Here is a 72,089-nt window from a genome sequence, read left to right on the forward strand (position 1 = left end):
GAAGAGTTTTTTACCAAGAGTGCCAAGTCAACCAAATATCCACATCCAAAAGAATGAAGTGAGATCTTTACCTCATACCATGAATAAAAATTAAGTAAAAATGGTTCAAGGACAAATGTAACTTAAATTGTAAAACTCAGGAAAAAAATAGGTGTAAATATTTATAACCTTGGAATACGCAACAGTTTCTTGGACCAAAAGCATAAGCAACCAAAGAAAAAAATTATAGAGATCATCAAAATTCAAAATGTTCAGGTTGGGATTATAGCTCAGTGGTAGAACACTTGCTTAGCATGTGTAAGGCACTGGGTTCAATCCTTAGCACATAAAAGTAAATAAATAAAATAAAGGTATTGTGTCTACCTACAACTAAAAAAATATTTTAAAAGATTTAAAATGTTCATGTTGCAAAAAGAAAAAACTATCAAGAAAGTGAAAAGATAAACCACAGAATGGGAAAAATATTTGCAAATAATGTGCTGATAAGGGTCCAGTATTCATAATATATAAAGAACTCTTACAACTCAATAAAAGGACAACCTAATTTTTTAACTGGGCAAAGGATTTGAATAGACATTTCTCCAAAGAATATATGCAAATTATCAATTACCAATGAAAAGATGCTAAAAAAAGATTCTCAACATTACTAATTGTTGAGGGAAAGTAAATCAAATCATGATAAGATACTACTTCATAATCACCAGAAAGACCATAATTTTTTAAAAATCAGAAGATATTAAGTGATGATGAGGAGGTAAAGAAATTAGAATCCTTATACATTGCTGGTGGGAATGTAAAATGGTACAACTGCCATGGAAAGCAATTTGGCAGTTCCTCAAAAATTAAACATAGAACTACCTACATAACCCAGCAGTACTCTTGGGTATATATCTAAAGAGAATTGAAAACATATATCAATACTAATATTCTTCATAATAGGCAAGAAGTGGATATAACGCTAATGTTGATCAACCGATTAACAAATTGAATATGAAATAACCACACAGTGGAATATTATACAGCCATAAAAATGAATAGAATACTGATTGATACATGCTACAACATGATGAACCTTGGAAATATTCTGCCAAGTGAAAGAATCCAGACACAAAACCATGTATGTATGATTGCATTCATATGAAATGTCCAGAATAGGCAAATCCATAAAGACAGAAAGTAGTTGCCAAGCCAAGGAAAGAGCAACAGGGAATAACTGTTTATGGGTGTAGGTTTCTTTCTGAGATGAAAATATCTGAAATTAAAAAGTTATGATGGTTGCACAGCCTTGGCAATATACTAAAACTCACTGGATTGTATACTTTAAAATGGTGAATTTTATGGTTTGTGAATTATATCACAAAAGAAAATTTTTAATGCAGTGCTAGGGACTGAACCTAGGCAGGGCCTCACACATGTCAGGCAAGTGCTCTATCACTGGGCTATATCCCCAGCCTAGTTTTTAAAATCTAATAGTTCTATCAATAACACACCTTCACCAAATATATTCTTCGGGAAGAAGAAAAATGACCTTAAAAGCAAGATCTGAGCCGGGCGCAGTGTCAGGAGGTTGAGGCAGGAGGATCGAGAGTTCAAAGCCAGCCTGAGCAAATTAAGGAGCCGATAAGCAACTCAGTGAGACCTTGTCTCTAAATAAAATACAAAATTGGGCTGGGGATATAGCTCAGGGGTCAAGTGCCCCTGGGTTCAATCCCCAGTACCAAAAAAAAAAAAAAAAAGCAAGATCTCAAACATGGTATAAAATAATAATAATAAGCTTATTTTGAAGGGTTTAAAAAACCTTATAGCAGGACAATTCACAATAGCTAAACTGTGGAACCAACCTAGATGCCCTTCAATAGATGAATGGATTTAAAAATGTGGCATATATACACTATGGAATATTACTCAGCAATAAAAGGGAATAAAATCATGGCATTTACAGGTAAATGGATGGAGTTAGAGAAGATAATGCTAAGTGAAGTTAGCCAATCCCAAAGAAACAAATACCAAATGTTCTCTCTGATATAAGGAGGCTGATTCATAGTGGGATAGGGAGAGGGAGCATGGGAGGAAGAGACGAACTCTAGAATGGGCAGAAGGATTGGCGGGGAAGGGAGGGGTCATGGAGTTAGAAATGATGGTGGAACGAGATGGACATTATTATCCAAAGTACGTGTATGAAGACATGAATTGGTGTGAATATACTTTGTATACAACCCAAGATATGAAAAATTATGCTCTATATGTATAAAAAGAATTGTAATGCATTCTGCTGTCATATAAATTTTTATTTGGGGTGCAATTTTTGTTGAGTGTTAAAATAAGTAAGTTAAAAAGAAACACTAAAGGAATAGAAAAAGTGTGAAACTTTCAAATCAATGGAATGAAAAAAAACTGGTCTAAGAAAGATGTTATTTAGGGGGGCTGGGGATGTGGCTCAAGCGGTAGCACGCTCGCCTGGCATGTGTGCGGCCCGGTTTGATCCTCAGCACCACATACAAACAAAGATGTTGTGTCCGCCGAAAACTAAAAAATATTAAAATTCTCTCTCTCTCTCTCTCTCTCTCTCTCTCTCTCTCTTAAAAAAATAAAAAAAAAGAAAGAGGGGCTGGGGATGTGGCTCAAGCGATAGCGTGCTCGTCTGGCCCAGGTTCAATCCTCAGCACCTCATACAAACAAAGATGTTGTGTCCGCCGAGAACTAAAAATAAATAAATAAATATTAAAATTCTCTCTCTCTTAAAAAAAAAAAAAAGAAAGAAAGATATTACTCAGCCAGGTGAAATGGTGCACACCTGTAATCCCAGCAGCTCAGGAGGCTAAGACAAGAGAATTGAGAGTTCAAAGCCATCCTCAGCAAAAGCAGGGCACTAAGCAACTCAGTGAGACCCTGTCTCTAAATAAAATACAAAACAGGACTGGGGATGTGGCTCAGTGGTCGAGTGCCAATCCTCAATCCTCAGTACTCCCCCCATCCCAAAAATCAGGTAAACACAAATCCAAATACAGGTATAATAATTATGTATTTATTAAACTCATCAGTTAAAAGACAGATTGTCAAATTGGATAAAATAAACTAAAACTTAACTATAATACTGTTTACAAGAAACATATCATTAGGAAGACAGAAAATATTTAAAATAAAAGATATAAAAAAGAGGGGCTAGGATTGTAGCTCAGTGGTAGAGTGCTTGCCTAGTATGTGTGACTCACTGGGTTCGATCCTCAGCACCACATTAAAAAAGTAAATAAACAAAATAAAGGTGTTGTATCCATCTACAACTAACTAACTAACTAAATAAAAGATATTTAAAAAAGATACACTGAATAAATACTAACCAAAAAAAAGTGGGGGTGAACTGGGTACAGTGGCACACACCTGTAATCCCAGTGATACCACATCTCTAATAAAATATAAAAAGGGGCTGGGAATGTGGCTCAGTGGTTAAATGTCCCTGTGTTCAATCCCTGGTACAAAAAAAAATTTAAAAAGCATGTAAGACCAAAGAACAAAACTATAAAAAAATAAAAAATTCTAACTCATAAGAAGGCATGAACATACAATACTTAGTATATACCCATTAAAATATCCTCAAATGTTTAACCCCCAAATTGAGGAATCAGAAAAGTTACCAAGTGTACCATCTAGTGGAAGATTTCAGCATACTCCTAATTTATTGAACAGAACAATTCAGCTTGAGTTAATAGTCCTGTAATAGTTAATACATGAGCCCTGCACCCAATGCAAATTATAAAAATTGTTCAGATACTAAGTAATGAAGCCAGATTCAACAGATTTCAAAGAACAGGTATCACACAGATCTTATCTGATAAATCTAAAAATCCCACCTGTGCAATGGCACACACCTATAATCCCAGTGACTTGGGAGGCTAAGGCAGGATGATCACAAATTCAAGACCAGCCTCAACAGCTTAGAGAGGCCCTAAGCAACTTAGAAAGACGGTGTCTCAAAATAAAAAATAAAAAGGCTGGTGATGTAGCTAAGTGATAAAGTGCTCCTGGGTTCAATCCTCAGTACCAAAAATAAATAAGCAAAAATTCTTCCTGTTTGGAAATGAAAAACCCTAAACTCTCCACAACCCCACAGTGGTCTGCTCACTGAACACATGCTGAAGAATTTATCTTTTGGGGTGTCTCCTCAGCTCACAAGGACTTTTTCTCAGAATTGCTCTCACCTATCCAGCAGTATAAAGCACTATCCTTTGTGCTGTTATGGTTTGGATCTGGAATGTCCCCTGAAGAGTTCATGTGTTGGGCAATGCAGCAATGATCAGAGGTGAAAAGCGTAGATCATGAGGGCTGTAATCCATTAGTGGATTGATCCATTTGGTGGATTAATAATTTGCAGGGACTACTGGCAGGAGGGGCATGGTTGGAGGAAGTAGGTCACTGGAGGCTGTGACCTTGGGGATTATATCTGTCCCTGAAATCTTTTTCTCTCTTTCCTTCCTGGCTGTCATGAACTGAGCAGCTTTCCTGTCACACCCTTCTGCCATGATGTTCTGCCTCATCTTGTACCCACAGCAATGGAATCAGCTGCCTGTGTACTGAGACCGTGGAAACAGTGAGTCCAATATAAACTTTTCCTCTCTAAGTTGTTCTCCTCAGGTATTTTGGTCACAGTCACGAAAAGCTAACACATGTCCCCACCCCAAAGTAGACTAAAGTGCAGAGGTAAACTTCACTGAGGAGAACCAGATTCTACCTCTTCTCAAGGAATCTGCTTAGATAACAGACATTGCCCGCTGTGGCCCACTCTGCCATGGCCTCAATTGATTGGACTAGAGGTGGAGCCCCAATTCAAACTGGACTGATCAGATTTAATCTTCAAGACAGATCATGAGAAGGATGCAAATATGATAACCATCTTCTATGTGCACAGAATGGAGAAGGCTAATTTATCAAGAACCAAGGATTCCTATATAGGGGAGTGAAAGGAGGAGAATGAAAGAGATTGCCAGAGAGAGAAACCTAGAAATAGGAGAGAGAAACAGAGAAGTCATATCAGACAGATAGTCTGAGAAATGGGGCATGAAGAGCAAGATCAAGTTAGAGACTGAGAGGGCAGAAACCACTGAGTGTGAGGGAGGATAAGAGAATCAAAACCAGAGAGTGATGACCTGAATCCTGATGGCTCTGCAGTTCCTGACTCCAGTGGTTTCCTGAGGTTAGCTGGCATCGTGTTCCTGACTCATCATCAGAAGACTTCCATGGTGCAGGCCCCCCTCTACTTCCTGGCTGTAAACAGTTATCTTTGTCTGAAACCCCACCACCCCTGCTCTGCTTCCAGTTTTGCTTAAATTCTCTCAATCCTTTCAGACTCTGATCTCTCTGGAACATCCTGGTGACATATTTCTCTATCACCCCAGCTGCTAGAGCTCTGTGAACTCTTGAGAGCATTCTGTTTGAAAAAACCCCTGCTCGTAAGCAGAAGCAGCCCTTTGGGCCCCCTACCTTCCTGTCTGTGCCTTTCCTCCTGCTGTCAGACATCCATCCTCATACGCTTCACACCTAGAAACGGGTGATCAGCCACTGTCCAGCAGGCTGCAACTGAAAACCCAGGGCTTTTCTGAGATGAACATTTGTCCAGCAAGCATGCAGTCTACACAGAGGAAAGGAATAACTGGAGAATCAGCAACGGTTCTGAATCAAAGCCATCCTAGGAACTGTGCCCTTAACCTCACTGAAAACCATGGACAGGACTTTAGAGATCATCTAGTTTCTAATCTAGACCTGTCCCTTCATTCATAGGTGAGGAAATTGAGGTCTAGGGGAAAGTTGCACAGCTGGCAAGGAGCACATCTGGATTTGGAAGCAAGACAAACATTAAGGAATTAGGTGACATGAGCTCAGCTCAACAGGGTTTCCTCGTCTGAAAGAAAAGTATCTGTCTGCCAGCCCCTCCCAGCCTCTATCTGCTTGTACCCCTTGTTCCTGACAGCTGCACCATCAGCAAGCCAGATCCTAGCTATCATTCAGATGTCAAACTAGATGTCACTTCCTTTAAAAGCTCCCAGAATCACCACCTCATCCGAGTCGGGTGCCCCCACTTGTAGGATATTTTCTATTATTTCATATACAAGTCCTGTCTACTTGCACTCATGGCCTGGCATCTAGCAGGCATTGGACATATGTCATGATGAGTGAAGAAAAAAGTCAGGTACTAGCTGATGCCTGCTGGATTCCATTTATTCAGGTTCTCGACTGAGAACAGCAAGGGAAGGGCATGGAGTGGAGACCCAGTCAGTCCACCTTCCCCAGAAATTCCTCTCTATGAGTTGGGAGGAACTGGTGGTCAGGTTGAGGCAGCATGTCCCCTGACTCCTGAAGCAGTCTGTGCTGCAGATAGCTGAATACTGACCCTTTTGCCTTGGCAGTCAATACCCCCCCCCACCCCCATAAGCCATTAGTGAGAGCTATTCCCTGGAAGCAGTGGAACAGAAGAGAAATTTGGAAATAGGTCAAATTGCAATCAAAGACCATAAGGAAGCTGGACCTGGTGGCACATACCATCAGGTATCTGTCATTGCAGCTACTTGAGAGGCTGAGGCTAGAGGATTGCTTAAGCCCAGGAGTTGGAGACCACCCTGAGCAAAACAGTGAGACCCTGTCTCTAAATAAATGAATAGATAAATACATACCACTAGGCCTATCCATGCCTGTGCTCACTTTCTCAATGATCATAGGGATGGACTATTCAACCACAGAATTTCTAATTGATTACAAACTCAACTCCTAGGGACTGGGCAGATGTTGATTTAAGAGTACAATTCTGGGGCTGGGATTGTGGTTCAGTGGTAGAGCACTTGCCTAGCATGCGTGAGGCACTGGGTTTAATACCCAGCGCCATATAAAACAAACTAAATAAAATAAAGGTATTGTGTCCATCTACAACTAAAAATTTAAAAAAAAAAAAAAAAAAAAAAGAGTTCAATTCTGGCCGGGTGTGGTGACACATGCCTGTAATCCTCAGTGGGAGGCTGAGGCAGGAAGATCATGAGTTCAAAGCCAGCCTCTGCAAAAGCGAGGCACAAGCAATTCAGTGAGACCCTGTCTCTAAATAAAATACAAAATAGGGCTGGGGATGTGGCTCAGTGGTTGAGTGCCCCTGAGTTCAATCCCTGGTATCCAAAACAAAACAAAAAAAAAAAGAGTACAATTCCAGCATAGGCCAGAAGTGGCCAAAAGGAACTATGCTGGGTTGGCCGCAGGTCAAGAAAAGTTTTTGGTCCTGATTATAATAAAGAATGCCCTCTCCTCTCCTAATCCTTTTGACCTCTTTACTGTCCATTCTGGAGGGGTTGGGAGAGGAACAACCTGAGTGCACCTTACCCCACCCGACTCCCCACCACCCTGACTGTTGATGCCTACAAGATTGTTCTGGCACCAGCCACTGGCCTCTGATTTACTATTTTAAACTGAATGTCTTCTCCAAGAGCAAAGCCCTGTCCATTTGGACCAGTTGTTTTACTCCAGGGACAGGGGTTATTATATACAGCAGAGACCTTTTGTCTGGAAAAGTGGAACGTTTGGAAAGAAAAAAAAAAGAAAAGACAGACCCACAGAGCACCCAACATTTGGGAGTGAGGTCAGCCATCCCAGCTGGAGAAGGTAATGGGCTTGCGGGGAACTGAAGTACCACTTGGCCAACTTGCCTAAGCTATTGGATAAGCACCACAGTATTGGAAAGAAAGACAAAAATTGGGACATATTTTTAGTCTTGCTCAGGAGCCCAGAACATGCTCACAACTCCAGGAATCTCTGCTCTTCTCTGCAAATGGAAAATATGATCCATGAGAATAAACTTGACTGCTGGAGAATGTGTCTGGTTGCCCAGCCCTTAACTTAGGGACACTGGGCCTCACAGGGCCTTGTAACTGGAATCCATGTGCTTCTCTGAGTAGCTGGCTCACTGTAATGGTTAAAAGACAGAACAGTGGCCTCAGAATCAAAGTTCATAGTGTACATTTATTGACATCTGCCATGAGCAAGAGTAAAAGCAAATATGAAGGAGACACAACTATCAACCTAGTATGACTGAGGATACAAGGAGATATTCTTTCTGGAGTTGGTAGAGGAACTATGAGTATCCTATTTCAATAGCCTAACTTTGTGCACTAGAGTTCCAAATTCAGCAAAGTAATAAATAAGTTCTTTACATTTCAAGTAAAAACATTGTAGTTTATTTCTTTATTTCACCGCCACCTGTATGTATGAATTGTGAAGGAGCCTCGCTTACATCTTGTAGAGCATGGCCAAGAAATATGCTTTATATTGGTTATCTGATCTTCAGCATCAGATTATCATTATTGCAGAGATGAGCAAAACACGCTAAAAGAAAAGGAAGTACACTTGCTTTAATGGCACTCAATGAAGAACAGTCAAAGATACAGGGTTTTACCAGTGGCCAATTTCTTGTGTTTCCCATGGCAGCTGTCAAGATGTCACATAGCACACAGAAGTTTTATTTGTCATTTTGGGGGCTATGTGCCAATCAGTGTCATGGGACAAAGACAATAAGTAAAGGCATGAAGAAACAAGCAAATTGCACCAAAACAGATGTGTTTAAATTAACTGAGTGACAGTTTGTGCATCAGTCTCACAATGGCTGTCACGTGAGGTGGGGGGGGAAAGTATGAAGAACCACAAGACTTAATTGCTCAGAGGCTATTGAGCAACTTCAGGAATCCTCAGAGAGGCCACCCCTGCGCGCTGGCGCTGGCCTCCCCTACTTGCCCGCTGCTGCCTCCTTGAGGGCACCCCTCCCTGCACAGTGCCTACAGCAGGCGACCGGGCCGGGGTGCTTTGGAGGTACTGGAAAGCACTCTGACGGCCCACTTGCCTCTCTGCACAGTTAAAGGTGAGGGCCACTCCCACGTTGCTCTTCATGATTCTGGAGGAGCCATCGGATGTGCCATCAAAGCACCTGCCAAGTGCAATCTCCTTGGCCACGCGAGGGTCCTGGTCCGTGACAGTATAGATGCCATAGTTGTGTCCCAGTGGGTCCAGGGGTGCCAGCATGGTGTACTCACTGGTATCATTGTTGACTGCCAAGGGTAGGTGGTTGACCAGGTACTCATGTAGCATGGAGTTTACACTAGCTCGATGGCAGCTTCCCTGGGGGATGATCTTCACCAGTGTGCGGTCCACACGGTCCTGGTCATAGAGCATCCCACTGCACTTGAACTCCAGACAAGCAGATGAGACATTGGGCTGGTCCCTATCCCGAGTACTCCTCACATCTCGGATTCCATACAGCTTCCCCACGGTCCGCCGGTGAGTGCCCCCCATGTTGCGCGATCGCACATTCACCTCCACTGGCCCCACAATCTTTACCTTGATGTAGCATGCCCTGAACTCCATTGGCTTGGGCCACCATGCCAGGTAGTCTTCAGTCCAGCTCATAGGGTCATCTTCATTGAAGGGAACTGTGTTGTAGTCATAGTGATCCCCCTCAATCTGGTAGAACCGAAAGTGGGCTGCACTGGGTGGGGCCTCCTCACATGCCCGGAGGTTCTCGAAGGCATAGATAGGCCCATTGCTCTCCTCAGCTGAGTTGGGCCTTGGCTTGGCCATGCTGATCTGGAAAGCTGTCTTTTTGACCCGCGGGTCCTCATGATCTGTCCGACGGTACTTGAGCTTATTGAGGTAGGGCTGAGGGACACCAATGGCATTTGGGTTGAATTTAGGAGCAGACTCCACTGCTTCCAGTTCCTCCCCTGCCAGGCTTGCCAAGACATAGGCAGAGTAGGCATCAGGGGACTGGTCATCACAGAAGGCAGGCAGACAGGCCCCATTGGGGCCTGTGATGACACTGTCAAAGCGACCCCAGGCCCTCGGGTTGGATGAGAAGCCAGTTCTGGGCTCCAGATTGATCACAGAGACTACAACCCCTTGGATTTGCTCACTGGGCAAGAACCTCTCGCTCCGGTAGGCCCTCACCTTGATGTAGCACCTCCTGCTTTCAGGGACATCCAGGTTAAAGAGCCTCCTCTCACGGATCTCCATGTTGCCCACCAGGAAGGTTCTTTCTTCCCTTTTGTTCCTCCTTTGAGTTTCAAATTTGAAATCGCCTTCTTCCTCCCACAGCCCTGTGTCTGGGTTGAGGGACCAGAGTTTCATTGTGGGCACATGCTCTGGCATCTTGACCTGGGTCGAGTCAAGGTGGACCTTCACCTTGCCAGCATTAAGTGGCTCTGAGTTGGCCTCATCTGTGAAGTCCACAGAGAACATGCCATATGTCCGAAGAGGGAAGGTGTCTCCTTCATCATTGATGAAGTTCAGGTCACTCTGGGTAGCTGTGGCTGTGGAAATATTCCGGGGATCCAGGAAGGTCACACTGGCCTTCACTTTTCCCATGTAGGGCTCTCCATTCTGCCTGTAGAAACTCTGGGCCGGGATCTCCAGTTCTGCCACAGGGTCTTCTCCAACCACCTCCCCCAGAGGGATGATATTGGTCTCCATGGCTTCCAGAGTGATGGGCTCTTTCCGGCGGAGCATCTTGATCTCATGGAACACAGCACTCCCCTTCCTGTTGAAGGGCAGCACTTTGGTAGTGTTGACAAATTTCTGCAGCCTGTCCACGAATGTGAGCACCAGCCTCTCAGTGTCCTGGGGGACATGGAGGGTGAAAGTGCCCTTGTAACCAGTCATGCTCACACGGCTGTTCCCCATGTACACATGGCCAAAGCGCATGGGCTCCCCGTTGTCAGCAGCACTGACACGTCCCCGCACAATGCTCCGGGTCTCTGTACACCGCTGGCAGCTGCACTCCGTGGCCACTTTGGTGGGCAGCGTATATCCACTGCACTGGATCTCCCTCTCCTCAGTTTTGGAGATGCCACAGCAGTTCTCCACAGCATCCCGGCACCTGATCCCATTATCCTGCTGCCCTGCACAGGTCTTGACCGGGCAGCGGCCCACATCATAGTAGAAGGAGTTGGTGGCATTCTGGAAGCAGTCATGGGGAAGCCGGATAAGGTAGCTCTCAGGGGTTGGGTTGCAGGGACTCTCATCAAGTGCTAAAGAAGAAATGTGGAGATGTTAAAGTGGAAGTTCATACCCTACACTGAGTACCTCATTGTCACCTCTTCTCAGTTTCCAAAGGACAATCCTTTGCAATATCCTTGGGATAGCCATATCTCTGACAGAACTCTCTGAGGGAGATGGAACAACCATTACAAATCTCATTTTTTGAAGACTCTTTTTTTTTAGTTGTAGATGGGCACAATGCCTTTATTTTTATTTATTTATGTGGCTCTGAGGATCGAACCCAGTCCCCAAGCATGCACGACAAACACTCCACCACTGAGCCACAACCCCAGCTCACAAATTTCATTTTATAGATGGGGAAATGGAATTGGTTGCTGCGTCACTAGAGTAGTGGTTCTCAATAGAGAGGTCTTGAACATGTGTGAGGGTATTGTAGTCATCACCAAAATTGGGGGCACTACTGGCATATAGTGGGTGTGGCTTCTGATGCTCTAGGTCCGGCAATGCCTGGCGCTTTTCTGCATAAAAAAATATTCTGCATCCTGCATGATGTTCACATATCTTATGAGACATTCAAAAGGTAGAAACCCTGTTTAAAAGGATTTTAGCCTGGTATTTTTTACATGGCCCCAACACACTGAATTTTTCAAGAATGCAACTACCATATAAATCAATCTGAGACTACACTTTGTTTAGCTTGGAACAACACCAAGAATTGTTCCTTATATCAGGAAAATTGCATCCCTACAACAACATTACCCAAGGACTATGAACCACCAAAATGATACTTTTGTATCCATCAGCATTTGTAGCTATCAATTCATGGCGACTCTGGATATAAGTACAAATGTCTGACCTCTTGGATTATCTTCTCAAGTCATTGTGCCAAAGCGTTTAGATATCGAAATATTACTATTTTATGTTAGAATTATTTTCTCTTTATTTTTCCTATATTTTGTAGTTAAGGCCATGCACATATATATTTGGAAATTATATGTTGTTACTGTCTATAAATTGAATTGTGGAATAGTTAAGATAGTATTTTTTAAAAATCACTGTGCCAAACAGGAAACATTGGTGAGATGAGCTGGGAACCACTGCTGGGGGCTCCATGTCTTTGCTGAGGTCCAAATTTTTGTTTTGCCTGTTGCTCAATTTTCTTGGAGTCTGTGAAATATTCCAGAATTCCTCCAATAAGTTCTCTCTGCCTCTTGTTTTGTTTTGTTTTGTTTTGGCCAATTACTAAGATATCCTCTTTCTCCCTCACTTTCCAAGGACAGGTTTTTGATAGATCTTTGGCTTTGAATTTCTTTCCCTCCAGTTCTCTTCTAGAAGCCAACTATAATCAGGTCACTGTTTCTTATAAAGCCCCCTCAGTTCCCCACTTCTGTACCTTTGCCCATGCCAGACCCTTCATCTGTATACCTCTACACACAGTTACTGCCAATTCTTTAAGACCAGGGATTCAAACATGGGCTGCAAATTAGAATTACTGGGGCAGTTTTTAAATCATGCATGCTCAGGCCATATCCCAAATTAAATCAGACTGTCTAGGGGTAAGGCAGAGAAATCAGTAATTTTTGAAACTCTCAATAGGTGGTGCCAAAGGAAAGCCAAGACTGAAAACCATTACTGAAGCTCCAACTGAAAGCAGCCACCTGGAAATCATGTCTCTCACTACTAGCATCCACAGCCCCATGCCTGTAATCCAGTCACTCGGGAGGCTGAGGCAGGAGGATTGCAAGTTCAAGACTAGACTTAGCAACTCAGCAAAAACCTGTCTCAAAATTAAAGGGATTGGGGATGTAGCTCAGTGGTAAAATGTACCTGGGTTCAATCCCTGCTACTTGTTTGTCTCATTTACATTTCTTCACCCCTCCTCAAATGGTGGCTCTGTGACAGCAGGAATCAGGTCTGTGCCATCAGGTCTGTGTACCAGAAGGCATGGCACTTTGCACAGCTCATAAAAGCCTGAGCTTTTACTTCCTACCTATGCTCAGTGGGTGTTCAGTGAGCCTCATTGCAGATTCAGGACCCAGACTTAGGCTCTTACCTATGACAGTCAGCTGGGCAACCTGGGACTTTGCAGCCCCAGCATCACTCTGTGCCTTGCAAAAGTAATCCCCAGCCTGGTCCTGCTGCAGGTTCTTCAGCACCAGCTTGCTCTCATGCTTGTAGAGGGAGGGATCCAGCAATGTGTCATTGTGGTACCTGTGAGTGAAAAAGAAGTAGAGTAGGAGTGGGCAGTGGGAGGGCAGGTATATCTAAGGATAGTCCCAGGAGCAAGGAGTCAGGGAGACAAATGGCAAATGGATTCCTGTAGACATCAACATCAGCTGTGACATGCCTCAAGAGCACTGATTGGCTTAGGAGTCAAAGGAATTGGTTTGAAGTCCCAGGCCTGCCATTTAACTGGTTGTGGATCCTTGGACAAATCGTCTCTCATCTCTCTGTGCTGTAGCTTCCTGCTTTAGCTTCCAGCTGACCTCAGAGAATTGTTGGGATTGTCAAACAAGGTAGTGGCTATAAAATGTTTGTGGAGAGTAAAAGACTCCAGCTCTTGGGGCTTCTGACACTGTTTTTATTGGGGAAAGAGGGATTGAGGAACCTGTACTGTGTCCTGAGCACATGCAGGTCAAGGACCCTGAGACCAGTGATGATCTGGGGGACTACAAGTTTGAGGGTACAAGAGGGCTTGCCAGTGGTCTAGGCAGCCTCAACCCTGAAAGTTCCCACTTGTAAACACAAATATCAAAGCTAACTTACTTAGAACTTTATTCTATTGGTTTCTGGGGGGTTTTCGGGGGGGGGGTTGGGATACCAGGGATTGAACCCAGGGACACTCAACCACTGAGCCACATCCCCAACCCTATTTTGTATTTCATTTAGAGACAGGGTCTCACTGAGTTGCTTAGCACCTTGCTTTTGTTGAGGTTGGCTTCAAACTTGCAATCCTCCTGCCTCAGCCTCCCAAGCCTCTGGGATTACAGGCATACGCCACTGCACCTGGCTTATTGGTTACTAGTATTAATCCCTGACCCAATGCAAGAAACCTCTTGTTTCCAAAAAGAAAACTGGGAAGAGTAACTGGCAGAATACACACCAGAAATACTTGTCGGGACTGGGCTTGCCTGTGGCCTTACAGCACAGGGACACGCTCTGCCCAACTCTCCGTGCTTTTGTCTCTGGGTTCGTCACGATGTACGGAGTCTCTGGGACAGAAGATGAAAAACAGTGTTTGGATTTTTTTCTTTGTCACAGGTTCTAAGAGCCTTGCTTTCTCAGGGTCCCAGATGGTGTTCAAATTGTATGGCTTCACAGCAATTTTTTATACTTTATTTTGAGACAGGGTCTTGCTAAGTTGCTTAGGGCCTTATTAAGTTGCTGAGGCTGGCTTTGAATTTGTGATTCTCCTGCCTCAGCCTCCTGAGCCACTGAGATAATAGGCATTTACCACTGCTTGTTCCTATGGCCTGTCAAGCAGCATGTAGGTGGACCTTGTGCCTGCCACGATTCCCAAGTACTACAGTTGGAACAAAACTAGTGGTTTTGAATAGCACAATAGTCATGTTCTGTTGCCTCCAGCAGGTTTTTTTTTTTTTTGGTTTGTTTGTTTTTTACCATTCTGCACCATTTCTGAGCTCCCCAAGCTCCTCTGTCTATGACTTCCAACCCTTACACTGTACTATAATTTTGGATAATGTGGCCAGGGAACAGAACCTACCAATATCTGGGGGAAGAACATGCTACAGAGTCCACACAGCAAACGCAAGCCTTTGCATTTGAGGTAAGAGTATGTCTATATTTGCCAGGAGGCCAGTTTGGCTAGAATAGAGTGACTCCATATGGGGGGAGTACTAGGAGAGGAAAAATAAAGAAATAAGGGAGAGCTAGATGATTTAGAGCCTTGTGATTTGGGGTTTTACTCTGAGTAAGCTGGAAAGCCAGTCTTAGCACGTCACCCCTCCTCACTCACCCAACCTCAGAGAACTTAGGTACCTGCTCTCATGAACTCTGCATTGATGGTGGCTGTCTTCAGATGACTCTTGGGTATTGTGAGCACAATGGGGGCAAACTTGGTTTTCGTGATCTTCAGGGTGCTTTTACCATCAGGGCACAAGCCAGGGACTTGGAATCTCCCCTGGCTGTCTGTCTTGGTCAGCATCTTAGGCTTCTTGGTCAGCAGGTAGACAGTGGCTCCTGAGGCTGGGGCACCCCCAGGAAGGGAGACAGCCCCATGAAGCATGAAGTCCTGGCACATGCAGGCATCACAGTCAGCATTCACCTGGCCCATGGAGCAGGTCAGGTCACAGGCTGTTGAACAAGAAGTCACATTAGCAGGGTTCATATGGATTGGGGCCCTCCCTCAGCACTTCTCAGCCTGTAGATTCACATGTGCTCCCCTTCTTCCTTAGGCCTTTGTTATCCTTCCTTATCAGCCTGCACAACTAATTCCTACCTATCCTTTAAAACGAAGCCCAAGACACCTCCTCAAAGGAGCTTCTCTGTAGTCCTCTAAGCTGTAATTATTGACCTTGTTCTGTGTTCCTAATTACTCTCTATATCCCCACTCGGAGCACATAATAGATATTCAATTAATACTTGATGAGTGAATGAAGGAGCACATAATATTCAATTAATACTTGATGAGTGAATGAAGGAATCTATCTCAGACTGACCCTCTAACCCATCTTTCTATGCTGTTTTGACCTCACCCACCACACCCTGCCCAGCGCCAGAAAGGAGGGTGGTACCTGGACAGGCCTGGCTCACACAGAGCTGGCCCTCTTCTGTAGCCTCATCACATAGTGACACTGACTCTGCCAAGCAGGTGCGTGTGCGAGTCTGGACCCCAGTGTGACCACAGGGAGCTGAGCACTTGCTCCAGGGTGACCAAGGACTCCAGATGCGCTCTGTGTCTTGGCGCAGGGACCCTGCAAATTGATCAGCAGATAATCTGACTTTCCTCCCCTCCCAAGGGGACTCTGTCAGGAAACCTGATCCTGAGGCTGTTTTTTCTTTCTGGTAAGGAGAGACAGGCCCCCATTTACATTGTAGACGTCACTGATATTTATTTTTATTGTAATGATTTTTCCAACATAGGGAAGTCAAAATCTTGAAGAAGTAGTGTCTCTAATTTGTGCAAAGGCACCATATGGGTTGGGATGGTCCTGAGTGGGGCTTGCTAGGTCAAACACTGGGATTTGACATGCTGCCCAAGGGCAGCACCAGCTTCCTTCTCCACCAGTATGGAAAGAGCCATGTGCTTTCTGCACACAGGCTTTGGCCTGCAATGACTCCAACATCCAGCCCCCTACTCCCCATCCTCCTTATCTCTGGTCTGAGGCCTGTGTACAAGAATGAGGGCTCTGATCTTACCCAGAAGAACACTACTACCACTTGATGTGGCATGAGATTATGTGGACTAGCAGATCCCCAGGGGGGAAGGTGCCTATCCAAAGTTAGCAGGACTACAATTGGCATGGTGGTCCCAGTGACTTGAGAAGCTGAGGCAAGAGGATTCCAAGTTCAAGCCTCAGCAACTTAGTGAGAGCCTGTCTCAAAATAAAAAATAAAAAATGGGATATAGCTTAGTGGTAGATCATCCCTGGGTTCCAGTACGTAAAAATAGGCCGAGTGCCGAGGCACATGTCTGTAATCCCAGTGGCTGGGGAGGCCAAGGCAGGAGGATCGTGAGTTCAAAGCCAGCCTCAACAATTTAGCAAGGCCCTAAGCAACTTAGCAAGACCCTGTCTCTAAATAAAATATAAAAAAGGGCTGGGGATGTGGCTTAGTAGTTAAGCACCTCTGGGTTCAATACCAGATACCAAAACAAGCAAACAAACCTCAAAACAAAAGCAAGCAGGCCTGCAGCTGACCATCACTAACAACTGAATTATCCAGTACAGGGGTGGGAGAGTGTAAAGAAGCTGAACTCTGCAAACACAGACAGGATTCAAATCACTGCTCTGTACTTATAGGCTGTGTAATCGTGAAGAGTTACCTAACCTCTCTACACCTCATGCAACCTGTCAAGACAGGTGATAGGCCTCTAAGGTTAGTTGTCAAGTTCAAATAGTGTGGATAGCTAGCTTGGCATAGGAGCAAAAACAGAAACTAACACTTGGTGGATCTGGGTTCAGTCCTCTACATTCATTATTTCATTTAATCCTCATAAAAACCCTATGATGCCCAGGCACAGTGACATATTCCCAGAGACTTGAGAGACCGAGGCAGGAGGACCACAGTTCTAAGCCAGCCTCAGCAACTTAGCAATGCTCTGAGCAACTTAGCGAGACCCTATCTCAAAGTAAAAAAATAAAAAAGGACTGGGGCTGGGGTTGTAGCTCCATTGTTGAGCTCTTGCCTAGCACGTGTGAGGCACAGGTTTTGATCCTCAGCACCACATAAAAATAAATAAATAAATATAAAGGTATTGTATCCATATTTTTAATACTAAAAAAAAATTATAAACATAAAAAATAAAAAGGACTGGGGATGTGGCTCGGTGGTTAAGCACCTCTGGGTTGAATTTCCAGCACCAAAACAAACAAAACCCCATTACATATGAGACAATGGGTGAGAGAACATTAGAAAATTTGTCTAGGGAACACAGTTCCTCAAGGTAGGTTCTGGATTCAAATCCCAGCAGCCCAACTCCAGAGACTATGCTCTTCACCACTGAGCCACACAAGCACAATACAATGGGGTGACGGGAGGGCTCCCATGAATACAGAACAATATTTGGGAGCTGATGGCACTTCTGAGTTGGAAGCATGGTGTGTGATGTTCAGAGTTCCTGTGGCCAGAGGCAGGTGGTGGCCTCTCCCGGTGTCGACACTGGAGGGGGAGGTAGTGGGTAGAGGTCCTTCAGACTCACCTGGTGGGCAAAGGAAGCGCACAGTGTAATTTGAACAGTTCTGGCCAGGACGCTGCTCTCTGTTAAGGCACCAGAAGCCCTCACGGGGACTACCATGGACCACCTGGCCAGTGCTTCCCGCAGGTATCCAGTCAGTGGTCCGAGCTTCTAGCTTCAGGGGACGGGCACACATACGATCTCCATAATAGAAGCGAATGGCATCCAGGCGCTCATAGTCACCCTGTCCGCCAGGGTGGTCAATGTTGAACCATGTTGTCCACTCACCTGGACCTGAGAGAGTTGGGTGGGGAAAAGCTATCTCTAGAGGCACAGTGAGCTCCAGTTCTCCTTTCCTGCTCAACCCCTGGGGTCCTCCCTGATACCTCTCACCCACCCAGCCACCCCATCATTTCAGGTCCTGCCATATTTGTCTCACCAGTATCTCTCCATCCCCTATGTACCTGCAAGGCACAGTCCTCCATTGGTCTGGAGGAGCCATGGCAATAACTCCTGCCTGGTCTCTCTACCTCAAGGGTCTCCTTCTACCCCATCTTACCCCTCCTCAAAACTGCAGTTGGGGTGTGCTTTCTCTATGTGGCTTGGACCACATTACTCTCTGGCTTAAAATCCCCTTAGCATCTTAAAATCCCCTGCTATCTCTCCATCCTCCTGCCTCCCCACCTGCCTGTGCTCTGGCTCCAGGAAGCTCTGCAGCATTCTTAGAATAAAATAGGTAGCTTCATTATTCTTAGCTGTCCTATGCTATTTCTTTGTCTGGACAGAGATGTAGGCCAACCAGGTGCAGTGGCACATGCCTGTCATCCTAACAAATCAGGATGCTAAAGCAGGAAGATTACTAATTCAAGACCAGCCTCAAGCAAGACTGAGCAACTTAGTGAGACCCTTTTCAAAATAAAAAATAAAAAGAACTGGGCATGTAGCTCAGTAGCAAAGTGTCCCTGGTTTCAATCCCCAGTCCCCACCAAAAGTGGGTTAACATGAAAGCATCACATCCTGGTTTCAGAGATTCCCTTAGTAAGCTCAGTAGAGACCCCAGCCCTCCAGGCCTTCCCTGCTCCAGCCACGACTCACTCTCCAGGGGATCAGCAGGCTTAGAAAAGGTGCTGGGGGTCCTCTTCCCAGTTTGGACTCTTCTCACTGACTGAGTCAGCATCGTCTGCCTCCCTGAGGGTCAGAAGGAGAAAAGGCTGAGTGAGGGTCCAGGACTAATGAGGGGTCTCTTAAGACACAGGGAAGCTGTGTGGTGTGGTGGGTGCGGCATGAGTCCTGGCCATGGGGCTTCACCACTGCACCACTTACAGCTGTGCCACCTCAGAAAGTCTTCATTCCTCTGCACCTGTTTCCTCCTAAAATAGAAATGCATTAATAATCACTACATCATAAGTGATTCTGGTGGATTATTCAGGGTAATAATAAATGGAAAGGGAACTGGCAAGTACGGCGTGCTCCATGAATGGTAGTTCCCTTTTCACTCATGTTCTAGAAATGGGTAAGCAGAAACTGCCGGGCAGCCAATGGGCTGGGACTCCTGCTTTGGTGTCTCGACCTATCTTTTGGCAAAACTGAGGCTTATCTTTCTCAACTGTAAAATGGAGATGTTAATTCCCACCTCATTGTGTGATTCTGGCATGAGGATTCCATGACTTAAAACATCAACATCTCTGAAGTGTACAAAGACAGAGCAGGAGCTCTGAAGCCTCTGCCACCTCCTAACTGTGTGACGTTGGCAAGCTACTTAACCCCTCTGGCCCCGTGTTCTCTCCTTTTAAAATGAGGATGATACTAGTTCCTGCCTAAGGGGATTGTGGGGATTACAAATGTTCATTCATAAAATCCACCTAGAACAATGCCTGGCACCCGGTGTGCACAGAATAAGTGTTAGCAATGCTGTTAGCTCAATGCCCGGCACAATGGACGTCCATTCCCCTTCCCTTGGCAGTCTGGCTTTGGGAGTCCACCCTCCCATAGAGGACTCATGGCTTAACTGGGTCAGTAGTCCTTGATTTTTCTGACCTCAGACTTGGCTGGTCTGTCTGAGGATAAATACAGGGTCCTCAGGTCATGGGCATTTCCAAGCCCTCCTCCACGTGAGGCTGGGTTGGGGGCTCTGGAATGGAAGGAGAAAGGCTAGAAAGCCTTGAAAGGCAATTAACTCCCAGGCGGGGAGCCAAGTCAGAATTCTCTGTGCTGCTTAACTGGAGTGATAGGAGCTCTTTTAATCAACCTAATCTGATTTCCCCTCTGATGGTTGAATGTTAATCATCTTCACAAACAGCAGCTGTCAGGGTGAAAGAGCGAGGCAGAAGGCGGGTGCACACAGGGGTTGGTGCTATGCTGAGACAGCCTTTGTTCCTGCATCTGTGGTCACAAAGCCTGCAGGGCATGGAGCTTTAAAAAAGGGGGGTTGAGATTTTTTCCCCCATTATCTGAGTATATAGTTAGAAATCAGGAGAGAGGGAGAGGTGGGAAATAGCATGCAGGAGCTCTACTGCTGCAGGAAGTCTGCAATTCCATCAGGCAACTTCTCTCTGCTTGTTTTTTTCAGAGTTCAAATTTTTCAGAGGATGGGGTCAAGAGGACAAGAAGAACAGAGGGGTTCTGGAGTTTCTGTGAAATTTGGCTGTGGGGTCTAAATGAAACTGAGCTTTAGAACAGAAGAATTTTTATGAAACTAAAAACAGACCAACCCCCAAACCTGCTTCCAATAATTCAGTGATCCCCTGTGACTCCCTTTTGCTCTGGCTGCTGGGAAGCTCAGAGCTAAATTTAGGACTCAGGTGCAATAACTCTCCTCTCTTTTTTCCTTCACCCCTCTCCTCATTTAAAAGTTTCTTTTCTCGGGCTGGGACTGTGGCTCAGTGGTAGCGCCCTTGTCTGGAATGTGTGAGGCGCTGGGTTCGATTCTCAGCACCACATATAAATAAATAAATAAAGTTCTATAGACAAGTTAAAAAAATTTTTTTAAAGTTTCTGTTCTGTGAGTTTTAACATGGAGAACCTTCTCAAATTTGGGAAGGGGAGGGAAGCAGGGCACAAGTTATGAATACACCATTAAACAGCCTTAGATCTTAGGGCCTGTGTCTTGCATAATTGGGTGCTAGACCAGACATGACTTCACTATGATAAATGGAGGATTTGGGAGCTAGCAGATACTTAGCCTGTACCCAACACAGAGGTGACTTCCAGGACCAGCAAGGAGAACACCCAGGCCTTTGTTCCCACCATTCTTTTCCCCAGGCCTTGTGAGAATGTGGCAGGAGATGGGCGAGGGTGTTTCAGAGTCAGCTTGTCTTAGGAATGTAGTTCCCTGGAAATCTTCTCAGATCCAATGACCTGCAAAGAAACAAAGCTTATTAGACCCCACATTTCTGAGTGCAATATTTCTTGACATGTCAAGGATGGAAGGATGGCCAGAATGAAGTCTTGTGGGAGTTATCTCCCCAAGTTGCCAAACGGAGCAGCTTGGGAGATGCAGAGGCTCAGAATCTGAAAAAGAGGCAGATCCAATTTCCAACCCAGTGTCCCTATAGAGGTGGGTCACCAGGGAGAGTAAAAGTGAAGAGGTTCCCTGCCAAGGGAGGGACCAGGATTTATTTACAAGTCATCCAGCAGCTTCTAGATGACTTGTAAATAAATCACTTTCAAGATCTGGGCTTGGGGGCCTTTTGTTCTGCTACATTTTGTTGGGGTTCACACTCTTGAATGGGGGCTAAATATAAAGACAGTGCAGCCCTGGCCCTGATCACCGTGGTCCAGCAATAGCAGGCAGCTGAAGGGCGCAGATGCCTCGCTCACCACCTCCAAGAACACATTCCCAGATGTGCACGCGTTGCAGCTGGAACACATTCTGATCTGTTTTGTTGGGGCCTGGGTGGGAGTTCCACAGCCAGGAGCCAACTGAGGAAAAGCAGACAGGGTGCCTTGTGAAAGGCCAGGGCTCCCCAATAAATGCTGAGCATGGGGTAGGGGCTACAGAAGTGGGGAGGGGACAACAGGCCTGGCAATAAGGTTAGGGGACTGTGGGATGTGTGTGGGCTGGGCTCTCGGCAGGACATTTTTCTCTCTCCCCAGAGCTCTGACCAATCCAGAATCTGACCAGTTTCTGGAGATTCAAAATTGATTTCCTTCAATCTCCACAGAGTCTAGGGTGTGGTGGGAAAGGGGAGATGCCTCCTTTCTGAGAAAAAGATGGAAAAATTCAGATGTTCCAGGGGAAGGACAAACCAATTCCACGTTGCAGACCCTGTAGACCAAAAATCACTAACCCCTCCCCACCTGTTTCTTAGAGGAGGGAACAGAGTCTCAGGGAAGTCACTGCTTCAGTTGTTGCAGGCCTTATCCCAAGCACTGGGGAGCTGAGCAGGGGCCTGAGCATTCCGCAGGCTTGTTCCAGACAAGTCTGAGAGGCTAAGGTGGCCTGAAGCACCCTGTGGAAAAACCATTTCCCATCTGGCAGCCCAGGGAGGTTTCTCAGAGTCCCGCCATTTCCTCAGCAAATGCCCTGACATTCAGGCTCCCTGAACCCACGCTCCGCAGAACTCTTGGACAACGCACACTGGCTGGCCACAAGAAGAAAGCAAGGCAACCAGAGGTATAGAGACCCAGAGTGGGGCCATGGGGTGGGGTGGGGGGTCCCTGATCTTGGCTGGGGGAGGGCTAACTGGGGAAGAGACAGCATTTCAAAGCAGAAAGTAGAGTCTTCTCTGTTGAAAGATGATGGGTCAAAGAGGAAAAAAAAAAGAAAGAAAGAAAAAAAAAAAAAAAAGAAAGAGGGTGGCCAAGGGAGGCCAGGAGCAGCTAAATCAGACAGTTTGGTGCAGGGATGGGCAAGAGAATTAGGAGTGCAGCTCACCGTGTCCTGAGCAGGACTCCTTAGCGGGGTCCAAATCTTCGCCTCTCCCGCCTCTCCCGCCTCTCCCGCAGTCCAGCGTGGGCCTTATATAGCACAGCTGGTGGCTCAGCCTGTGGCAGCCAGCCACGGGAAGCAGCAGTGAAACCAGATCTGAGCATGAGCCTCCCTCCCCTCCCCACACTCCCTGCAGCTCACAGAGGCTGGGATTTCATGTCTAGATCCTTAGGGGGTAATGCCATGGGTCTGATGATGGCCCAGGTGGGCTTCTGCCTGGCATTCCACAGGCCAGAACAGAGAGGCAGGGCTCAGGAGGTAGGTTGGGCACTGAGAGGAGCCTTGGGAAAGGCCCAAGGAGAATTCTACATCTGGCAGCATTTCAGGGCTCTAGGGATGGTACGCTCTTGCCTAAGCTTTGCTTGCTGATCCCTACATTCCCCTGGCCCCGACTCCCCCTTTGCAGAGAGAAAGCACTTTGCTGGCCTTAGCACATACTTCAAGCATTCTTAGGCATGCAGGCCACCATGGCCTCTCAGTTGGGTGCATCTGGTCTCAGTTGGGCAGCAATTCAGCTTTTCTGATCTCTGAAGGAACCTCTGGGAACTTCCAAAGGAATAAGGGACAAAGGAAATGCAGGACACAGAATATCACTTGGTGAAAAAAGTTCTACCTGACCCTCCCTACTTCCATGTGTTGGCTTGTACCCATAGGGACCCCAGATCCCCAGAATGTGGTCTCTCAAAGACCAGACGTTCATATACGTGCATCTCAGTGAGTAAATGTGAAGTCAGGTATGGGTGTTCACCAGCATGTGAGCAGCCAACCTCATCCATAGGTGGCATGAGCAGCTGCCTGTGCTCTAGGACTTCCCTGGTTCATCTGGAACCAGCATGAGGTTGGCTGCCCATTGTCTCAGGCAGTGGCTCTCTAACTATAACATGCATTCAGATCACTCCCAGGACTGTTAAAATACAGGTTTATGGACCCACATTCAGAGTTTCTGATTCAGTGGGGCTTGAGACTTTGCATTACTATCAAGCTCCAATGTGATATGGAAGTTGCTGGGTATTTTTTTTTAAACTTTTATTTATTTGCTTACTTTTATGTGGTGCTGAGGAAAAAACCCAGTGCCTCACCTATGCTAGGCAAGCTCTACCACAGAGCTACAACCCTAGCCCAGCTGCTGGTTCTTGAATCACATTTTGAGAATTGCCAGCCACAAGGATAGAGCCCCAAGTGGAAGCAGAAGATGACGACCACAACAGGAGTCTCCTGCCTCCTGCCTCATGTCACAGGCTCTTCCAACCTGGCCTGGGCTTCCTGCCTTGTTCCAGCCCCTGGAGGTGAAGGTCTGTCTCTGGGACTAACCACACCAGGGTCATTCTTTCCATATAACCTCACTGAGTTCTTATTTGGGGCAGAATCTAGACTGGACACTGGGAAGTCATGAGAGGAGACCTGTGTTTTCACTCAGAGGAAAGAGCCTCCTGTGAAAATGATCCCATAGTGTGGCAGTGCAAATCTTCATGCCAGAGAGCCCTGTGCAGTTATGCACGTGCTCCTACCGCGTGTCTCTATATCTCTCTGTGTTTATGGGCCTGTGTATATGCCGTGTCTGCCTTTCTGTGTAAGCAGGGGTTTAGCAGCTCTGTTTTCTCTGGACATCACCCTAGCCAGGAGCTTTTGGGGAGAAGAGTGGGAGTGGAGAAAAGATGTTGAGCAACAATAGCCCCCCAGCAGCCATAAGGCACAAATCTGATTTGCTTTCTCTCCTGGAACCTTCCTTCCAGCCCCCAGTCTTTGGCCAATGGGCCTCATAACTGGCCCCAGTCTGGTCCAAAGTATCAGAGCCAACCCATGAAGCAGTTTCACCCAAGGCTTTGACAGCAGATGTTTGAACCTAGTGAAGATCACGTAAGCTCTGCTGGTTTGAGGAATAGACAGACTGAGGCTGAATCACCATAGGCGAACAAAGGACAGGAGAAAAATATGGACTTGGAAGTCAGAAGCCTCATGCTGGCTCTGTTGCTGATCCTGATGGGTGACCCTGGACTAGCAACAACCCAAGTAACCCTGAGCCTTAGAATCCCCAAATGGGTAGTAGGAGCCCTGCCAGCTCTGAAATTGCAAGGTTGGGTAACATACCTAGAAGAAACACACTAGGCTGGTCAGATGTAGTAGGTCTTTAGCTCAAAGTTGCCCCTGTGAATCAGAAAGGAAAGGAAGGAATGACGGTTCCAAGAAATGTGGCCAGGATCAGGAGGCAGGCCAGAGGAGCAACATGACCAGAGAGGCTAGATTTTAAAAAGAAAGATAGGAAAGGAAGGTGTAGGGAGGTAAACTATAGATCTAGGGGTCAAGGTCAAGGTCATCAGCTATTTTCGAAGAGCTTATGCCATGGAACCCCACAGCATGTGAAAAAGGCCTCTCCCACTTCCCAGTTGCCTCTCTTGTCTCTCTGTAGTGCAAGGCAGAGGCAGAGTATCCTATGGGGTAAGGATTTGGCAAAGTGGAGCCTCTGGGCCAGGATTCCTGCCTGGGTCTCCTTGCTTGGCCTAGCCCTCAGATGCAGGCCTTCATTTACCTAGCCTCAAGTGGCCAATGGGTGTCATCTTGGATAGTACCAGTGTGAGGGACTGTGAGCTAGAATCTCTGGGTTCTAATGCCAACCCTGCTGTTTATGTCCCCCCAGCTCATATTCTGTCCCCCTCCCAAACTCTCATCAGAGTCCTTTCCTATTCCCAAGTTGGACTGAACTGGTTGTTACACAGGGCTAGACTGGGGGAATCTGAGCCTTTCCTGATCCTCTCCTTCCAAACTCCTTTGAGTAAGAGGCTTTTGCTCTCCTCAGCTGGGATCCAAGGACAGAGAGGGTTTGGGAAGTGGCCATAGGCCTAGACTGTCCAGGGCCTGGCCTGGAGGGGTCAGTCTCAGCCACCAGTCACCATCTGGGGCTTCTTCACACTAGGCTGGTCTCCAGCAGCTCCAAGCCCCAGCCTGGAACACAGGGGAATTCATCAATCAACCCCCACACCCCCGCCCAGGGAATGGAAGGACTAGGAGCCAGTTCAGCCACATGGCCTGTGACCCAAGCTTAGAGCCTGGGGTCCCCACCCTGCTGTTGAAAGAGAAGCTTGGAAACACATGGAGGTGGCTGACCTGATCCTGATGGTTCCAGAGGAAGGTGCTCTGTCTCTCTCTGATTGCCTCTCCCCTCCCCTCCTCTGTCGCCTCCCTGTGGCTCGAAGAGGCCTTGCAGGCCTAGGTAGGGACAAGACTCTGATGATCCTTGGAGGCTGGAAGCCTTGGCTGCAGCTCGGAGACCTTAGGGGCTACTGACCAACTGCCTGGGGGGCCCAGAAACCTAGAGTCCAGGGTAGTGGGGGCTTCCCCTCTGACCACGTGGCTCTCCTACCTGTCCTAGGCACAGTCTGTCACTGTTCTACCTCTGTTCACATATATTCTTATTCCTCAGCTTCTCAACTTGAAATACAGAACTTTCTCCCTGCCAGTGTGATCCGTCTCCGGCTTACTGTCCTCTCTGACTACCTAGACCCATCTCGATTATTCTTTCCTCAGAGAGCAGATAATAATGTTTAACCACACATATAAGGCACTCTGTAATTTATGAAGCACATTCTCATCTGTAGCCTCACAGCCAATCTGCGAGGCAGGAGTGATCAATCATGTCCATTTTACAGAGGAAGAACTCAAGTTCAAAGAAGTGAAGTCCCTCAGATATAGTCTTTAGCTCAAAGTTGCCCCTGCGAATCAGAGGCCAAATGTAGATGGCATCATGAGGCCCTCACAGAAGCCACAATGGAAATCACAACTGTTGATTCCTCAGTGAAAACATGCCTGTAAGAGTCTGGATCACCTGCCTACACATGTCCCATACTTCCTATAACTACTTTTAATTCCCACAATGTTCCTACCTATGATTCAGCTCTCTATCACACTGTGGTAGATTAAATATCACCACAAAGTCTTTGCAACTCTACTATGATGAAGTAGAGTTCTTTATTCACTCTTTTTTTTAAAAAAATTCTTTTTTTAATTGTAGATAGACACAATACCTTTATTTTATTTATTTATTTTTATGTGGTGCTAAGGATCAAACCCAGTGCCTCACACGTGATAGGCAAGTGCTCTGCCACTGAGCTACAGCCGCAGCCCCTTAATTCACTCTTTCTTTGTTGTTGTTGTTTAAATTCTTTTAAAAAAATATTTATTTTTTAGTTGTAATTGGACACAATACCTTTATTTTATTGATCTATTTTTATGTGGTGTTGAGGATCAAACCCAGGGCCTTACCCATGCTAGGTGAGCACTCTACTGCTGAGCTACAACCCCAGACCCTTAATTCACTCTTGACTTGAGCATTATGACTTGCTTGGAATCAGGAATAGGACAGAAGTCGTGCTGTACAAGTTCTGGAGTTCAGGCCTCAAGAAGCATTGCAGCTTCTACCTTCCCTCTCTTAGAACACTATCTCCATACAAAGAAGTCAGTCTATCCTAGGGAGGACAAAAGATCACACGGATAAAAACTAATGGCCCCACCCAATAGTCCCATATGTGAGGTAGCCATCTTGAACCTTCTATCCTAGCAGTTACATGAGTGAGCCTAGGTGAAACCAGCAGAAGAATGGCCCAGTCAGCTCACAAAACCATAATAAATAATAAGTTGTTGTTTTAAACCACAGAGTTTTGGGGTGATTTGTTATGCTGCAATAGATAATGACACACATACACTAAGTACAAAAGCTCTTTCAGTTATAAGTGACAAAAGCAAAACTCAGATTGATTGAAGCAGAAAAGGAATCTTAGGGTTCTCATGACTGAAGTCCTAGGAGAAGTTGGATCCAGGTACATAAACAATGTCATCAGAACTGTTCTCTTGCCCAGTGCTGTGGCTCATGCCTGTAATCCCTGGGAGACTGAGGTAGGCCAGTCTTAAAGACTCTGTCTATAAATAAAAATAAAAAGGTCTGAAGATGTGACTCAGTGGTAAGGAGCCCCTGGTTCAATCCCAATGCCGCAAAAAACAAAAAGAAAAAAGAATTGTTCTCTTTCCATATCTCAACTACTTCCTCTGTAATAGTTTTATTTTTGAGGAGGACTTATCAGTCTATTTTTCCCAAATAACTACAGTAATATCTCCCATTTCTCATGTTCCTGTACTATATGACTATACTATGCCATAAAAATAGAGTCTATATACATATAACATATAGCATATACATATGTGCTAATTAAAATAATAAGGATAATAGAAGAGAGATCAGTAGAGTAGAGTAAGTGGATTAGTGGAGGGAAGAGGGAAGGGAAAGGGAAGGTTCTGGGGAAGGAGATTGAGCAAATGTTTATGTGCACATATGATTATGACATAATGACTCCCACTATTACGTATAATTATAAGACACCAAAAAAAATCTAATTTCCCTCACAATAAATCTGAGCTGGCCTCTTAACTTGGTTGTAACCAATAGTTTGAGGTGGACTTCTAGGGCTAGGTAAAAAAATGGCATACAGCTTCCACCTGGATTACTTGGGATGTCCACTCTGGGGAGAGTCAAGTCTAACTATCTTGAGACACCATACTGAGAGGCCTGGTGCAAGTAATCTGGTTGGTAGCCCCAGTGAGCCCAACCTTCCAAGCCATTACTGCCAAGGCACCAGGCATGTGAGTGAAGATGTCTTGGGTCCTCTAGACCAACTCATCCATCAGTGAAGTGTCACTCAGTGACCTTAATCAGTACCTCAAAAAGCAGAAATGCCCAGTCAAGTCCTTCATGAAATTCTGACCTATAGAATCTGTGGGATATAATAAAATTATTGTCATTTAACCCATTAAGATTTGGAGTAGTTTTTTACATAGTAGCAATAACTGGAACAGAGGCTGAGTTCATGTAGTATCTCCCAGTAGCTCTAGGCTCCTTTCTAGCACATCTCAAATCCCCAGTGGAAAGAGCATCTCTTCTCAATTATTTGAAAAATGTCCTGGGAAAGATTCTCATTGGCCCATTCCTGACCCAGTGCCCATAAGCAGGGAATAAAAAGCTCTGATCAGCCCCCTTCTAGAGCCAGGGGAATAGATTGGCCCCCCTGGAATTTTTTCCCCAAAGAAAAGTTGTGACACTGTCACTAGAAGTAGAAAGAATGGATGCTGGGAAGTAAAAATAACATGTGCCCATTGAAAAGACAGCCACAGGGACCCCTTTAATGGTTGTCAACCTTAGATTACCCACCATTTATTCTGTTGCAGACCCACACCTTGTAACCATATCCACACCCTCCAGAGAAGCTGAATGAAACTGAGCAACCACAACAATTCCAGCTTAGAAAATGGGAGAAAAGAAAAGAAGCCTTCAGAAGCACGCGTGCCACCATTGGCTGCTGCATGCTCTGTTAGGGTCTGCTCACACAGCAGAGGTTGTAGCAGGGAGCAGACTCCCAGAGAAAAGGTCCTGGGCCAAGCGTATGCCCCCAAACATGTCCAATAGAGCTCTCTACCCTCTGTTATGCATACTCTGGCTCCTTGACCTTGAAACAGGGTACCTCTGTGTCCCTATGGTGCATTCAACACAACCAGAGCCTTATAATTGCACACAGCATCTACTAGTGTTCACTATATTTTTTAAAAATATTTTTATTAGTTATTGATGGATTTTTAAAAAATTTTTATTTCTTTGCTTATATGTGGTGCTGAGAATTGAACCCAGTGCCTCACACATGCTAGGCAAGCACTCTACCACTGAACCATAACCCCAGCTCCCAAGTGTTCACTATGTTTACAACAACATGTTCAACCCTCCAGAGGCCCAAGTGCATTCACTTCTGACTATGGAATTCACACTCTGTTGCCATAATGCTAAACAAGCTTACCACCAAGTGTTCACAGTCACCATAGCATTTCTCTATGAAAAATTCCAGTGACGTGAACCAATGAGTTCATATTCTACAGGTGGTCATCATCGTGTCCCCACTGTGCCCTCTGTTATTATTCATGAGCAGCCCATTCACAATTTTATGTAGGATTAGGGGGTGCAAACTCATCAGAGTATCATCTCAAGAGTGTTCCCATCTCCCTGTCAGTTCACACCATGATGTGTTTGCCCTGGTCATCTGACAACTTGCCTGTGCATCCAGCAGACTGCTGCTGTGCATCCCGTGACCTGGGGCCTCTTTTCATGACTCCCCTGAGAGGACCCAGATGGCTCTGGGTGTGGTGTGGCTTTAGCTCCCTCCAAGATGCTGGCAGCTCAGAGGAGCCTGAGGCAGTGAGAGGAAGTGGTCTTGGTCAGGGATCAGGAGAAGAGGATGTCGAGTAGATGCCCTCGCAGGCCGTACATTCTTGGGACACGTGGCTATCTTACTGGCTAGAACTGTGAGAAGTTGAGTGTGAGGAACCTTCCTCTTAACAAGCAGAATTTTTCATCCACACAGTGACTAGGCCATAAGGATTTGGTCCCTTCCCAAGGTCACTACCAAGACTCCAGTGCAGGGAAGAGGAAATGGAGGTTAGAGAGGAAGGGCTGGCCCTTGATGATCAGGCCTAGAAGGACAGAATGGGACAGAGGGATGAAAACAGACACATGGCCCTGCAGAAACCATTGTTAGTAGACCATTTTCCTTTTGTTCCAGAAGCAAAGCAATGTTTAGGGTGCCTGAAGTGGGATATTTTTTGCCCAAGAGAACAAGATCATTGAGGATAGGATGTTGGGTAGTGGCAGAGAAGACATAGTAAGGGAGAGGAATTTGAATCCAACTCCTAATTTTTAAAAATTTAAGTGTAATTTTCTTACTGTAAAATTCAACCTTTTGAATTATATGGTTACACAAATATAATATAATATAATCACACAACTGTTATCATAACCCAGATATGAAATATTTTGCTGGGCGTGATGGTACATGCCTATAATCACAGCTACTTGGGAGGCTAACTCAGGAGGATCAAGAATTTGAGGGCATCCTGAACAAATTAGCAAGACCCGGTCCCAAATTTTTAAAGGGGCTGAGGATTTAACTCAATAGTAAATCACTTGTGGTTTAAAAAAAAAAAAAAAGGAAGAAAGAAAGAAAGGGAAAAGAAAAAGAGAGAAAAATATTTCCATTACCTCAGAAGTTTCCTCTACAATCAACCCCCCACTGCAGCCCCAGCAGCTGGCAGCTACTGATCTGTTTTCTTTCCCTGCAGTTTTGCCTTTTTGAGGCAAATGTCACATAAATGAAATCACATGATGGAAGCCTTTTAGAATCTGCTTTCTTTTACATAGAAAAAACATCCATGTTGTGTGCATCAGTAGTTCATTCCTTTTTTTTTTTTTTTTTTGGAGGTTGGGGGATTGAACCCAGAAGTGCTTAACCACTGAGCCACATCCCCAGCCCTTTTATTTTAAAACAGGGTCTTGCTAAGTTGCTGAGGCTTGCTTTGTACCTGCAATCCTTCCAAGCCACTGAGATCATAGGAATGTGTCACCATACCCAGTTCATTCCTTTTTATTGCTAAGTAGTATTCTTGTTTGGATATACCAGTTTGTTTATCCATTTACCACTTGAAAGACTTGTAGGTTATCTTGTTTTTAGCAATTACATTTTAGCTATAAGAATTTGTGTACAGGTATTTGTTTAAACATGTTTTTCATTTCTTTTGGGTAAATATCTAAGAGTGAAGTTGTTTGGCAAGTATATATTTAACCATATAAAAACTGTTAACCCACCAGGTACGGTGGCCCACCCTATAATCCCAGCCACTTGGGAGGCTGAGGCAGAAGGATCAAGAGGGCAACTTAATGAGGCCCTGAGCAACTTGGTGAGATCCTGTCTCAAAATAAAACATAAAAAGGGCTGGGGGTGTGGCTCAGTGTTTAACTGTCTCTGGGTTTAATTCCTGACACAAAAAAACAAAAACAACCTGCTAACCTGTTTTGCAGTATGCCTGCACCATTTACCTTTCCACCAGCAATGCAGAGTAGCTCTAGCTACTCAGTATTCTCATTGGCACTCAATATCATCAAAGTTTTATATTTCAGTGTTTATTTTCAGCCATTCTAATGTGTGCACAGTGTGATCTCGTTGTGTTTTTAACTTGCGTTTACCTAGTGACCAATGATATTGAACATCTTATTTACCATTTATATATCTTCTCTGATAAATTATCTTTTCAAATATTTTGCCTATTTCATAATTAGGTCAATTATTTTCTTATGAATGAGGTTCACATGAATTTTACATATTCTGAATATGCATATTATGAGATATGTGTTTTGTAACCATATTTCTCCATCTGTGGTTTATCTTTCCAATTTATCATCAACTTTTACTTTATAGACTGTATTTTTGATGTTGGACCTAAAAGCTCAGAGTTGAAAAGATTTTATTCTATGTTTTCTCTAGGAGTGTTAGGTTTTGCCTCTAAGTCTAGAATTCATTTTGAACTAGCTTTTGCATGTGATATGAAGTATGAGTCAAGGTTCCTTTCTTTTTGGCACGAAGATATTCAATAGTTCCAGTACGATTTGTTGAAAAGACTATCCTAATTGGACATGGTGGCCCACACCTGTAATCCTAGATACTTTGGAGGCTGAGGCAGGAAGATCTTAGCAAGACCCTGTCTCAAAACAAAAGTAAAAAAGGGCTGGGGATGGAGCTCAGTGGAAGAGTGCCCCTGGATTCCATCCCCAAAATAAAAAATAAAACAAAGCCCCCATTAACAATGTGACCCTGTGGCATTGATCTTAGCTCTATAGAGCTTTCTCAGTACACCAAGTTCAGTAGTGGGATAAACATCTCTCTTACCTGATCCCAAAACAGGGCTGCTTAGCTCAAATAAGACACAGACTGTTCATTCAGTGGAATAGCTCTTTGACCTTTTATTTACAGTCTCTGATCTCCCCAGGATTCAGACATGAGTCCTTGAGAACTACACCAGAGATTGCTGATTGTCAAGCACATATGCTCGGTTCAGAACGGCCCCTCCCCTATAATGACTCTCATATCTCCCAGGCGGCTTCTGGGCCAGACAGGTTTTGAATCTTTTTTAAAATATTTTTTATAGTTTTAGGTGGACACGATATCTTTATTGTATTTTTATGTGGTGCCGAGGGTCAAACTCAGTGCCCCATGTGTGCTAGGTGAGCGCTCTATCTCTTGAGCCACAACCCCTGCCCAGGTTTTGAATCTTTTACACTCATACAATCCACCTCCACTAAAAATAGGGAAGATGCCAGGAGAGCGCATCGGCAGCCTTCCCTTTTCTGCTGCTTCATCCATCAAAGCTGCTGTTGTTTTTCGTTTTGGCCTGAGCCTGATCATAGTCCGTGGAGAGAGCACAGACCAAGTCTCCTAATTTCCATCCTCTGATCTTTCCATTGTATCACTGTTGGCCCCTCATGGAGGATGGTGGAGTTGGTAGCTCTCTTTATTATCTTCCCTCCAGGACACCAGGAAGATGAAGGGGCTCTAATGGTCATGACTTCTGAGAATAAGAATGATGACTCACTCAGGCCATCCTGAGAAAAAAGGGACTTATAAAGGTATAAGGACCTGGAGCTGGGAACTCTGAACAGGTCCTTGTCTCTCAGGTTCCTGGTGTTTCTCCTTCGGTGTGTTTGCTTCTTTCTGTGTAGTGGCTCCACTTTCTTGTTTTGTTTTGGTACTGGGGATTGAATTCAGGGACACTTGACCACTGAGCCCATCCCCAGCCCTATTTTGTATTTTATTTAGAGACAGGGTCTCACTGAGTTGCTTAGCACCTTGCCGTTGCTATGCTTGCTTTGATCCTCCTATCTCAGCCACTAGAGCCACTAGGATTACAGATGTGAGCCCAGCTTCAACTTGCATTTTGCTCATGATAGGCTCATCTGGGGCTGGTTTGGGCCAGAGAACCAGCCTGAGCCAGTGCCTGCTCCTGGCCAAACACAGGGGTCCTGCTTCCCCAAATAGGAGTCAGGGAGGGGACAGGTACAGCTAGAAGGGGACCTGAAGTGTGGTGGCACTGCGAGGGTTACCAGCACTATTTGAGGTTTGTCCTCACATCTGAAACCCTCACACACACCCTAAGCACTCCAGCCCATACCTCTCTGCTCCTTGAGCTTCCTGCTTCCCACTTGATTCCCCCCACGTTGCAGTACTCTGTTCCCCCAGGAATGCTCTGTCTCCCCTTACTTGATGATGAGCTCCTGAAGGTTACGACTGTATTATTTATCTCTGTGTTCTTGGCACGTGGCTCAAAATAATATATTCATAGATCCCGATAGGAAAGGGGCTTATCAAGGCCATTGACAGAGGAAGGAGCAGAGCCAGGGCAAGAGACTGTTCTCTTGTCTGTGTCTAGGTTCCTCCCTCCACTCCAGAAGCCTCCCTGGCATTTCACCAGGATATGAACCTAGGGGACTGCAGTCCCACCTCTGGGCCTCTGGCTTTGCCCCGAGACACTGAGACATGCTCCCTTGAAGATGCAGGCCCAGCCCTTACCCCAAGGCCTAGGCAGTTTTGTGGGTGAGCATCCTCCCCTGCTGTGGGAACCTCCAGGAAGTGCTCAGAGCAGACCCCACACACAGCATGGCCCAGGTTCCTGAACGCTCTCCTTCCTGCTGCTGGTCTCAAGACCCACATAAGATGGTGTTGGAGTGAGGAGAGGCAGCAGCTCCTCCAGTTAATGGGGGATCTGAGAAGATTTGGTGCACACGACAGCAACCCAGGGGACCAGGGCCTGCGCCTGTGAAGTGGTTGTGTCCATAACTGTAGCTGTGTAGGTGTGTGCAGGCCCAACTGGGTATGTCACAATGACTCAGGTTTTCTCTCCCATTCTACAACTTCAACACAAAGTCTGCCCCCTTTGGTACTCACAACAAGCAAGCACACGCACTGAGCTTTTGGGAGTCAGTAGACTTGGCCAAGGGGGCCACCTCTACTCCAGCTCCTTCTCTCCTCTTCCTCTTCCACCACTGCTCCTTAGATCCCCTTCCAGACCCTTCTCCCATTTTTCAGTACAGCAGATGCCCCAGGCTCCGAAGTCCTGACCCTGCAGATCTCTATCCACCCAGCGAACTCATCTTCTACCCCCAGTTCTTGTTAAAACATTTTCCTTCCAGGAACAGCTCTCACCAAGACATCTGGTACACTAAACTGCCCCATAATTGTGTCTGGTGTGAACCGTAATGGGAGCAGTAGGAAAGGGGGACTCCCCATGGGGAGAATGAATCCATCTGCTTGTGTTTCTATAAGTAAATCTTTTTCTTGAGATAACTCCCAAGGGCACATACCCAGACATCTGCTTTGTGAAACTTCTTACAATATCTATTTGCATCAAGACTCAGCTGAGGTACCCACCATTTCCTTTGAAACCCTTCCTCGTGGCCCCAGGCTGAGCTAACTGTCCCTCTTCTTTCCCACAATCCCTGTGTTCTCCTCCAGCAGAGTGTTTATCACATTCTACTGACATTGTTTTCTTGCCTTCCTCCTCTCAATGGTGAGGCCCTAGAGGACAGAGGTTCTTGGCATGTCTTATTCCTCTTGGCATCCAAGCATCCAGAAGATCGGGAGTTATGTGTGGACATGGCTGGTCTCCCACACGCCCAATGGGCCACACTATGCCCACTACCTTCCCTGGAGTATGGGGTACACCACGCCTAATATGCCCATGGAGCTTCCCTTGGGGTCATCACCCTAGGACATTCCCTTGGCCCAGGAGATGGAGGCAGCCCGGGATACAGGGTGTGGGTGGCCTCTGGCTGACCCCCTCCACACCCCCAGGGCCCTCCACTGCAGGGATGTCCCTCCTCTCCTCTGTACTTTCTGGCCCTGGCACGAACCTTGTTGGCGCCATTGGGCTTTTAATATTTTCCATTCCTGGCTGTTATACAACATTTCACCTCAAAAATGCTTCCTCCCCCTCACCAAAGGGCGCGCCTTTCCAGTGAGAGGAGCTGAGGCTGGACCAGTGGAGATGACCCACCCGTGTTTTGGGTCTTGGAGCAGCCACAGCCCAGTCCTGGAAAAGAGGTGGCAGAAAGTCTTCCCAGCCAATGAAGTGAGAGCCCAAGCTGGTCTGAGGCGTCGTGGTGCTAGAATCACTGAGACAAAGCGGGGGACACCTGCTTGGCTCCATCTGAGTCCCCAAAGCCATCCCTTTCACCTGCCCTTTGGCCTTGGCTAAGTGGCTTTGCCTAAGCAAAGTATTTGTAGGAGAATGACATTGCTTATCTTCAAGGTCCTTGTGAGTCTCAATGCTGCAGATTTGGATCACCTGGGGAGTTTTTAAAAGTACCCAAGTCCAGACCCACCTCAGAGACTGGTCACTGATATGCCATGGGACTGGGAAATTAGTGTATTTAATAGCTCTCCATACAATTGTCACAGCTACAGCTAGCAAGGACTGCTCTGATGGGAAAGCACTTTCTAATGTGACTACAGGAGCTGGCTGCTGCTTTGATGATCAAGAGCATCACACCACCCATCTCCCCAAAAATATGACCCCAAGGATGCCTGAGATCCCACTGAGATGGGGTACTGGAATATATATATATATATATATATATATATATATATATATATATATGTATGTATTAAATGCATTGATGAGCTAGTAATGAAGCAAGGAATACTTAGGTCATAAAGAAATAAAAGCTAGAATCCAGGGTCAGCTTTTACCTCAAAGACATTATTTGAACCCAGGGACCCTTAGTTTTAGATTTTCAGCCTATGAAATAGGACAACCCATAATACAAAGACCAAGCTTAATACAATCACTAATAGGGGAAATTGGTATCACTTTGATGACAGTGACTAATGGCAACCTTCCCCATGAGTTATACCTGGATAATTTTTCTAAAGTATACAGCCACTCAGAGGAGAGCGGAGGCCTGAACAAGGAGTGGGGTGGGGACACTTGGAAAGGAGGGAAGGGTTATGGACATTGGGTAGCCAAGTTGCAGGATTCTTCAAGGATTCTTCCTTGAGAGATGAATCCACCTCCTAGTCTGGTCCCCCTGCACTCACATCTGAGTTCTTTGGGATATAGTATTAAAATATATATGAATGATTCCAAGGAGCAAGTCAGTTCTGCTCTGGGAACTCTCAAAGCAGAAACATTTCCCCCTCCATGGTGGTATTCCTCACTGCATTTTTTTTTTTAAATAGCTCTCTGCATCCATCAAGACAGGAAAAGGCAGGGCTGTGAAGAAGCCCTGCCTGGATCAGGGTGTTTGTGAACCTACATGAGTCACCGCCTGAGGACTCTCAGAAACATGTAGGTAAACTATGTAGGGGTGGAAGGGGCTCCTCATCCACCTCAGCAGGAGGACACAAAGAGCAGATGGAATGTGGGTGCCTACTCTTTCATTTTTATTCTAGTAACTTGTAAGTTATGTCCTTAGGCTATTAAGATCTGGGGGAATCCAGTTACAAAAAATTAAAAACTGACAAAATATCTCTTAGACTTGGTAATTGGTAAGTTCTTGGTGGTTTTAGGAGAATTTTCAGGGGATGATGGCTGAAGCCATCTACAAAGGATAGGGAAGGAAGGAAAGGTAGGCAAGAAAGTGGAGACAGCATTAAGTGCCCTTCAAAGATATTTGGATAGAGGAATGAAGTAGTCACAAAGTGGCCAGAAAGGGAAGAAGAGAACCCTTTACAGAATGGAAGACACTCGAGCAACTTTGTTATGCTTAAGAGAAAGCACCAATGCAGAAGGGGTCAGAAATAAGGGGCGAGCAGAGGCTGATGGAGCAAAGTCTCAGCATCAGTGGAGATAAAAGGATATAGAAACTGCGGAAGTTGTTAAGATGGGCAGTTCTCTACAGCAGGGCTCAGCAGGCTAGCCGTTCTCAGATTCAGGAGAGGCAGACTGTAGGGGAAAGGCAGAGATGAGGGGAGCCCCCAAAGAATAGGAGTGCAAGAGAATCAGAGGTACTGGAAAGGGAAGAATTCACATGACCCTCCAGTGATCCAGACTGAGGAAGAAGGAAGAGGGAATGGAGGAAGCAGAAAGATTGGAGCTAGAGGTCTCTATTAAGTTAAAGATCAAGGAAGAGTTGTAGGGAGTTAAGATTGTCTAAGAAGGAAGATAGAAGACTATTAGGAACGTGACATTTAAGATTTCTGAGGAAGAGCACCTTATGCAAATTATTTAACCTCTCCAAGTCTCAGCCCACTCGTTTGTAAAATGGTACTATAAAATCCTGCCCATAAAGCATTCTTTTCTCTATAGATTAAATGACCAAGCATAAAAGTGTGGAGTCTGAAGAAAGAAATTATAGCATTTGCAGGCCAGTAAATGGATGGAACTGTAGACTATCATGCTAAGTGAAATAAGCCAATCCAAAAAATCCAAAGGCCAAATGTTCTCTCTGATATGCCCATGCTAACACACTAGGTGGGGAGGGAAGAACAGAAGTTCATTGGATTAGACAAAGGAAAACGTTGGAACGGGAGAGAGGATGGGAATAGGAAAGACAGTAGAATGAATCAGACATTACTATCCTATGTTACTATATGAACACATGACCAGGGTAACTCCACAGCATGTACAACTGCAAGAATGGGATCCTACTTAGAATAAGTTATACTCTATGTGTGCATAATATGTCAAAATACATTCTACTGTCATGTATATCTAAAAAGAACAAATAAGGGGCTGGGGCTGTAGCTCAGTGGTGAAGTGCTTGCTTCACATGTGTGAGGCACTGGGTTCGAGCCTCAGCACCACATAAAAATAAAGATACTGTGTGTTCATCTACAAATAAATATTTTTTAAAATCTAGAAAAAAAAGAACAAATTAAAAAAAAAAAAAGAAGTGTGGTGTCTGGGACATGAGAGGCACTCAATATATGTGGAAAATGAAGGAGAGCGTGTCACTTTCCCTCTACGGACCTGTGTCCAATTCCTTACTGATTGTTTGACCTACTTGTTGAGAGAGGTGTGCTAATAACTCTCAACTATGTTGTAAATTTGTCTATTTTTATTTTGATTCCATTGCTTTCCTTTTGCTTTATGTATTTTGAAGTTATGCTGTTAGGTGTTTATAAATCTGTGGTTGTTCTATCTTTCTGATGGACCTTTTATTATTATGAACTAATACTTCTGTTTCTCATAAGACTTTTTACCCAAAATTCCATTTTTACTAAAATTAGTGTAAATATGTCAGCCTTTTATAGTTGGTATTTTATGGATTTTTCCCCCATCCTTTTAGTTTCAAGATTTCCAAATTATATTTTAGTTGTGGTCTCTCATAAGATAACAGTTTGTAACTGGATTCATTTGCTTTGTCTAGCCTGGCAATCTTTTTTCTTTTAACCATATCATTTAATCCACTTATATTTATTAAAATACTAATATTTGCTCATGTGCAAAGACATATTTGTTTATTTATAACTTATTATTTTATATTTTCCCAGATTTCTTTAACTTGCTTTGGGGGATGGGACGTTGAGGAAGAACCAAGGGCTTCATGCATGCTAGGCAAGCCCTCTACTACAAGATCTATACCCCAACCCCTTTCATTTTATTTTGAGATAGGATCTCCATAAATTGCCCAGGCTGGCCTCAAACTTAAAACACTCACCTCAGGCTCCTGATTAGCTCAGATTACAGGTAGGCACCACCATGCCCAGCTTCTTCTTGATTTCTTGATTATTTTTTTTATTATTACACTTTTCTCCTTTACTATAATTTTTTGCTATTTTTAGTGGTTGCACTAGACATTTAACATGTACATTTTGTCTAAGTCTAAACTAATCAGTATCTTTAATTTGTTATCAGATAGTACAGGAACCTTAGAATGAAGTCAAATTTCTCCTTTCTTAGCTTATACACTACTGCTTTTACATCTTTGAATTTTATCTTGTTTTTAAAACCCTACTAACCATTGCTACTACTGTTTTTCAATGTTTGCTTCGTCTTCCCATATACACACCACTTTCTTTGTTCCACATTCCTTTCTGACTCTCATTCCTTCCATCTGGAATGATTTCTTTCTGCCTGTTAGTGGCAAATATAGTTTTTGTTATTCTCATCATGCCACTATATTTTCTTACTCTTAAAATATTTTTTCTCTAGTTTTAGAATTCTTGCTTGACAGTCATCTTCTCAGCATACTGAAGATACAATTCCACTGTCTTCCAGCTTTTAAGAAATCAGCTGTTTTAGTCTAATTGTCACCAGTTTGAAAACAATCTGCATTTTGCATTTTCACAATGATATGGCTAGTAACAGGTCTCTTTTTGTCTTTTAGGTGGTATATTAGAGTCTTGAGTCTATGGACTGATGAATTTCTGGATGAGTCTTAGCCACTATTTAAATATTGCCTATGGGGCTGGGGATGTAGCTCAGTGATATAACGCTTACCTGGCATATATGAGAGGCTCTGGGTTTGATCCTTGGCACTGCAAAATAAATTTAAAAAATAAAACAGGGGCTCTTCCCCAAATAAACATTGCCTCTGCCCATTTTCCCTCTCCTCTCCTGGAACCTCGCATTATATGTTCCTTGGATCTTCTCACCCCCTTCTCCATGCCTTTGAACTACATTTTCATATTTTCCATCTTTTATTTGTGCTGCATTTTAAAGAATATTTTCAGGGCTGGGGTTATAGCTCAGTGATAAAGCGCTTGCCTAGCACGTGTGAAGCACTGGGTTAGATCTTCAACACCACATATAAATAAATAAATTAAGGTATTGTGTTCCTCTACAGCTAAAAAAAAAAATTCTAAATTAAAAAATTTTTTAATTTAAAAAAATAGAGAGAGAATATCTTTAGATGTGTCTTCCAGCTCTAATTATACTGAGTCTGATGTACTCAATTGTATCTAATCATCTTTTAAACCCAGTTATTGTATTGGTAGACAAAGGGGGTTTTTTTGTTTGTTTTTGTTTTTGTTTTTTTTGGTACTAAGTAGTGAATCCAGGGGTGCTCAACCACCGAGCCACATCCCCAGACCTTTTTTTTGTATTTTATTTAGAGACAGGGTCTCTCTGAGCTTATTAGCACCATGTGAAGCACTGAGGCTGGCTTTGAACTCTTGATTCTCCTGCCTCAGTCTCCTGAGCCACTGAGATTACAGACACGTGCCACCATAAACTAGTGGTAGACTTAGTTTTGATAGTTTAAATTTCTAGACAGACATTCTATTTGTTCTTCTTCAGATATACTTGGCCTTTCATCAGTCTCTTATTCCCTGCTCAAATTTTCAAGCTTCTCTTTCTTTATTGAACAATGTGAAGGGTTTTTAAAAATTTTTTATAGTTCTACACAATACATTTAGTTTATTTATTTATTTATTTTTATATTTTTAAATTTTAAAATCTAACCCAGTATTTCACATGTGCTAGGTGAGTGCTCTACTACTGGAGCTAGAGCCCCAGCCCCACAACGTAAAGGATTTTAAAAAATTTAAATGCATAACAGTAGGCAAAATTATTTAAAGTCAATAAATTTTCATTTAAGGAATTTCACATGCTGTAATTCCTTCACTGCTCAACAAAGTAACCTTAGTTCCTCTAAAGCTTAATTTCAAGATTTACCTTCAAATGGAAAAATATACCCTGTTCATGGATAGGTAGAAGTAACATCATCAAAATGGCGATATTACCAAAAGTTCTCTATAGGTTTAATGCAATGCCAATCAAAATCCCAACGGCATTTCTTGTAGAAATAGAGAAAGCAATCATGAAATTCATATGGAAAAATAAAAGACCCAGAATAGCAAAAACAATTCTAAGCAGGAAATGTGAATCAGGCGGTATAGCTATACCAGACTTCAAACTATACTACAGAGCAATAGTAACAAAAACAGCATGGTACTGGTACTAAAACAGGCAGGTGGACCAATGGTACAGAATAGAGGACACAGAAACCAATCCACAAAACTACAACTATCTTATATTTGATAAAGGGGCTAAAAGCATGCAATGGAAGAAGGATAGCATCTTCAACAAATGGTGTTGGGAAAACTGGAAATCCATATGCAACAAAATGAAACTGAATCCCTTTCTCTCGCCATGCACAAAAGTTAACTCAAAGTGGATCAAGGAACTTGATATCAAATCAGAGACATGGCGTCTGATAGAAGAAAAAGTTGGCTATGATCTACATACTGTGGGGTTGGGCTCCAAATTCCTCAATAGGACACCCATAGCACAACAGTTAATAACTAGAATCAACAAATGGGACTTACTCAAACTAAAAAGTTTTTTCTCAGCAAAAGAAACAATAAGAGAGGTAAATAGGGAGCCTACGTCCTGGGAACAAATCTTTACTCCTCACACTTCAGACAGAGCCCTAATATCCAGAATATACAAAGAACTAAAAAAATTAAACAATGAGATAACGAATAACCCAATCAACAAATGGGCCAAGGACCTGAACAGAAATTTCTCAGAGGAGGACATACAATCAATCAACAAGTATATGAAAAAATGCTCACCATCTCTAGCAGTCAGAGAAATGCAAATCAAAACCACCCTAAGATACCATCTCACTCCAGTAAGATTGGCAGCCATTAGGAAGTCAAACAGCAACAAGTGCTGGCGAGGATGTGGGGAAAAGGGTACTCTTGTACATTGCTGGTGGGACTGCAAATTGGTGCGGCCAATTTGGAAAGCAGTATGGAGATTTCTTGGAAAGCTCGGAATGGAACCACCATTTGATCCAGCTATTCCACTACTCGGTCTATTCCCTAAAGACCTAAAAAGAGCACACTATAGGGACACTGCTACATCCATGTTCATAGCAGCACAATTCACAATAGCAAGACTGTGGAACCAACCTAGATGCCCTTCAATAGACGAATGGATAAAAAAAATGTGGCATTTATACACAATGGAGTATTACTCTGCATTAAGAAATGACAAAATCATAGAATTTGGAGGGAAATGGATGGCATTAGAGCAGATTATGCTAAGTGAAGCTAGCCAATCCCTTAAAAACAAATGCCAAATGTCTTCTTTGATATAAGGAGAGTAACTAAGAACAGAGTAGGGAAGAAGAGCATGAGAAGAAGATTAACATTAAACAGGGATGAGAGGTGGGAGGGAAAGGGAGAGGGAAGGGAAATTGCATGTAAATGGAAGGAGACCCTCAGGGGTATACAAAATTACATACAAGAGGAAGTGAGGGGAAAGGAGGGAAAATATAAGGGGGAGAAATGAATTACAGTAGAGGGGGTAGAGAGAGAAGAGGGGAGGGGAGGGGGGAGGGGGGATAGTAGAGGATAGGAAAGGCAGCAGAATACAACAGACTCCAGAATGGCAATATGTAAATCAATGGTTGTGCAACTGAAGTGATTCTGCAATCTGTATATGGGGTAAAAATGGGAGCTCATATCCCACTTGAATCAAAGTGTGAAATATGATATATCAAGAACTATGTAATGTTTTGAACAACCTACAATAAAAATTAATTAAAAAAAAAAAAAGATTTACCTTCAAGATAGCCTTTTTAAAGTTTTTTTGTTTTTTTTTTTTTTAAAGAGAGAGTGTGAGAGAGGGAGGGAGAGAGAGAGAGAGAGAAGTTTTTAATATTTATTTTTTTTTAGTTATTGGCAGACACAACATCTTTGTTTGTACGTGGTGCTGAGGATCGAACCCGGGCCGCACGCATGCCAGGCGAGCGCGCTACCGCTTGAGCCACATCCCCAGCCCCAAGATAGCCTTTTTAAAAAGAACTGATCTTAATCCAGTTGTTCCATCAGCCCATGGTTATTTTATTTGGACTTTTAAAATCTCCATTGGAGAAGGGGATATAGCTCAGTTGGTACAGTGTTTGCCTCGCATGCACAAGGCCCTGGGTTCAATCCCTGGCACCACTACCACCAAAAAAAAAAAAAAAAAATCTCCATTTGAATTATGAATATATTGATGACAACTTCAGAATTCCCCATCTAGGATCTTTGAAATCCAATTTCTTCAAGCAATTTACTTTTGGGTTACTTTTACAATTCCTAAGCCATCACATTCAGGATACTACATACCTGTAGGATATGCCAATACTTAAATGTAAAAAAATATTCATTAGATCTTTCATACTTTCTGTTAGCTGTCTAGTTCCTTCCCACAAACTTAACAAATGGTCCTGTGAGTGAAGCAAAGCCACCAAGTTGTCCTCTGAGGTGTTTCCAACGATGTGCCACCACAGAAGAAGCCCCATCAGACTCAGGCTTCTCTTTTACTTGTTAAGCATTTTTTTTAAGCATTTTTCTTTTTTTAAGAGAGAGAGACAGGCAGAGAGAGAGGGAGAGAGAGAGAACTTTTAACATTTTATTTTTCAGTTATTGGCAGACACAACATCTTTGTTTGTACATGGTGCTGGGGATCAAACCCCGGCCACATGCACGCCAGGCGAGCGCGCTACTGCTTGAGCCACATCCCCAGCCCTTGTTAAGCATTTAAACGTAATTATTTTTTGCTTGTCTGAAAAGTTCACTATCTGAAGTCTATGCAGATTTGTTTCCACGGACTATTGTTTGCTCAATATTCTGTAGTTTTCACCTTGGAGCTGTTTATTTCTTTGAAATTATCTGCAAGAATTCCTTGAGGTCCAGGATAAAGAGGGTTTTTCCAAGAGGGTTTGCATTTGATGTTTGTGGGCATTATCAGACTGGGACCATTTTAAATCGAAGGCTAACTTAAAAATTTCAGGATAAACTGGGTGCAGAGGCGCATGCCTATAGAATGCTTGTAATCCCTGCTGAGGCAGGAGGATGGTGAGTTCAAAGCCAGTTTCAGCAAAAGCAAGGCACTAAGCAACTCAGTGAGACCCTGACTCTAAATAAAATACAAGGGCTGGGGATAGAGCTCAGTTGGCAGAGTGCTTGCCTCACATGTACAAGGTCCTGGGTTCAATCCCCAGCACCACAAAAACAACAACTACAACAACAACAAAATAAAATACAAAATAGGGCTGAGGTTGTGGCTCAGTTGTCGGGTGACCCTGAGTTCAATCCCCAGAACCCCCTGAAAACAAAAAATTCAGGCTATTAAATAGTATAGATTTGTGATTCTTAGGGAATGTTATGGTTTAGATATGAGGTGTCCCCCAAAAGTTCAATTTTCAGAGGTGAAATGATAGGGTTATGAGAGCCTTAACCTAATCAGTGGACTAATCCAATGATAGGGATTAAGTGGGTGGTAAATGTAAGAAGGTAGGTGTGTGTGTGAAGACCGTCAGAACGGTGCAGAGATCACATGCCCTAGCCCTGGAAGATAGGGAACTGCCTCAAATCCCCCACCTCGGATGACATTTCCCTTCTCAGTCCGACCGGGCTAGCTTTGGCGAGGGGACCGAGCCAGATCAGGAGCTGCCACCGCCATATCAGGAACAAGTTCCAGTTCCAGTTTATCATCCAACACCTAGCCAGACTCGGCTAGCAACTCAGCTGACTGAAGAGGAACAAATTAGGATAGCTCAAAGAATAGGCCTTATACAGCATCTGCCTAAAGGAGTTTATGACCCTGGAAGAGATGGATCCGAAAAAAAGATCTGGGAGTGTGTGATCTGTATGATGGACTTTGTTTATGGGGACCCAATTCGATTTCTGCCGTGCATGTACATCTATCACCTGGACTGTATAGATGACTGGTTGATGAGATCCTTCACGTGCCCCTCCTGCATGGAGCCAGTTGATGTAGCACTGCTCTCATCCTATGAGACTAATTGAGCCAGGGTCTCTCGTCTGACTTCAAGTGAACCATCATTTTTGGTGGTTTTGATCTTTCGTCACTGAGCCCAAAGAGCCAGGGATTAGGAATTAAGATCATGCACAAAAAGTTTCCTAAAAATTCCTGGATGGCTGCAGATGTTGAGGAAAGTATGTGATATTTTAGAAACTTAGGGGGGGAAAGTAGGATGGTATTTTTATGTAAAGCCTTGACCCAGTGTTTAAGAATATAATTGTATTTAGACCTTGTTATTGCTCCAGTACATAGGAATTGTGTAAAGTGTTAAAGCAACTGTATATGTTTAAATTGTGTGTGTTGAAGATTAGGAAAAAAGATAGTGGTTATTTTTCCTAAGTGAAATAACTTTCTTCTCTCCACCAAATTTTTTTCTGAAGTTAATGGCATTTGGGTCAAGGTTTTATTAAAAGCTACATTTTATAACACTGGCACACACACACACAAAAAAAGTAGTTTTAAGCTTGTTTGCACAGTTCTTTTTTTCCATTGGAAATGGAATTCATTGCCTTAGGTCTTTTTAAATAGTGTATTATCATTGGGGCTGGCTCTATGCTTGAAAACCAGTTTATTTATAACCTGTTGTAAGTGCTATATTCTGTTTGCAGTTAGGAAATGCAGAATTTTAAGCGATCTCCTAGCTTGTAAGCAAACTGAGATGCACTATCCCTTTTCTATATAAAAATGAGTTAATGTGTCAATAAATCAACTCAGCAAGGTGGGTTTAATATTACCCTTTCCTATGTGTTTTATCTAATTCTTTTGGTTGTTAATATGGTGATAAATGAAAGTCAAGGTAAATTTTAAATATTAAAATTTCCGATTTATTGAGCTTGAATTATGCCACCATGCTTATGTAAAAATGAAGGTGGCACCATGGTAAAACTTAATGAGAAGTAGTTTCTCAGTTGTAATAATTTTGATTTCTCTTTCTTGTGATCTCTCCTTCCCTGTTGTCTTGAACCATAGCAAAAGGATACTGCATCTCTCATTACTATAGTGATGAGGTTATTGAAGTTATATAAACACATCTCAATCTCTGTTTCTTTGAAAGGTATCTGTTAAGTCCTGCTAGGTGATTGACAAGACTAAGTAGGGAGAATAAAGGTAAATGTGATTCATGTTTTGCACACAAATGCAGAATTTTATAACCACATGACTTCATAGTTGTGATCTCAAAAAAGGAATTTCTCCTTTAATTTTTCTTGCAGTTAATGTAAGAATACTCTAAATCTCTAAGCTTCTGAAGTGTTAGAGGTAGAGATGGTCTAGTAAAGATGTAGTTTATCCATTTAGCATGTATTTATTTTTCCTTATGTATTCAAGGTGATTTATTTGTTCAGCTCAGTGATATTACAGCTAAAAAACATTCATTAGCAAAAGGAGAAGCAGTCTACACCTAACAGAGGAATCAGAAATGTTTCTTATTTTTGTGGAGTTGAATGTTTGACTCTAACACTTTTCTACATACAAAACATAAGTTCCTTAAAGATTCTTCATAATTGTATTATAGAAGAATTTAGTATGTCATAAATACTTAATTTGACATTCAACTGTAGTAGCCATATGTTGTTTGATTTCCTTATGAGCACCATGATGGAAACACTCAAATGAATTTGAGAAAAATTGGAAGAAATTAGATTATTGGGTTCTGTTAAATTGTTAATGTATCTTGCTTAAATTTTTGTTCATTAATTTATATCCATCTGATTATATAAAGTAAATTTGGAGGAAACAGCAAAAAAAAAAAAAAAAAAAAGAAGAAGGTAGGTGTGACTGGAGGAGATAGGTCACTGGGGGCATGCCTTTGGGTTTATGTTTTGTCCCTGGTGAGTGGAGCTGTCTCTGCTTTCTGATTGCCATGTCTTGAGATGCTTGCCTCCTCCACACCCCCAGGATGTTCTGCCTCACCTGGAGCCCAGAGTAATGGAGTCAGCCATCTATGGATTCTGAGACCTCTGAAACCATGAGCCAAATAAACTTTTCCTCTTCTAATCATTCTTGTTGGGTCTTTTGGTTACAGTGACAAAAAAGCTGACTAAAACAGGGGATATTATTTTTCTCCTGAAAACAGGGAAATTAAGTTAAGCATTTCTGGGGGCTGGGATGGTGGCTCAGCAGTAGAGCGCTCCCCTAGCACGGGCGGGACCTGGGTTCAATCCTCAGCACCACATAAAAATAAATATTAAAAAAAAAAAAAAAGATTTGTGAAACCTATAAAAAAAAAAAAAAAGATAAGCATTTTTTTTCAGTCTGTTGGGAGATAGTGGTGCTTACATCTGTTTTATTAGTGTTCCCACTTTGAAGGGGCCTTGAGTTTTCCTCAGTAGAGATGAATTTATTTCATCAGCTCATAAAACCCAAATATTTTGCATAAAAGTCCCTAGTACCATTGCTAGCTTGAAATCCACCATGATGGGAACATTTATACCATGAATATCAACAAACACTAAAAACAGGGTCTTTGTCCATTTTGTGCTGCTGTAATATAATATCTGAGGCCAGGTAGATTAGAAACAATAGATGTTCATTTGGCTCAGTTTTGGAGGCTAGAAAGTCTAGGATCAAAGGGATATATCTGTGATGACTTCCTTGCTGCATCATAACATGTTGGAACTACACCACATGAGCAAGAGATTGAACTTGCAGTTTTAAGTCCTTTTATAAATTGGCATTAATCCATTAAGGAGGGTGGAGCCCTAGGCCCCACCTCCCAACAGTATTGTATTGGGAATAAAGTGTCCAACACATGTCCTTTGGGGGAACATATTTAAACCACAATACAGGATGCCTTAATTTGTTGGAGAGTCAGTTACTAGGAAGCCACTCATTCTCTGCAATCAGCTCATCCCCATGAGGCCATGAAAACTCAAAGTTTTCTGAGTTAAAAAATAAAAATGATGGTTTCAAACATGCAAGAGAAAAAGTTCTATAGATCTGCTGTACAACATTGTGCTTACAGTTAATAATGTACTAGAACCTTAAAAACATAAAAAGATAGATCTCATTTTTTTTTTTTTGGCACAATAATTTTTTTTTTATTAAAAAGTCAGGCATGAGGCTGGGTTGTGGCTCAGAGGTAGAGCCCTCGCCTAGCATGTATGAGGTGCTGGGTTTGATTCTCAGCACCACATAAAAATAAAATAAAGATATTGTGTCAACTTATAACTAAAAAATAAATTTTAAAAAAGTCAGGCATGATGGTATAGGTCTATGACCTATAATCCCAGTTACTGGGGAGGCTGAGACAAGAGGACCTCTTGAGTCCAAGAGTTCAAGACCAGTAATATATAAGACTCTGTATCAAAAAAATAAATCCATAAATAAAAATAGAAATAAAAATAAAAAATAAAATAAAAACATCCTTAAAATAAAAGTCTGTTTCACATCTCAGCTCACCTCTGGATTATTGAATTTGGGAGCCTGAATATTCCTCAATTTCTTGCCAGCTCATTAGTGGGGTTTTTTTTTTTTTTTTTTTGGTATCAGAGATTGAATCCAGGGGCACTTAAACACAAAGCCATGTCCCCAGTCCTTTTTAAAAATATTTTATTTAGAGATAGGGTCTTGTTGAGTTGCTAAGTGCCTCATTAATCTGCTGAGGCTGGCTTTGAACTTGTGATCCTCCTGCCTCGGCCTTCCAAGTTACTGAGGTTACAGGCATGCACCACCGTGCCTAGCACATTAGTGTATTTTTAAGTTCATGTTTTTTTCTTTTATTCAGAATTGTTTTCAGAAGGAAGCTTATCTATGGTAGCTCGTCCACCTTATTACCAGAAAATGTAATGATCTCAGTTTCTCAATCTAAGAGACATAGAGATAGTTGTACTATATTAGTTTTTGTTAACACTTCTGGGACACAAATTCTTCTGAGAATCTAATACCTGTTGAAGCCTGGAGAACTTCTCCCCAGAAAGATAATACAAAAATGTATGTTCTTGCTCTTCTGAAACATCTATGGGCTCAAAGTTAAGAAGTCCCATAAAACACATGCTCTCTGAAGTCCCCATCAAAGCTAACTTTTGACAGCCTTGCCATTTTCCTGATCTAAGCAGAGAATCTCTGGGGCTCTCCCCTTGGGCAACTTATGAGAAATGCAGACCTTTGAGTTTCTGAACTGGGTCTTTCAGAATATTCAGGACCTCTTAGGGAAGGAGAAACTGGGAGTTGTCAACTAAAGCCTACACAAAACTGAAACACAGGCAGTGTTCCTTCAACCAACCTCTTCCCCATTAATTCATTCAGTAAATATTGGACCCTGTTCCCTCTGTCTACTTCTGCCTAACTTATTATCCCTAAATTTAGTGGTTTATGCAATAGTTATTATAATAATTTTATCTTTATCTTGCATGGTTCTAGGAGTAACTGGACTCAGGTAGTTCGCACTCAATCTCTCATGTGGATTGCACAGATGGTGCTATGATTTGAATATGGTTTGATTATGTCCCCAAAGGTTCATGTGCTGGAAGTTTATCTCCAATGTGATGTTGAGACGTAGTGGAACCTTTAAGAGGTGGAGTCTAGTGGGGGGGAATTAGATCACTGAGTACACTGACCTCAGAAGGGTACACGATCCTGTGAGCTAAACAAACCTCTTTTCTTTATAAAGTAATCAGCCTCTGGTATTTTGTTAGAACAACAGAAAACAGCCTAAGTCAGGTAGCAGATAGGTTGGAATCATCTCAAAGGTTTCTTCAGTATGTCTGACAGCTAATGCTGACTGCGGACTAGGTTTTCAGAGGGACTTTTGGCTGTAATACCTCCATATGGCCTTTCTCTATGGCATGGGCATCTTCATAGCATGGCAGCCTAGTTCTGATTGGGAGCATTCAAAAAGAAAGTAAACAAGCCATGTTTTATCCCTCTCTCCCCCTCCCTCTCTCTTTGTGGTATCAGGGATCAAACCCAGCACTTTGAGCATGCCAGGAAGTACTCTTCATTCAGCCCCAGGTATCACACAGCTAAATTCTGTTAATTAGATATAAGTCATTAAACCAGCACATAATTAAAGGAAGTTCAAACAGACTCTACCTCTCTATGGGAAGAATGTCAAAAAATCTGCAGACATGTTTTAAAAATCGCTACATACACCCCTTGTCCGTATTAAGCACTAGACAAGGCACCTGGGACAGAGTGGTAAATAATCCACACCCTGCCTTTGTGGTGTTTACAGTTTAGAGGTAGAATTAAACATCAATAAAATAATATTACAGTGCCAGGCATGGTGGTGTATGCCTATGGTACCAGGTGGAAGCTGAGGAAGAAGGATTGCTTGAGCCCAGGAGTTCAAGGCCCACCTGGGCAACATAGTGAGACCCTGTCTCTTAATAAAAACAAATAAAATAATATTACAAATATACCTACAATATATACCTTGATAGTGCTACAGAAGATGGGGACAGGGAGCCATAAGGATTTACATAACATACGGGAAACCAAGGGAGATTCCCTGCAGCAGAGAAATCTGGGTTGAGATCTAAAGCATCAGCAGATGCTAACTGGGTAAAGTAGGCTGAAGAACCTTCCAACAGACAAAACAACAGGCCTTGGCCACAGGAGGGACAGTTGCCTAATAGGCAACCCTGTGACTGGAAGCAGCAGTAACAGAAAGTATGACCTAAAACTGCAGAAGTGGGCTGGGCCAGGCCTCTGGGGCTCGTAGGCTAGGTGAGGGTTCTGGTCTCCCCCTGGAAAGTGATATGAACAGATCCACAGCTTCAGGATCACTCTGGCAGATGTGTGCAGGGCCCCTGCCAGATGTTGAGTCAGGACTGGGAGGACTGGGAGAGTCCTGTCTGCAGTACCTCCCCTCCCCATGAGGCTCTCCCACACATGCTCAGGCCAGCTGCAGCCTTGTCCCATACTCCAGGCCTTAGACTAGAAACTGGGCTCCTACACCCTACTCTTGATCTCTTGGGTCCCTCTTGCTAGACTAGACACAGGAAGTCCTCCTGTCTTGCGTTACTCAACTAGTCACTCTTTCAGAGCGTATAAGTAGGTTTAAAGGTGACTTCCCAAAGGCATGACTACAACCTAATTCACAGAACCTATAAAAGTGACCTTATTTGGAGAAAGGGCCTTTGTGGATATAATTACAGATCGTAAGATGAGAAGAACACCCCTGCTTATCTAGGTGGACCCTAAACTCTATGACAAGTGTTCTTGTAATGATAAGGCAGAGCCAGGCGTGGTGGCACATGCCTGTTATCACAAGTTCAAGACCAGTCTCAGCAACTTAGTGAGGCCCTAAGCAACTTAGTGAGACCCTATCACAAAAATGAAAAATAAAGAAAGGGCTAGGGTGTGGCTCAGTGGTTAAGCACCCTTGAGTTCAATCCCTGCTACAAAAAAGAGAGAGAAAGAGACTAAGGCAGAGGGAGAGGTGACTGAGACAGAAGAGGAGGAAGTTATAGACCACAGAGAAGGAGACTGGGGTGAAATGGCCTCTAGTCAAGGAATGACAACATCTGCCAGAGCTGGAAGAGTCAAGAACGGAATCTCCCCTCAAGCCTCCAGAGGAAGTGCAGCCCTGCCAACAACTTGAGTTCAGCCCAGTGATCTGATTTTGAGGTTTTGGCCTCCAAAACTGGGAGAGAAGAAATTTCTGGTTGTCTTAGGCCACCCGTTTTGTGGGGTTTTGTTGTATCAGCCACAGGAAATCAATACGGCTCTATTGATTTGAACCTCCCCAGCTGCCCCTTCCTGATATGCTTTTCTGGTTCCTCCTCCTACAGGTGATCTCTAAATGTTGAAGTGGTCCAGGCTCAGTTCTGACTTCTTTTCTTTTTCTCTTCTCTTTCCCTCCATGATCTCATCCATTCACTTGGCCTTAAGATTCGATTTGTTCATTAACATCCTCCAAATTTTATCTCCACCCAGAGCCTTCTCATGGAGCTCAGCCATTTCCATGGATAGATAAAAAAGAAACTTATTCCTCGCCCACCACCACCTACAGGTCTGTCCCTGGCCCAGGCTTCCCCAGTTACTCAGTGTTGCAGTCGGAAATGTGGTAGCCATCCTGGACTTCCACCTCCCTCCTACCTTACATTCAAACTACTGACAAGACATGTGGGTTAGATTTCAAAATCTCTCTCAAATCCTTCACTTCCACTGTCACCTCAGCCACCATCATCGTACCCAGAGGCTGTGTCAGCCTTCCAGGGACTCCCAGCTTCTACTTTTACTCCTTCTTACTCAGTCCTTCACCTCACAGGAGCCAGAATGATTAAAAAAATATATGAGATTGGGTTGCCATTTTTTAGAACAGCTTTTTTGAGATAGAGTTGACATACAATTAATTGTACACTTAATTTGTATAATTTAATGTTCTGACATATGTACACACCCATGAGATCATCTGTACAAACCCCCCAAAAGTATCCTCATGCTCCTTGGAAATTTAACTCTCCCCCACTTAATTCCCATCCCCAGGAATTCACTGATCAGCTTTAAGTCATTGTGGACTAGTTTGCACTTTCTAGAATTTCTTATGAATGTAATAAAATGTATATTTTCTTTTTATATGGCTTAATGATTTTGAGATTCATGTATCAGTAATTCATCCCTTTTTATTCTGAACAATAAACTTTCCACTTGTGAATGTACTATGATGTGTTTATGCATTCTTCTGAAGGTGAACATTTGGGTTGTCCCATGTTGAGCTATCATATATAAAACCACTCTAAACATCTATGTACATGTAAGTCCTGATGTGGATTTCTACTATGGATTTTCTTTTCTTTCTTTCTTTTTTTTTTAAAGAGAGAGTGAGAGGGGCTGGGGATGTGGCTCAAGCGGTAGTGTGCTTGCCTGGCATGTGGGCGTCCTGGGTTCGATCCTCAGCACCACATACAAACAAAATGTTGTGTCCGCCGAAAACTAAAAATATATATATATATATATTAAAATTCTCTCTCTCTCTCTCTTTAAAAAAAAAAAAGAGAGAGAGAGAGAGTGAGAAAGAGAGAGAGAATTTTAATATATATTTTTTTTTTAGTTTTCGGCGGACACAACATTTTGTTTGTATGTGGTGCTGAGGATCGAACCCGGGCCGCCCGCATGCCAGGTGAGTTCACTACCGCTTGAGCCACATCCCCAGCCCTCTGCTATGGTTTTTCTTGGGTAAATACCTAAGAAAGGAATGGCTGGGTCACATAGTAGGTGAACACTTAGCTTTTAGAAAAACTGCCGAGCTGTTTTTCAAAGTGTTTGAGCTACTTTTACATCCCGCCACAGTGTACAAGGCACAGTTGTTCCACATTCTTGGCAGTGATGGGTATGGTTGGACATTTAATTTTAGCTTTTTTAGTGGGTGTGCAGTGGTGTCTCATTGTGTTTTAATTGACACTTTCCTTACAAACAAGGAACATTTTTACATGAGCTAATTTGCTATTTGTGTATTTTCTTAGAAAAATTTCTGGAATTTTTGATCATTTTTAAAAATTTGAGTTGTCTTATTATTGAGTTCTATATATATTTTGTGTAGTCTAGATAGAAATCCTTTCTTATTTATGTATTCTAGGTATATAAAGAAGCTTTTTATAATATTTATTTTGTAGCTGGACACAATGTCTTTATTTATTTATTTTTATGTGGTATTGGGGATCAAACTCAGCTCTATCGCTGAGCCACAACCCCAGCCCATAAAGAAGTTTTAAAAACATAATCTAGGGGCTAAGGATGTAGTTGAGTCGCAGAGCATTTGCCTAGCATATGTAAAGCCCTGGATTCAAACCCCAGTGCCACAAAACTATAATTTATCAATTTTTCAATTTATTTGTAATTTTTGTATCATATCTAAGAACTCTTTGCCCAACCCAAGTTTATAAAGATTTTCTCCTATATTCTAAAAGTTTTATGGGGTTTGTTTACATTTAGGTTGGTGATCCATTTGAATTAATTTTTGTGTATGGTGTGAAGTAAGGGTAGAAGTTCATTTTTTTCCCCCACAGAAATACCCAGTTGTTCTAGTACATTTGTTCAAGCCTGTCTTTTCTCCAAAGGCTGGCACCTTTGTAAAAACTCAACTAACAGGAAAACAATTCCATTTACAATACCTTCAAAACTAAAATAGAAATAAAATGCCCAGGAATAAACCTAACCAAGGAGGTGAAAGACTTCTACAAGGATAATTATAAAACTCTGAAAAAGGGGCTGCTGATGTGGCTCAGGTGGTAGCGCGCTCGCCTAGCATACGTGAGCACTGGATTCGATTCTCAGCACCACATAAAAATAAAATAAAGATATGGTGTCCACCTAAAAATTAAAAAAATGAAAAAATAAAAACTCTGAAAAAATAAATTGAAGAAGATACTAGAAGATGGAAAGACCTCCCATGATCATAGGCTGGCAGAATTAATGGCTGTATCATCAAAGTGATCTACTGATTCAACACAATTCTCATCAAAATATGAAGAATATTCTTCAGAGAACCAGAAAAAAAATCCTAAAATTCATATGGGAGAACAAAAGACCCAGAACAGCCAAAGTAATCCTAAGCAAAAAGAATAATTCTGGAAGCATCACAATATCTAATTTGAAATTTTATTACAAAGCCATAGTGACAAAAACATCATGGTTCTATCATAAAACAGACAAGCAGACCAATGGAATAGAATAGAAGATGCAGAAACAAACCCACACAGCTATAGTCATCTGATTCTAGACAAAGGTACCAAAAACCCAATGGAGAAAAGACAGCTTTGGTAACAAATGGTGCTGGGAAAACTGGATGCTGATAAGAAGAACAAGGCCAGATCTCTCTTGTACACAAAGGTGTGTCTTTTCAAAAGCCAACTCCAAATCGATCAAAGACCTAAGTATAAGACCAGGAACTTTAGTTGGGCACAGTAGTGAATGCCTGTAATCGCAGTGACCCAGGAGGCTAAGGCAGAAGGATCTCACGTTCAAGGGGAGCCTGAGCAACTTATGAGACCCTAACTCAAAAATAAATAAAAAGGGCTGAGGATGTAGTTTAGTGGTTCAAATACCTGTACCACAAAGGAAGAAAAAAGAAACAGAAACTTTGCAACCACTTGAAGAAAACGGGAGAATCACTTTAACATATAGGCACAGGCAACAATTTCCTAAATAGGACTCCTATAGCTCAGGAAATAATAGCAAGAATCAATAAATGGGATGCATAAAATTAAAAATCTTCTGCATAACAACAACAAAAAAGACAATTAACAGAGTGAAGGGAGAGCCTAGAAAAAGAGAGAAAATCTTTACCAATTACTCTTCTGACCAAGGATTAATATGAATATATAAAGGACTTAAACTCAACAACCACAACAAAAACCCACTTTACAAATAGTCAGATGAACGGAACAGAAACTTCTCAAAAAAAGTACAAACAGCCAACAAGTATGTGGAAAAAAAAATGCTCACCATCTTTTAGCCATTAGGGAAATGCAAATCAAAACTACATTGAGGGGTAGGGATATACCTCAGTTGGTAGAGTGCTTGATTATCCCTAGCACCACAAAACAAAACAAACAAACAAAACTACATTGAGATTCCATCTCACCCCAGTCAGAAAGGCAAAAACAAGAATACAAAATAATAAATGTGTAGAAGACACAGTGAAAAAAGGAATTCTTGGGCTGGGGTTATAGCATTTGCCTAGCATGTGGGAGGCACTGGGTTCAATCTTCAGCACCACATAAAAAAATAAATAAAGGTATTGTGTCCATCTACATCCAAAAAAGAAATTATAAATTTTTTTTTAAAAAATTCTTATTAGTGGGAATGTAAATTAGTACAACCACTGGAAATCAGTATGGAGAGTCTTCAAAAAACTAACAATAGAACTACCACATGATCCAGATATACCAATCCTTGGTATTCGAGAGAATTAAAGTCAGCATATTTTAAAAATATACACAATATCTGGGCGCGGAGGTGCACGCCTGTAATCCCAGTAGCTTGGGAGACTGAGATAGGAGGATTGTGAGTTCAAAGTCAGCCTCAGCAACGTCAAGGTGCAAAGCAACTCAAGTGAGACCCTGTCTCTAAATAAAATAGAAAATAGGACTGAGGATGTGGCTCAGTGGTCGAGGGCCCCTGAGTTCAATCCCTTACCCTCCATAAAAAAGGGGGGGACGGGACTTGGGATGTGGCTCAGTGGTTAAGCACCCCTGGGTTCAATCTCCAGTACCAAAAGTTAAAAATAAAAAAAACACATGCAATAGTTAAGTTATGGAATCAACCTAAGTATATATTAATGAATGAATAAAGAAAATGTGAAATAGATACACAGATGATGGAATCTTATTCAGCCATTTAAAAAGAATGAAATTATGTCATTTGCAGGAAAATGGATGGAAATGGAGATATCATATTATGTAAATAAGCCAGACCCAGACAAGTGCCATGTTTTCTCTCATATATGGAAGCTACGTGAGCGGGGGAAATCCTAATGTAGAAAGAATACCATTAGTACAGAGGAAGGAAATAGGGGGAGAGAACCAGGGGAAGCAGAGGTACTAGGGAGTAAAATAGATAAAATTATGTCATATACATGTTCAAATATGCCAAAAGATGAGGCCTACTGTTCTGTATGCTTAATATATACCAATAAAAAAGACTTGAGAAAGTCAACTGACAGTATGTGTATAGTTCTATTTCTGGACTACCTTTTCTGTTCCAGTGACACATGTTTATCTTTACCACACTGATTACTATAGCTTTACACTAAGTCTGGAAATTAAGTACACTAAATCCTCCAGTTTCATAATTCTTTTAAAACTTGTTTTCACTATTCAAGTCCTTTGTTTATTACTACAAAGAAAGGCCTGTTGAGATGTTGATTGAAATTATTTTGAATCTACATATTGATTTGGGAAGAACTGCAATCTTGAAAGTATTAAGTCTTCCAATTCATGAACAGTCTCAATCTCATTTAGATTTTTTTAAATTTCTCTAGCAGTTTTCTAGTTTTCAGTGGACAAGTCTTACACATTTCAAATTTATCCCTAATTCATATTTGTGATATTGTAAATGGAATATTTTTATGTCAAATTTCCAAGTGTTTGTTGTTCATATACAGGTATACAACTGATTTTTTTAATATTTATTTTTTAGTTGTAGTTGAACACAATACCTTTATTTATTTATATGTGGTGCTGAGGATCAAACCCAGGGCCTTGCATGTGCTAGGCAAGCGCTCTACTGCTGAGCCAAAACCCCAGCCCCACAACTGATTTTTATATATTGATATTTTTATAATTGATACTATAATTTTGATAAACTGACTCATATCAGTAACTTTTCTATATTATTCAGGATTTTCTCTGTTAATGATCATGCCATTTGCAAATAATTCATAGTTTTACTTTTTCCTTTCCAAATTGTATGCTTTATTAACATTATTAGCACTGGCTAGGATCAGTACAATCTTAAACAGATGTGGTAAGAGCAGACACTTCTTGGAGGCAGGGGTAGTGGCTCAGTGGTAGAGCGCTTGCTTGGCATGTATGAGGCACTGGGTTCAATTCTCAGCATCACATATAAATAAATGAAATAAAGATCCATTGACAACTAAAAAAATATTTAAAAAAAGAGAGAGAGAGACACTTCTTGCCTCATTCCCAATCTTAGAAGAAAGGCACTCAATTTATTGAGTCTGAAATTGGCAGTATGTTTTATATGAAGTCATATATCAGGTTGAGGGAGTTCCTTACTTTGCCTACTTTTCTGAAGGTGTTTTGTTTTTAGATCAGGAATAAATGTTGGAATTTGTCAAATGCTTTTCCTGCTTCCACTGGTGATCATTTGTATTTTTTCTTTTTCAGTTGTTAATATGTAAATTCTATTAATTAATTTTACTTTTTTTCTTTTCATTTTATTTATCCCCCTACCCTGACTCCCCAAACTGGGGATTGAACCCAAGGACACTTTACCATATTCCCAGCAACTCCCCACACACTTTTTTTTTTGGTACTGGGGAGTGAACCCAGGGCCTCGCTAAATTGCTGAGGCTGGCTTTGAACTCAAGATCCTGCCTCAGCCTCCTAAGCCACTGGGGTTACAGGCCTGCGCCACCACACTTGCCCCCTGACACTTTTTTTTTTTTTTTTTTTTTTTGAGACAGGATCTCACTAAATTGCTTAGGTCCTCACTAAATTGCTGAGGCTAGTCTCAAACTTGTAATCCTCCCTCCTCAGCCTCCCAAGTGACTGGGATTACAGATGTGTGCCACCCCACTGGGCCTATTAATTGATTTTCAAAGGTTACTTCAACCTGGTATTTGTAGGTGAACCCTACTTGGTTATGAAGCATTATCCTTTTATGTATGACTGAACTTACTTTGCTGGCATTTTGATCAAAAATTTTGCATTTATACTCATGAAGGATATTGACCTGTAGTTTTCTCTTCCTGGAATGACTTTGTTTGGTTTTAGTAAGTAGGCATAATGCTGGCCTCACAGAATAAGTCATAAAGTATTCCTTTCTTTTCAATTTTCTGGAAGAGTTTATATAAATTTGGGGGCTGGGGATGTGGCTCAAGCGGTAGCGTGCTCGCCTGGCATGCGTGCGGCCCAGATTCGATCCTCATCACCACATACAAACAAAGATGTTGTGTCCGCGGAAAAACTAAAAAATAAATATTAAAAAAAAAAATTCTCTCTCTTAAAAAAAAAAAAAAAGGATTATATAAATTTGGTGTTATTTCTTTCTTAACTATTTGAGAATTTACCAGGGAAGGCATCTGGGCCTGGAGTTTTCTTTGTGGGAAAGTTTTTTTGTTGTTGTTTTATATCTTAATCTTATTTATTTATTTATTTATGCAGTGCTGAGGATCAAACCCAGTGCCTCATACACACAAGACAAGCACTCCACCGCTGAGCCACAACCCCAGCCCACTGTGGCAAGGTTTTCAACTATAAATTCCATTATCTATTTCTTCTCTGATGCTCTCTCACTTTTGCTAGAGTCTTCAGTCTTTCACTCACACCCGTTTAGGTTCTCCCTGTGGCTGACAAGACCTGCCTGGTCTGCTCCTGCCCTTCCCTCCAACTCATCTCTGCCACCTTCTTCCACTCACAAGTTCCAGTCACATGTGACTTCTGGTTATTCCTAAATTAGGCCTAACTCTTCCCCACCTCAGGCCCTTGGCGCTGCCTTTTTTACCTGGACACTCTCCCACAGCTCTCTGCACGGTCGTTTCTTATTCTCAGTGCCCATGTCTCTTCTATGTCATGGTCTTCTTTGACCATTATTCCACGGTAGGAATAATGCTTCATGACCCTACTTGGTCATGAAGCATTATCCTTTTATGTATGACTGGACTTACTTTGCTGGCATTTTGACCCAGGGTAGAGTCAGCTGTATATGGTCTCCCACAGAATCCCATTTACTTCCTTCATAACATAAAACACATAAATCCCACTCCATCATTATTGTTTACTTATTGTCAGTTTCCGAAAAGCAGGACTCTTGTCTGTCTTGTTCGTGGCTATATCCTCTGCATCCAGCACAAGACTTGGCACAAACAAGGTGAGGCACTGAATGACTGTTTGTTGAATAATTAGACTATATTAAAGGGTCGGCCTGTTCGGGCAAGCAGGCTGCACGTCAGGGAAGCAGTGATTCCTCTGGGAGCCTCTCGATCAGTCTGAGGTTTTAGGTCATCCTGGAGCTGGTCAGGAAACCACTGAGTGGGTCAGTTGCTCTGTGGAGTGGATCTGTGTGACTGATAAGCCCCTGTGAGGTCAACCCAGAATTCTAGGGGACACAAAGTAGCAAAAGACCCCAGTCTTCCCCTAGGAAGCTTTTGGCCCACTTTTCTACCTGGAGTCTCACTGCTCCTCGTTTCCTGCCCAGCAGACGAAGTCGGGGTGGTATAAAGGAAGTGGGGAGGCATTGAGGCTGTCCCAATCCCTGGCAGCTGCTAACTGCCATGGGGTTTTCAATCCCATAAAAGTGTCACCTGCAGCTTAGTCTCAGGAAGAGCCTGTGGAGGAGGCACAGAGAGGGCTTTGTAGCTCTTTCCCCACCCCACCTCCCAGCTTCCCCTGACCTGGCCTCTCTGCTCATGGAAACTCCCCCACTGGACCTGGTTGCCTGGTCCCAGGAGACAGGCTGTAGTGCACGTTGCCACTGTCCACTTTCCATATGAGCCTGTACCTCTAGGGGCCATTCCTTGCAACCAACCCCACTCTGGGTGCCCCCTCCATAGGCTGGGGGAGGTCCCGCTCTCTGGATGAGGTAGAGGCCTTGCATGGAAGCTGGAGCCTGGGCAGTTAATCCCAGGTTTCCCCAGGAACACCTATGCTGTGGGGTCATGGATGTGGCTGGAGTCCCATCACAGAGTGTGTAGAGGAGGTGTCAGAGCTGCTTGTAGGGGAATCAGCTGTTTGCAATAACTGGGCAGCAGCACTATGCTGCCAGCAATCTCTCAGCCTCAGTCCTACTTGCTGAGAAACTCCATGACCAGGAGGCCCACTTATGGTGACATCATCCCCCCACCGCCCTTGCATTGGTGAGGGAAATGAGCTCAAGACAGCCATCGGAGGTGGCCTGTTTACTTTCAGAGACCCTGGCCGTCAGCAGCTCTTTGACCAGACATTCCCTGTCCTGGCCAGCATGAAGCAGAAATTTCCTTAAACACATTACTTTGGCTACAACCCACCAATTGCTCCCTTGCTTTCAATTTTTTTCAATCGGAAAATTCCCAGTTCTGTCCCAAACACAGCAGCCCAGAGATGGTAAGGAAAGGTCACAAAGACCCCCAGAAGGCCTTTTATAGCTCAAGATAATCCTACTTCCCTGGTAATCTCTGGAGGTGGGAGACCGCTAAACCAATTTTCAGCCCTTCCTGAGAGTGGGGTCAGAGAGATGGCCAGCATGACCTCTAGGGCAGACCCTCTTCCTGCCTCTCCTAGGGCCTCTGCCACCCCCGAGCTCAGTTTCTGAGCATTTCCCAATTCAGCAACCCTGGCTGCACCTTAGACCCCTCCTTCATTCCCTCCGGGTCAGGGATATTTCAGGAGAGCAGAAGAGCTGCCAATTTTAACAGGCTCCAGGGGATTCCCAAGACGGTTACCCCCATCAACCCTGGCTGAGAGGTGCTATCTCCTGCCCTACCCAAACTGTGCTGTCCCTGCTGGAACTCATTCTAGAGGCCTTGAGGGGACAGAGTGATGGGGGAAGGGAGGGTCTCCTCTTTCTCCTTGGTGCTGCAGGATCCTAAGGCCACCTATGCTAAGAGTAGAGCAATGGCCTCCCAGGAGTATCAATCATGGGGGACAGCTGCCCTGGCTGGATCTGCCCACTACTGGGCTGGGCAGGCAGGCACAGACATGTCGAGAGCCTAAGGCCTTACCTGACCCAGCTCCACCCTGTGGCCTGATTCTACTTAGCTCAGCATCCTTTAGTACTGGGGAGTGTCTCAGGGGCAGAATTCAGAATGGAAGCAGGCATTGAGCCTGTTCCATAGTTCTTGTGTATATCCAAGACTGAGGTGTTAAGGGTTCACATCAGAGAACAGGGTGGAGGGGTAGAGAAAACAGCTCACACACAGATTTACATCAGTGGCTACTTAGAAGGCATTGAAAAATGGGCCAGATTCTCTCCAACTGTCCCCTCTGCCCCCAACCACAATAGGCCAGATCTCCTTAAACATGCAGTTTAAATGAATTTGATCAGTCAACATTTCTACTAAATCTAGAGTTGGTAGAGAACAAAGAAAGGGAAAGACTCTAGAAAAGAACAGAAACTAATATTTATTGAACATCTACTATGCTCAGCACTTTACACATTATTTCTCGCAACAATCAAGACAGAAGTTAAGTAACTCTAAAGGACATCATGGCAGAACTGGAATTAAAACCTAGTGCTTGGGCTGGGGATGTGGCTCAAGCGGTAGCGCGCTCGCCTGGCATGCGTGTGGCCCAGGTTTGATCCTCAGCACCACATACAAACAAAGATGTTGTGTCCGCCAAAAAGTAAAAAATAAATATTAAAAAATCCTCTCTCTCTCTCTCTCTCTCTCTCTCTCTCTCTTTGAAAAAAAAAACAAAACAGTGCTGTCTGAATCCTAAATTCCTACAATTAGCTGTCTCCCAATTTGACCTTTAAAAAGTAATTAACTCAGGAATTAACCATATTCCTTCTGTAAACCAAAAAAGACCTATACAGTTAATGTTGAGGAAACCCAACCCCTTCATTCTAAAGGTTAGGAAACTGAGGCCAAATCACAGAACAAGTCTTAGCTGGGTGTCGGAATGGTATCTAGACCCTCCCACCACCCCTGCCTGTCACATAGTCCTGAGCCAACCTAGGCAAGGCAACAGATGGCAGAAATGCTGTGAGCTCTGCCCTCTAGGAGATCAAACACAAACCGCATTCACACAGGCAGACATGCAGACACGGTGCACACAGAGGCACCCAGACAGATGTACTGTATTGTTCTGATCTTGCTACTTGCCACGGTTCCTTTCTATCAAGAAACAGTAAGAATGGCCCCAGGCCTGGAACACCTTTAGATGACAACAGTTTGGCTCTACTCCAGCCACAGACACCTCTCCAAATTCCCAGTGCCCAGTGCAGGACTAGTCACAGAGCAAGTACTTTAAAGATGTCCAATGAGCAAACCACATTAGGAATAAATCAGTGAATGCTTCTGCACAAATTACAGACACACATACATGCTTTCAGAGGCTTGTTGTCATACTATTGGTAAATAAGCACACAATGTGAGAGACACATATGCCTAAGCTTACAACAAGAAGGACAAGTTCACACGTATGCCAAAATGACCTCACAGGCACACTCTCAGGGACACACATATGCAGGAGCAGACACTCATCTTTGCAAAGGTATAGAAGCCGGCGCCTTCCCTCAAAGATATCCATATCCACAGCCCCACAGAGAGATGTGGACACTTCCAAAAAGCACACTTCCTACCCAAGAACCAGTCTCCAGCCAGACATGCAGCCACCCACACAGAGACGCTGAGAACAGTTGCACAAACCCACACTGATCTACTCAGCTACGCAAAGGCAAAACAGTAGGCCCGAGACAGACTGGGAGTGAGACACCTGTCCACAGAGTCCCCTGGGCTGCCTGTCTGCCTCCCTCCCCTCCTGTCTGCGGCCAGAGGGGGCTCCTAGAGGAATTCCTTCTGCAGACTGGCCCAGAAAGGCTACTGTCTCCTCCCCCGCAGTTCCAAGCCACCAGAGCAGCAGATGGTGTATGCTGGGGGGGGGGGGGTCCTATTCCAGAGGGCTCTGCCCTCCACCCCAAGGTGCCTCCTGTGGTCTGGCCAACCCCAGGCTGGGCACTGGACTCTGCACAGTGGCAGAGCCCCACTCAGGTCCTGCTGCCCCAGCTCTGTTCCCAACAGGATGATTTAGGAGTGCCTGGAGAACAGTGCTTTTCCAGGGGCCTTGCTTCTGCAGGAAACGGCTCAGCCACAAGCCTGATCTCCAAAACAGGCCTGGGATGAAAACACCCCTACTCCTCTCCACAAACACAGGCAGCTCCTCCCGCTCAGAGCCTCTAACATCATCATGGCCACAGCATCCACAGCGCTCCAGGGCCATAGGAAGTAAAGGCAAGGTTTCAAGTCCCTCTTCTGTCTCCCCTCTTCTGTGTCTGCGTCTGTAAAAGAAGCCATTTGGGTGTGCAGACTTTGAATCTAGCTAGAATAATGCAGGCATCTCAGATTACCTGGGGAATCTCCTGGGCAGGGGTACAGGCTTTGACCCCCAAGGACAGTGAACTAGTAGGGGTCTTCTCTAAACTGATAGTCATTAGAAACACGGGGCTTCTCTAGCAGTGACTTGAGGCTGAGGTGCCTGGTAATGGACAAAACAGGGACTCAAAGAGAATGTCCTGTCCAGCATGGAGACATACAGTGACCTCCCCTCTCTCTCTCTCCCTGACCAGGTCCCACAGGCCTCTACTGGAGGTGGACACAGGGCTGCAGCCCCACCAGTCAGGCGGGCCAAGACAGGAATGCTGCTCAGCACAGCTGGCCAGACAGGGGAGACTGTTTATTCTCTGATGTCAGGAACATCTCAGACAATCAGGAGGATTTGGCTGCTGTCAGCCTCTGGATGTGAGGTCTCAAAGAAATCATAATCAAAGCAGGCTGATGGCTGGAGCTCTGAGCAGGCAGCAATGGTGAGAGGGAGGGGTCATCTCCCGCCTGTCCCACATTCAGAGTCATGTGCACCTCTGAGCTCACCTCCTACGTCCACAGTGATGGGGCTGGGCAGATGAACACAGCTGAGCCCAGGACCATATTTAATAGAGTAGGCATAAGGGGAGTCTTCCCACAGGAGCCATGTCTGGCATCACAGGTGCCCCTGCTTATAAAACAGTACAGAGGAGCTGGGGATGTAGCTCAGTTGGTAGAGTATTGCCTCACTTGCACAAGGCCCTGGGTTCAATCCCCAGCACCATAAAAGGGAGCTCATTTTCTATAAAGTCTTCCTCTACCACCAGCCCAGATCCTTTTTGATCAGACAGTCCCTGTAGCTGTGGCCTGTACCTACCTGCCTTGCTTATTAATGCAACTTTGGTTCTTTCTGGCCTTTTCCCTTTGGCAAAGTTACCTCTCCAAGCCTGTTTCTTCTTAGTATCTTCCTTGAAAGGATATTGTGAGAATTAAATAGGTCTTCCAATATGCACATCATGCAGGAAGCACTTGATAAATGCTTGTGCTCTTGTCCCTCATCCCTTCTCTGATTACTACAGCCCCGGCCTCTCATCTTCCTGAAAGCCAGATTCTTTTGAGTCCCACCCTGTGCTGCTTCCAGATCTCAGAATGCCATGGTGTTTCTTAGCTTGGAGGCCTTTCTGGACAAGAGTTCAAGTTGATCCAAAAAGGTGGCTTGACACTGAGGCTACAGAAGGCCTCAGAACATGGTAGCTTTTTGTGTGTTTTACCCATCTCTTATTTTCTACAAATTTGAGGGCCTTGTGGGGAGAGTCCATGGGTCTCTTTCATCAATCCAGATATACCAGTTTAGGAGTCTTATTTATTTATTTGGCGGGGGTTACTAGGGATTGAACTCAGGAGGACTAGGTCACTGAGCCACATCCCCAGCCCTATTTTGTATTTTATTTAGAGACAGGGTCTCACTGAGTTGCTTAGTGCCTTACTTTTGCTGAGGCTGGCTTTGAACTCAAGATCCTCCTGCCTCAGCCTCCTGAGACACTTGGGATTATAGGCGTGAACCACCGTGCCCAGTTAGGAGTCATATCTTTTTTAAAGTTAGTAACAGACTTGCACCAAACATAATAATGCTCCAGGATGGCAAATGGTATCAACTAAGACCCCCCCCCCATATCTTTATTCTCTGCAAAACTTAACTTAAACTCTTTTTTATGGCGGGGGGGGGGGGGGTCCTTATTTATTTATTTATTTTTGGTATGGGAGATTGAACTCAGAGACACTTAACCACTGGGTCACAGCACTTTTTTGTATTTTATTTAGATACAGGGTCTTGCTGAGTTGCTAAGTACCTTGCTAAGTTGCTGAGGCTAGCTTCTAAATCTTTGGTGTTGTTGTTGTTTATTTATTTATTTATTTATTTTTACATGAGCTCTATTATTATTATTATTATTTGCATTATAATTCTTTTTTAACTTAAACTCTTAAATAAAAAGGAATGCATTGGTCACCTAAGTGAAGAGCCTGGCTTTAAGTACCACTGGATTTAGTATTCCAACAGCATCACAAGACTTGGTGGCCCTGCTGTCAGCCATGTCGAAAGCAAGATGGAAAAAGAAAGGCTGGCCTCTCACATCCAGGAGCAATGGAAAAGCAAGTTCTTTCCCAGGAGCCTCAGCAAAAATTGAGGTTTACTTTATTGCCATTCTATTATCTAACTGGGTCACATGCCTGTGCCTGAAACAGTTACTGAGGCCAATCACTGCTCTACTCAAGAGTATGTGGGTGGAGGGGGTAGACTATCCTCTTCACCAAATCCAATGAAAGCCAGGCGTGGTGGCTCATGCCTGTAGCCACAGCTACTTAGGAGGCTGAGACAGAAGGATAGTGAGTTCAAGGTTAGACAGGGTACCTAGTGAGACCCTGTCTCAAAAAATAAAAGTAAAAACAAAAACCTGCCGGTGAGACTGGAAAAGGGGTTTGTCCCCTAAGGAGGACATTGGGTTATGGCACCAGGTGGGTGAATGACCCCCTAGGTGATAAGAAGAGGTAGTCTTTTTTTTTTTTTTTTTTTTTTTAAAGAGAGAGTGAGAGAGGAGAGAGAGAGAGAGAGAACTTTTTAATATATTTTTTTTTAGTTATCGGCGGATACAACATCTTTTGTTTGTATGTGGTGCTGAGGATCGAACCCGGGCCGCACGCATGCCAGGCGAGCGCACTACCGCTTGAGCCACATCCCGAGCCCAAGAAGAGGTAGTCTTATCCAAAGGAAATCAGTGGTCAAAGAGGTCAATACTTATAATGCACCTTCAAGTCCTTTAAAAATATAACTCATAGGGCTGGGGTTGTGGCTCAGTGATAGAGCACTTGCCTAGCATGTCTGAGATACTGGATTCAACCTCAGCACCACATAAAATAAATAAACAAAATAAAGGTATTGTGTCCATCTATAACTAAAAAAAAATTGAAAAAAATGTATATATATATATATACACAAATATATAGTTATTGTGCTAGTTTTAAATCCCTACAGGCTTCCAATAGGCAATATGTTATGAACCTCTTTGGTATAGCTAGTACTTACTTGAGAATAGTAAAACTGCATATTTAAGCCAGTCTGCAATCTATGCTTTCAGTAATTCAAACTGGCCTTGTCTCCTTCTTGCCCCCTCTAGTGGGCATTTGACTGACCTGACCAATGTCATCAAGGCTGGCTGGAAGGGCAAGGCAGCACCAGTTTTGACTGGAGTCCACCTTCCGCAAGATGGAAATGGAGCAAAGTTTGGCTCCTGTGGATCCATGTTCTGATATGACCAAAACTCCTTTGACTTGAACCTCTTTCACCACCATCCTCCAACTCATTACTAAAATCTGTTCTTAGGAAAGGTTATTATCAGACATTTACATGGGTGTATGAATAAGCACCAAATCAATAGTTTAATCTTTGGACTGTTCTTATTTTAAATGGAACACAAGGCTCTGTCCTGCCCACCTCACTAGCCTAAAAGGTACTTCTGGAGAAAGAGAAGTTGGGAACTCCCTGAAATCAAGCAACAACTTTTGCTAAACACTCACTCTTCCCACTGCTTTACCAATGCATTTTTATCTTCACATCTAACTTCAATCTCCTTTTGCCAATATTCAGCCATGACTCTGCTATTGCAAGGAAATTTCTTTCATCCTTTTGTCCATTTATTCATTCAACAAACTTTTCTTGGGCCCCCACCATATATGAGGTACACGGATATACAAAGCTGACCTAGACGTTCGTTGCCCTCAAGAAAGTTGCAGTTGATGGGCTGGGGTTGTGGCTCAGTGGTAATGTGCTTACCTAGCATGCATGAGGCACTGAGTTCGATTCTCAGCATCATATACAAATAAATAAATAAATAAATAAAGGTCCATCAACAAGTAAAAATTTAAAAAAATAATTAAAAAAAAAAGAAAGAAATTTGCAGTTGAATTTCAATGCAGGAAACATCAACTTCACTACCAGATTTTTAACAAGCAAAGCACAGTCCAGTGACAGGTATAAAGTGTTCAGTAAATGCCGCTTCCCCTCCAGTATACAGACACTGTAGCAGAACACTGGAAATTTTCGAAAAACCCGTTCCAGGCGGATAAGGGCGCCAGAAAAGTGGGTGGGGACGGTGGTTTCTATCTTGCTTCAGAATGTTGGGATTTGTTTTGGATGTTCCAAATGTCAGGTTGGAGATGCATGCAAAGGAGAGGGGCTTATTCTAACCAGATCAGAGGTAGAGGCAGCCCAGGACACTGTCTCCATGGTGCAAAACCTCAGACAGTTTGGAAACAAACAAATCCATCCAGAGGGGGGAGACTGACAAAGGCAAAAACAAACAAAGACCAAGAAATGGAAAACTCAGGAGGTGGGGCATGAAGAGAGGAGAGGAGTGAGAAGTGCGGGGTACAGTGGAGGGGCTTAAGGAGGGGCCTGGTCCTCAATCCAGCCCTGGGGCCTAAGAATCTCCATGGCAACAGGAAGGGTGAGTGCGGAGGACTCCATGCCAACATAAACCTCCTGCGCTTGGCGGATGGGCTCAGATGGGATGGGACCATGTTCTAAAGAAAAATATCTGAATGAGGCTCTTTAAATCACACACTCCCCACCTTCTCCTGACTTTGTAGGCAATCAATATTTAATGAAATGAATTAATCAGAAACAACATTGAATCATATCCCCTATACCATCTCTCTTCCATCTACATATGTATGCTTATCCAAAACACCACAGTGAGACCCTTTCCTTTTGTAGTGGAAACTGACAGTTCACAGGATCCCTGAGCCTGACCTGTAAGAGGCCCCCTAGCCACTTCTCCCAAAGCTATACCACCTGACAATGGCTTTAGTGACAGAGGGTTGAAGGAGTTGGTTTTCACAAATCCAAGGAAGCTGGGGCCCCAAAGTGATGTGGCTCCAATTGCACTACCATCTGGTCTCCCCTGCCACCAGCTGACTGGTGAAGCTGCTGACCCAGTGGGTACTTCAACCCCTCCACAGAGAGGGGAAGTGGTGCCTGCCACACAAGCCTAGGCTCCCATATCCCTGCACCTCAAATTCGCCATTTCCTAGAATTGCTTGACCTTGGATCTGTCTTCAATTTAAGGTAGAGCTGAGTATCTCATTTAGGGTTTGTCTCTCTCCTACCTGCCCATTCCCAGGAGCCCAAGGTCTCACACTATTCCCCATTACATTGTCTAGGACCGACTCATACATTAGACAAGGTATGCACTGTGCTTAAGGCCCATGTTACAAAAATGTTTTAATTTCTTTTAAGATCAGAAGGAAAGCTTTCTGCATTTACAAATGAAATTGTACAATGTAATTTTTAAATACTTTTTTTAAAATTTTAAGTTGTAGATAGACACAATATCTTTATTTTATTTATTTATTATTTTTTTTAATGTGGTGCTAAGGCTCAAACCCAGGGCCTCACGTGAGTAAGGCAAGCACTCTACCACTGAGCCACAACCCCAGCCCTTTAAATACTTTTTGAAAGAAGAAGTGGAAAACAAAAGGCAAAAGTGCCCAGGGCCCACAGAAGTCATAAAGCAGCTCTGCCTTAGCATTCCTTCCTGCTCACTCCAACCCTCTGGACTCTAGGAATTCTATCCCCCACATCAAAATACACCTATCTGAAGACCTGGAGCTTCTGGAGGGTAAGATCACTTTTTATTTATCTTCATGTCCCCATAATCACATCAGGTATGGCATTAGCATCTTTTCGATCTTTTTTTTGTGTGGTGGTGGGGAGGTAGGGAAAAAAAAAATAAAGAGTTAGGTTTGGAATAAATATTGCCAGAATGAATGAGATCCACTCCTCCTCCCTCCCTGCTCTCCAGCAGTGAGCTAATGTGACAGCAGATTCAAGCCAAAGCAGGGGTTCCTAATCTGCGATGTATGGCCAGGTCTTGAGGAACTAAGAACTCCTGGAAACTATGCATGAAACTCCACGTCTATGAAGTTTTCATCCATATTCCCTACAGGAACTCCACTGCAACCACTCCTGCCGAGTTAGCCAATCATCTCTTACACAGTGAATCCCAAAGAAACTCCTCAGGTACAATCCTATTTCTCCACAGCATTTGGCACTGATCATCCAGCTTTTTTTTTTTTAATATTTATTTTTTTAGTTGTACACAATACTTTTATTTATTTATTTATATGTGGTGCTGAGGATCGAAGCCAGGGCCTTGCACATGCTAGGCAAACATTCTTTTGCTGAGCCACAACGCCAGCACCCCCAATTTTTTTTTTTTTTTTTTTTTTTTTTTGTGTGTGTGTGTGTATGTATGCTTGGGATTGAACCCAGGGCCTTGTGCATGCTAGGCAAGCACTCTACCAACTGAGCTACATCCCCAGCCTCCAGCCCTCTTTTCTCTTTTCTGATTTCTATGACACCTTGCTGTCTTGACTTCCTCCTGTTTTCTCTGGGCACTCCTGTTCTGCTCCTTTGCAGGCTCTCTGCTCTGTTAGACCATTAAAAAAATAAAAATAATAACAGCAGCAGTAGCCAATACATATCAGCTATTTTTCTGTGCTGGCCCTATCCTTTCAGTTCTTTTAACCCTCAAAATAATCCTGAATCCATTCTCCAACCACCAGCTTATAACATTCCTAAAAACAAAATCTTGTTTGCCTTGCTTAAAACCTCCTAATAGCTTTCCCTGGCCTATAGTTCTTAGGTCTTTCAAGAATTGCCCCTACTCCACTCTCCAGCCCAATTTCTCACCCCCTTCTTTTTCTTCACTCTAGGACACAGCTAGGAAAGAGGCTGTGGGTCCTGACCAAAGGATGCTTTAGGTTCAGAAATTTCCCCTCTTCTCAGCTCACAACCCTCTACTTTTAGCTTCTCTAAGAACCGTAGGTCTTCACTTGTGCTCTTCTCACTGCATTAAACACTCCTCCTCCCTTAGTCCAAACTGACACTAGTTGTGAGATGGACACTGACATCAGTCTGCCAGCCAGGTTTAACTCCCAGCTTGACCACTTCTCAGCCTTCTAACCTTGGGTAAACTCTCTGAGTCTTTAGCGCCTTGTCTCTTGATACAGCCTGCTGTGAAGACTAACGAGATCAGTACATGTAAGGTGTGGTGCTACACGTGTCAATCCCATGCTTCCTGATCCCAGACCATATTAGGGCTCCTTGCCAAGTGTTTCCCAAAAACTCATAAAATCACATAATGCCAACCTCATTCCCAAAACATCCGTCCATCTGCCCACCTTGCCAGACTGTCAGCTCCATGAGGGCAGGGGAATTTTTGATCCTGCTTATATTCCTAGTGCCTGGTACACTGTAGGTGCTCTTATTTGGGGTCAATGACAACAAATCCTACCTACTAGATATCCTGGTGATACACGCTCTCCAGCAAATGGTCACCTTGGACAAGGAAAGAGAGGATAAGATTTTTAACAACAGGGCATACACAGCCGACTCAGGCTCAGGCTGAAAGCAGCCACAAAGACAACTTAGTAATTAGGAAAATATCTTTATTATTTTTGAAATGTTTCAATATTCGATGTAAAAACCATGACAGTGGCTTTTTCACAATTTTATAAATTGTAGAAAAATGATTCTTCCCCTTCTTTACAGCAATCTCACCCCCAAATTGGACAGGGCTCCATGACAGCTGAAACTCAGCAGGACAAAGGGAATAGACAATAGGACCAAGTTGGGCTACGGTTGTCCTGGCGGCAGAGGCTCTTCCTACACTTTAAAGCCCTGGCTGACAGTGACCCTCTGAAGGAGGCTCAAATCATGTGGATTTGTGACATGCTGAGTAGGCTTCTGTTTCCAAGGCCAGCAGCCCACTGACGGCCTGCAATGTGGCACTTGAGGATGGCAGGCCACAATCAAGGCAGCTTTGTGAGAATAAGAACAAGAGCAAGCCTGAGGCTCAGATCCTTCATTCTAGGACACAGCTAGGAAAGAGGCTGTGTGTCCTGACCAAAGGGTGCTTTAGGTTCAGAAATTTCCCCTCTTCTCAGCTCACAAAGACTACTTTGTCAAATAGCTATTTTAAAAA

At 43.5% G+C, this 72,089-nt stretch overlaps 2 protein-coding genes and 1 pseudogene across 5 annotated transcripts in view; 1 reads left to right on the forward strand and 2 right to left on the reverse strand.

The window, feature by feature from the left end:
- Positions 1 to 8,181: 8,181 nt before the first annotated feature.
- Cilp (cartilage intermediate layer protein) lies at positions 8,182 to 22,805 on the reverse strand. 2 transcript variants are annotated; one of them, XM_076850952.2, is made up of 9 exons: positions 22,746 to 22,805; positions 21,058 to 21,226; positions 18,965 to 19,057; positions 17,894 to 18,163; positions 15,768 to 15,947; positions 15,013 to 15,327; positions 14,117 to 14,225; positions 13,067 to 13,224; positions 8,182 to 11,042 (listed from the first exon to the last, which is right to left on the reverse strand). In XM_076850952.2, exons 2-9 carry the CDS (start codon positions 21,116 to 21,118, stop codon positions 8,689 to 8,691), a joined length of 3,540 nt encoding a protein of 1,179 aa, XP_076707067.2. In that variant the 5' UTR covers positions 21,119 to 21,226; positions 22,746 to 22,805; the 3' UTR covers positions 8,182 to 8,688. The 2 variants fall into 2 exon arrangements, with proteins under 2 accessions (XP_076707067.2, XP_076965285.1); XM_077109170.1 differs by lacking the exon at positions 15,768 to 15,947.
- Positions 22,806 to 35,328: 12,523 nt separating this feature from the next.
- On the forward strand, positions 35,329 to 45,735 carry LOC143394774 (RING finger protein 11 pseudogene; annotated as a pseudogene).
- A 25,797-nt stretch (positions 45,736 to 71,532) lies between these two features.
- Parp16 (poly(ADP-ribose) polymerase family member 16) overlaps positions 71,533 to 72,089 on the reverse strand; it is an 18,593-nt gene continuing 18,036 nt past the window's right edge. For all 3 annotated transcript variants that reach the window (XM_076848636.1, XM_076848635.1, XM_076848634.1), the window contains exon 7: positions 71,533 to 72,089. This exon is cut by the window's right edge. The gene's annotated coding sequence lies outside the window, so the exon portion shown is untranslated.

This window comes from Callospermophilus lateralis, chromosome 3 (genome assembly GCF_048772815.1).
Source record: "Callospermophilus lateralis isolate mCalLat2 chromosome 3, mCalLat2.hap1, whole genome shotgun sequence".
NCBI lineage: Eukaryota > Metazoa > Chordata > Mammalia > Rodentia > Sciuridae > Callospermophilus > Callospermophilus lateralis.

Coding starts and splice junctions, on each gene's coding strand:
- Cilp (XM_076850952.2), bottom strand. CDS start 21,118: ATGGTGGGAACAAAGGCCTGGGTGTTCTCCTTGCTGGTCCTGGAAGTC. Junction 19,058..21,057: donor GGAAGTCACCTCTGTGTTGG/GTACAGGCTAAG, acceptor TCTGACCCTCAG/GGAGGCAGACGATGCTGACT. Junction 18,164..18,964: donor GCCTGCTGATCCCCTGGAGA/GTGAGTCGTGGC, acceptor CAACTCTCTCAG/GTCCAGGTGAGTGGACAACA.